Here is a 66254-nt window from a genome sequence, read left to right on the forward strand (position 1 = left end):
TAGATAGGTAGATATGATTGCCTAGCAAGTTGGAAGAGAAGAGTTGTTGTCTAATGTACTGAGCCAGTTTGCGCTGTTCTGTGAAGGGAGCAGTACACAGAGTTGTACGAGATCTTCAGTTTCTTGATTTCTCAGAACAAGAATAGACTGACGAGTTTCAGCAGAAAGTCTTTGTTCTGGCCATTTTGAGCCTGTAATCGAACCCACAAATGCTGATGCTCCAGACACTCAACTAATCTAAAGAAGGCCGGTTTTATTGCTTATTTAATCAGCACCACAGTTTTCAGCTGTGCTAACATAACTGCAAAAGGGTTTTCTAATGATCAATTAGCCTTTTAAAATGATAAACTTGGATTAGCTAACACAACGTGCCATTGGAACACAGGAGTGATGGTTGCTGATAACGGGTCTCTGTACGCCTATGTACAGTGCCTTGCAAAAGTATTCATCCCCTTGGCATTTTTCCTATTTTGTTGCATCACAACCTGTAATTTAAATGGATTTTTATTTGGATTTCATGCAATGGACATATGTATTCACATAAACCCTATTCAGGAGACTGCAGGACAGCAGTATTACACGAGATGTGGCTGTTTATTGCAAGCAGCAAATGACTCCCATCCAACCAAAATACATAGAATAGCAGCACTGCTTGTTAAAATACTGTCATCAACTCTAGCTTTGATTTGAAGTTGATGTGCAATGATGATGTTCATAACTGTACATTCCCACACCACCAACAATATTGAACAAAAATATTAAATATAATCGCAACATGCAATAATTTCAATGATTTTACTGAGTTACAGTTCATATAAGGCAATCAGTCAATAAATAAATGAATTAGGCCCTAGTCTATGGATTTCACATGACTGGGCAGGGGTGCAGCTTTGGGTGGGCCTGGGAGGGAATAGACTCATCCACTGGGAGTCAGACCCACCCACTGGGGGCCCGGCCAATCAAAATGATCCCCACAGAAGGGCTTTATTACTGACAGATATACTCCTCAGTTTCATCAGCTGTCTGTGTGACTGGTCTCAGATGATCCTCAGGTGAAGAAGCCGGATGTGGAGGTCCTGGGCTGTCGTGCTTACACGTGGTCTGTGGTTGTGTGGCCGGTTAGACGTACTGCCAAATTCTTGAAAACGGCTAATGAACATTTCTGGGACCTTTTATTTCAGCTCATGAAACATAGGACCAACACTTTACATGATGTGTTTATATTTTTGTTCAGTATACGAACAATTGCTTAAAGGGCTGGCTACATCATAAGGCTGGCTACATCAACACTTTGATTGTGGATAAATTATCCATCAATGTGATTCAGGAAATCATCAAGGATGATTCGGCATGATCCTATCATGTTGACAAAAAATGTTCTCGGATTGCACAATTTGGTTGTTTGATTTACTGAAAACACAGAATGGTGTGTGTGTGTTTAAAGTCTTGGTCCATAGACCACTTCCTCTTGCCTTTGCTTTGCTAGCTGCAGCTAACTGACTCCTAAAACGCTACTTCTTGTTTTGAAAATGGCCTGTGGCATCGACATTGAGTCAGAAACATTTATTCTAGTATCAAAATTGACTGCCATGTGTTAATTTTCATCATAAAGTAATTCTTATCCAAAACTGAGATGTGTGAGATGTTAGGAAAAAATTGTATGTCACGGAATGAAGGGTACCATAACCGTTTCCCATGGTTTGGGTTGATTTTAATCCTGCCCACAGCTGGCAGCAACATAGTAATTATAAATTCAGAGTGCAGCTGTTTGCAACCTGATCGTAATGACCATGGTCAATTTGGCTAGTTTAGGGACCATCAGTAAATTATACAATGAGACAATATTTAAAAAGGTCAAAAGCTCCAAATTTAAATGACTTTAACTCAAACAAACTATACATTTTAGAAATTCATATACAAATATTGAAAGCATTCATTAAGACAACAAAGATATGAAAATATTGTCCCATTTACATTGTGTCATTTATTGACGGCCGCTAACTATCCCCAGCCAGCTGAAGATAATTGCCTAAATTATTGGGCTAATTCTTTCCACCTGCGAACACATACAAGAGACACCCACATCAAACCACACCCAGAAACCAACCCATGTTTGAATTCAGTCATGGCCGGTAGCATTTCTTAACCTGTCTGGGCGAGGTGGGATGTTTGCGTCCCACCCTAGTCAACAGCCAGTGGAATCGCGTCGCGCGAAATACAAATACCTCATAAATGCTATAACTTTAATTTCTCAAACATATGACTATTTTACACCATTTTATTGATGCACCTCTCCTGAATCGAACCACGTTGTCCGATTTCAAAAAGGCTTTACAGCAAAAGCAAAACATTAGATTATGTTAGGAGAGTATCCTGCCAAAAATAATCACACTGCCATTTTCAAAGCAACCAGCATGCATCACAAATACCCAAAACACAGCTAAATGCAACACTAACCTTTGACAATCTTCATCAGATGACACTCCTAGGACATCATGTTACACAATACATGCATTTTTTGTTCGATAAAGTTCATATTTATATATAAAAACAGCATTTTACATCGGCTCGTGACGTTCCGAAAATATTTTCCCTCAAATGCTTCCGGTGAATCAGCGCTACAATTTACAAAATTACTATTCGAAAACATTGGTAAAATATAATATTGTCATTCAAAGAATTATAGATTAACATCTCGTGAATGCAACCGCATTGCCAGATTTAAAAATAACTTTACTGGGAAATCACACTTTGCAATAAACGAGGTGCTATGTTCAGAAAAATAGGCTAGGCGATACAGGTTAGCGCCATCTTGGACTCATCTAAAATCAAATATACTATTGTAAATATTCACTTACCTTTGATTATCTTCATCAGAAGGCACTTCCAGGAATTCCCAGGTCCACAACAAATTTAGTTTTGTTCGAAAAAGTTAATAATTTATGTCTCAATAGCTCCTTCTTGTTAGCGCGTTCCGAAGGCTACTCAAAATGTACGAAGCGCACGGGACTTGTCATCACGAATGTGCAAAAAAAATGTATTTACGTTCGTTCAAACATGTCAAACGTTGTATAACATAAATCTTTAGGGCCTTTTTCAATAGAACTTCAATAATATTCAAGGCGGACGATTGCATTGTCTTACAAAACATTTCGGAATGAGAGAGTACCCACGGGCATGCGCGTCATAGTAGTAATGGCCCTCCCTCTATGACAAACTTTCCAGGCCTCTCGTTAGGTCAGTTTTTACAGGAGAAGACTCAAACCACTTTGTAAACACTGTTGACATCTAGTGGAAGCCTTAGGAAGTGCTAAATGAATCCTAACTCACTGTGTGTTTCATAGGCAAAGGCTTGAAAGTGATTCCACAAATCAGATTTCCACTTCCTGTTAGGATTTGTCTCAGGGTTTTGACTGCCATATGTGTTCTGTTATACTCACAGACACCATTCAAACCGTTTTAGAAACTTCAGAGTGTTTTCTATCCAGATCTACTAATCTCTAATTATATGCATATTCTCATTTCTGGGTAAGAGTAGTAACCAGTTTAAATCGGGTACGTTTTTTATCCGGCCGTGAAAATACTGCCCCCTATCCCAAACAGGTTTTAATGAACCAAATATTAAACGAGGCCAAATCAGGAAGTGCAGTCGAGGCCAAATCAAGAAGTGCAGTCTCCCTTTAAAGTTTGTGTGGATGGTGGTCTATGAGCACATACTGTATCTAAAAAGGAAAACAAACCCACACATTGTACACTCATATGTCCAGAAACATATCAAGGGCCTGTTGCAAAAGGAAGGAGTTTTTGTTTCTAGCGAAGGACCTCCACTACATTTAACTCAGAAGTAGTGTACACACATTCAGTTACTTACAGTTGCATGGTACTGCCCATGCTATTGCTCCCACAGTTAATTGAGACGCAGACAGACAGAGGTACAAAGTGAGTGGACCCACTGCTGTCATTGTGTTACTGTTAAGTTGCTGCTGACTTCGGGCTGAATTGACAGGAGAAGCACAAGCTTAAATCAAACATTTGATGAAATCATTGATGTAACTCTGCAATATGCTTGAATGTTTGAGAAACTTTTGAATATCCCAAGTGGCCTCTAAAGGCCAGGGGCCATATGTATCAAGCGTTTCAGAGTAGTGCTGATCTAGGATCAGGGGACCCCTGTCCATGTATACTTATCAATTGAGATCTAAAAGGCAAAACTCATCCTAAATAAGTAATCTCTGACTTTCTTGATACATATGGCCCATGGGGCTATATCCATAGGATTAGGAATTAGAACATGGCTTTATCCTCAGACCACTTCTTAAGGCTGAGCGAGAGAGAGCGAGAGAGAGAAAGCATCAGAATCCTTCTCACCACAGTAGCAACTGAAACATATTTCAACACATTTGCAGATTTTTTTTATTTTTATATTGAGACATATTTACGCAATGTCATAGAAAGATACCGTGGAAACAGAGACACTGTTTTTGGCTGTGGGGTTGGTTTTAGGTTGTGGATTTTGCACATTCGGTCAGTCCAAAATTGACACCCTTTATAAAGATTTGCAAAAAGACAAAATAAATACAAATACTGAGCTATTACTAATACAATTTCTCAGTTAAAGAGATTTTGTTTAATAAGTAATATTTTCTTACTCAAAAAGATAGGTGTCCAAATTATTGCCACCCTGCGAGGATAATGGCACGGAAGCTTTTTCTAAAAAGATTTGAGAAAACATTGAGAGGGATTTTCCTTCATACAGAATCTTTCCAGATCCTTGATGTGCTTTGTCTGCACTTTTGGACTTCCCTCTTCAAGCCACAGGTTTTCAATGGGCTTCAAGTCTGGAGACTGAGATGTCCATGTGGGAGGACCACACGCCATATAATCACGTTACTTCAAGTTTACTTTGATATGATGGTTTGGCATATCAATATTTGCACATAAAGGCGTTTCCACCTCCATTTTTTGCATAATTTATTTTACAAACAAAATGATCACACCATGTCGAACGAACAAATTACCTGTCTGCATTTATAAAATTGTACTGAAACGTCCTGTTTCCGTCATAATTGCTTTTATACGGAATTACTTTACTCACATAAACAAATGGATGGGATCATGGTTAGTGAAATGCTTACTTACGGTTCCTTTTCCAACGATGCCTCTTACTGACAAAGAGATTAATTACAGAACAAATCCCAAAAATGCAATGTTTTTGTACCTGTCACGTCCTGGCCAGTATAAGGATGAATTGTTATTGTAGTTTGGTCAGGACGTGGCAGAGGGTATTTGTTTTATGTGGTTCGGGGTGGTGTTTTGGTAGAAGGGCGTTTGATTTAGTATTTCCGGGTTTTTTGGTTTATGGTTTATGTTTATGTATATGTATATGTGTAGTCTAGTGAGTGTGTTTCTATGGTTGGTTAATTGGGGTTGGGACTCTCAATTGAAGGCAGGTGTTTTCTCTTTGCCTTTGATTGAGAGTCCCATATATTAGGGTGTGTTTGTGTTTGTCATTTGTGGGAGATTGTTTCTTGTTTAGTGTGTGTGAGCCTAACAGGACTGTCTAGTAAATCGTGAGTACGTTGTTTATTATTTTGTGTTCATTTGTTGAGTTAATAAACTTCAAGATGAACATTCACAATTCTGCTGCATATTGGTCCTCCTTTTCCGACGATGATTTCGCCATATCGTCTGACGACGACGAAATCCCTGACAGAATCTCCCACCACCAAAGGACCAAGCAGCAGAGGAGGGAGCGACAGGTGGACTGTAAGGAACAGAGGGAATTTGAGTTGAGCAAAAGGGAGAAATGGACATGGGAGCAAGTTATGGCCGGAGAGGGCCCATGGAAAAAAGCTGGTAAGGACCGGGAATGTTACCGAGGAACACGACTGGCGTTGAAGCACAAGAGGCACCCCCAATAATTTTTTTTGGGGGGGCACACGGGTAGTTTGGCTAGGCCAAGGAAGAGCCAGAAGCCAACTACCCGTGGTTATATGGAGGAGCGTATGAGGTGGAGGGCGCCATGTTTCGCTGAGGTGCGCACTATCTCACCCATACGCACGCACAGTCTGGTGCGCGTTATTCCAGCCCCTCGCAGGTGCCGTGCTAGAGTGGGCATCCAGCCTGGTAGGAGGATGCCTGCACAGCGCATCTGGTCGCCGGTACGCCTCCTGGGACCAGGCTACCCAACTCCTGCTCTACGCACGGCAACCATCAGGCCCCTGCACAGCCCAGTCCGCCCTGTACGAGCACCCCGCTCGTACAGGGCTACTAGTTCCATCCAGCCAGGACGGGTTGTGCAGGAGGTAAGATCAAGACCGCCTGTGCGCCTCCATAGCCCGGTGTTTCCAGTGCCTGTCTCTCGTGCAGACCCGGAAATGCGTCAGTCCAGTCCGACTCGTCCTGTTTCCGCTCCCCGCACTAGCCTGGAGGTGCGTGTTCCCAGTCTGGCACGTCCAGTACCAGCACCACGCACCAGGCTTCAAGTGCGTCAGCCCAATCCGACTCGTCCTGTTCTCGCTCCCCGCACTAGCCTGGAGGTGCGTGTTCCCAGGCTGACAACTCCAGTACCAGCACCACGCACCAGGCTGTCAGTGCGCCGGCTCAGTCAAGAGTCGCCAGAGCCGCCCGTCAGTCAAGAGTCGCCAGAGCCGCCCGTCAGTCAAGAGTCGCCAGAGCCGCCCGTCAGTCAAGAGTCGCCAGAGCCGCCCGTCAGTCAGGAGTCGCCAGAGCCGCCCGTCAGTCAGGAGTCGCCAGAGCCGCCCGTCAGTCAGGAGTCGCCAGAGCCGCCCGTCAGTCAGGAGTCGCCAGAGCCGCCCGTCAGTCAGGAGTCGCCAGAGCCGCCCGTCAGTCAGGAGTCGCCAGAGCCGCCCGTCAGTCAGGAGCCGCCAGAGCCGCCCAGACTGCCCGGAGATGCCAGAGCCGGCCAGACTGCCCGGAGCTGCCAGAGCCGGCCAGACTGCCCGGAGCTGCCAGAGCCGGCCAGACTGCCCGGAGCTGCCAGAGCCGGCCAGACTGCCCGGAGCTGCCAGAGCCGGCCAGACTGCCCGGAGCTGCCAGAGTGGCCAGACTGCCCGGAGCTGCCAGAGTGGCCAGACTGCCCGGAGCTGCCAGAGTGGCACGACTGCCCGGATCAGCCAGAGTGGCCCATTTGCCCAGAGTCTGCTGATGACCAACATTCAAGGGAGTATAGCAGCAACCCTAAACTGAGTAAGCCAGACATTTCAGAACTTAAAGTAACTAACGGTTTAATTGATGAGTCTGCATACAGGGTGGAGAGAAGGAGGTCTGCCCATGATCCAGAGCAAGGGGAGTCTGCCTACGGTCCGAGGCTGATCGGGGTCGGCACTCTGGAGGACAATAGGCCGGAGCCTGAACCACCACCTGCATAGGTGGGTTGGGGAGGGGGGGTGTAGCACAAGTGCCGTCGGTGACGGCAGCCACCCTCCCTTCCCTCCCTTTAGTTTAGGGGGATTTTTGTTGTTGTTTGGGTTTTTTTGTTTTTCTTGAGGTGCTTCCGGGGTTAGCACCTTTAGGGGGGGGGGGGTACTGTCACGTCCTGGCCAGTATAAGGATTAATTGTTATTGTAGTTTGGTCAGGACGTGGCAGAGGGTATTTGTTTTATGTGGTTCGGGGTGGTGTTTTGGTAGAAGGGCGTTTGATTTAGTATTTCCGGGTTTTTTGGTTTATGGTCTATGTTTATGTATTTCTATGTGTAGTCTAGTGAGTGTGTTTCTATGGTTGGTTAATTGGGGTTGGGACTCTCAATTGAAGGCAGGTGTTTTCTCTTTGCCTTTGATTGAGAGTCCCATATATTAGGGTGTGTTTGTTTGTCATTTGTGGGAGATTGTTTCTTGTTTAGCGTGTGTGAGCCTAACAGGACTGTCTAGTAGATCGTGAGTACGTTGTTTATTATTTTGTGTTCATTTGTTGAGTTAATAAACTTCAAGATGAACATTCACAATTCTGCTGCATATTGGTCCTCCTTTTCCGACGATGATTTCGCCATATCGTCTGATGACGACGAAATCCCTGACAGTACCAAAACTCTGAAGTGGACATTCAAAACATTTAGTTTTATTAAGTCACTTTAGTCAATGTAATTTGAATCATGAGTAATGCAGGTAAAAACTAACATTGACTTTGTTATCAGCAAACATTTTCTAATAGATGTTTGTCTAAGAATCTGTTATTGTGCTGTATACACAAATAAAACATAACACCATCATTAAAATCACATCTTAGTGGCCAGTGTGGTGCAGCGGTTAGTACCATGGATCTTGGCACACATGCTCAGCTTAGGCTACCAGAGTCAGCATGGGTTTAATCCGACCCACTGCTCTTCTGACTCGCCAACTCTCCTACATGTCCGGTCTCTGCTTCACTGTCCTATCTCAATAAAATATTAACCTCTTAATAGATCTCTACAGATCGGTGTCCCACCCTCGGGACGGTTGAGCTAATGTGCGCTAATGTGATTAGTATGACGTTTTAAGTAACAAGAACATTTTCTAGGACATAGACATATCTTATATGGGCAGAAAGCTTGAATTCTTGTTAAATATAACCGCATTGTCCAATTTACAGTAGCTACTACAGTGAAAACATACCATGCTATTGTTTGTGGAATGTGCACAGTTATGTACTTGAAAATGTATATATTGACCAATTAGGCATATTTGGGCAGACTTGATACAACATTTTGAACAGAAATGCAATGGTTCATTGGATCAGTCTTAAACTTTACACATACACTGCTGCCATCAAGTGGGCAAAATCTACATTGTGGCTAGAGTCCTAAGTCAGATAATGGCCTTTCTCTTGCATTTCAAAGATGGAACAAAAAAAAATACAAAAAACCTGCATGTTTCTTTCTTTGTATTATCTTTTATCAGATCTAATGTGTTATTCTCCTACAATCATTTCACATTTACACAAACTTCAAAATGTTTCCTTTCAAATGGTATAAAGAATATGCATATCCTTGCTTCAGGGTATAACAGAGGAATAGGTCACTGTATCTTCATCCTGGACCTACAGAGACCACACACACACGCATAAAGGGTTTAAACAGTGTATAGGAGGTATACCATTACAGTATGTTCAGTATAGCTTCACTTACATCAACTCTATGATGGGGATTTTGATTGAAGTGGTCAATGGAGGAATAGGTCATTCTGTCAGCAGGTTGACTCTACAAGGGTCAAAAATGTGATTGAAACATGTATCATTTAAACTGGACATTAGTCTCAATGCTTGAAAACAACTTGGTCATATCATGTTCCAAATGTCCAAATAAAATGTATATTGATGTGGAGTGGAGTGGGTTACTGCATACAGACTCTATATGAGGAACAATGATAATCAATTCAAACAATGAATACAGTGTAAAACCTGTTAATTGCTGAGGGCAGAAGGTGTATTTATTAAGCCATGGTACATCAATAATATTATCTTTGTTACTCACAATGCTGTCATCAGCTGTCATTTGAGCTTCTGAAAAGAGCAACAACAAAAAACTGAAGAATTGATACATTGAAAGTGGCTCTATTACTGTGTCAGTGCTGAACTCCATTAAACCCCAAAAAGAAACAAAACAAAGTTATCTTTACTTGTTCTCCTTCTGCGTGCTATGATGACAGCAGCAACGACACACACAGCTGCTCCCACAGCCACTACTACTCCCATAGTGAGAATGAGGGTCTGAGAAACTGAGAGGACCAGAGAGGGGATGGGGGATTGATTTAGTGGGGGAGAACCTGAGAGAGGATGTAGAGCTGTTAACTCACAGTTAACTTTAGCAGGAAAGAAATCAGCGTTACACAGATGAGCAGAAATTCACATCGGAGCCAAGTAAAAAAACTTTAACATGAAAGTTTAGTTGCATATTGTCGCTGTCTGAAATCCTCTTATCTCCAGAACAGACACATTTTCAGACCATATTTTTCCATTACATTTATGTAAAGTGTTCTACATTTTCTTGGTCTTAGAGTCATGCAAAGTTCAGAGTACATTGAGGGAAGATACTTCTTTTAATACATAAAACATTAATAAAATTAGCAAACATTTCGTTACAAGGTCTTAATGCTCTGTGTATTGACCAAGGTAGTACATCTGACTTTGGCCCAATGCTGTCCCTCTCAATCTACTATACAACTGAGAATGGAAAAAGTATAAAATACAATACCAGCAGAAGATGGGGAGGTGGTTGAGAAGTCTGGTCTTGCAGTAGAGGCTGTACTCCCTGGATAGTAGTTGAAAACAAATAGAGTGACCTCTTTTCTTTGGTGAATAAGGGTGACATCACAGTACAGAATGGATCCACATCCACTGAATCACTCTGTGTTGCCTGTAGAGTTCTATACTGCAAAATGTTACATCTTTCTCTACTCCAATCAGTCAGATTAGAACAAATTCTTATTTACAATGACGGCCTACCAAAAGGCAAAAGGCCTCCTGCGGGGACAGGGGCCTGGGATAAAAACAAAATATAGGACAAAACATGAGGGTTGCAGTAGATATCGCAGATAGGGGGGAGTGAGGCCTAAGAGGGTTTTATAAATAAGCGTCAACCAGTGGGTCTTGAGACGGGTATACAGAGATGACCAGTTTACAGAGGAGTATAGAGTCCAGTGATGTGTCCTATAAGGAGCATTGGTGGCAAATCTGATGGCCGAATGGTAAATAACATCTAGCCGCTCGAGAGCACCCTTACCTGCCGATCTATAAATTATGTCTCCGTAATCTAGCATGGGTTGGATGCTCATCTGAATCAGGGTTAGTTTGGCAGCTGGGGTGACAAGTTTTTCCAAGACTTTTGATAAACAGGTCAAAATAGAAATAGGCCTATAACAGTTAGGATCAGCTTGATCTCCCCCTTAAATTAAATGACTAACAGTGGCTGCCTTCCAAGCAACGGGAACCTCCCCAGAGAGGAGAGACAGATTAAAAAGGTCAGAGATAGGCTTGGCGATTATAGGGGCAGCAACCTTAAAGAAGAAAGGGTCTTAACCATCTGACCCAGATCGTTTTTTGGGGTCAAGTTTAAGGAGCTCCTTTAGCACCTCAGACTCAGTGACCATCTGCAGGGAGAAACTTTGTAGCGGGCAGTGGAAAAAGAGGGAGGAACATCGGGGCTGGTCACATTAGAAGGGGTGGGTGATGAAGAATTGTTGGACGGGCAAGGAGGCGTGGCTGAGTCAAATAGGAATCCTGACTTAATGAAGTGGTGATTAAAGAGCTCAATCATTGGCTTCTTGTCAGTAACAACCACATCCTCAACATTAAGGGACATAGGCAACTGTGAGGAGGAGCAATATACAAGTAGAACTTCCTATGAATATGTTTGGGGCTGTTTTTACATGGCCAGTCTTATACTGTTGTGGAGTACTGTTGGTTGTCTTGATGGGAATTAGAGTAGTTACATCAGAACTGTCTGAAAAACAAAATCAAGTGAATTTCTCGACCCAGAAATAGGTATACAGTACTTGTTTGCTGTTTTGTATATGATTATAAACACTACACTTGTACACAGTGACATTTAAACTCTGATTTAAACAGTAATACTCACTGGTTAGAACAGACAGATGAACAGGGGCATCAGCTCCATGTTGTGGTTCAGTCTCTGTAAGGAACTGTCGACAGATGTAGACTCCAGCATCCTCAGCTCTGACATCACTAACATGTAGAGAACAGTCAGACCCTAAACTCAGTCTGTCTGCTCTCTCTGTCTGGTCAACTTTGATCTTCCCCAATACGACCTCTTCAACAGTAACAGTAGATCCAACACTGTTATAGATCCATGTAGTTGAGGAACAGTTTGGATAAACCACATTGTTACACGGCAGACTGACATCATCTCCCACTCTGGAGAACATAGAGAGAGTTTCTCCACTGACACCTGGAAGGAGTATGACATCAGATAATTATTAACTGGTAATACAGATGACATATTTCATAGGTATTCTTATTGATATTCTTCAGGTGTGAATAGTGTAATATACTGTTCAGTATGTATATTTTTCAGATTGATGGTTTTCCGTGTTGAATGATCTCTAACTAAATATTATTGTTATTCTCTCCTCTGTCTTACCTGATAGTAGGTACAAAACAGTCACAAGCAATTCCAAAAATGATTGAGGGACGTCAGCCATGATCCCTCTCTCTCTCTCCCCTCTGTTTCTGTCTCTTTCCTCTGTCAGAGTGTCTCAGCACTATGAGTTTCTCACCATACAGCAGCATCTCTATTCACCACTATAGCATCACTTCCTCAATGTGGTCATGTTTTTGTCTCTAGTTTCTGACACCTTTATAAGGGCACAAGACGAGACCCAGATGCAGACACGGGAGGCAGATGGTTTAAGTTTTTTATATTCATTATAATCCAAAAGGGTAGGCAAGAGAATGGTCTTGGACAGGCAAAAGGTCAAAATCAGTTCAGACTCCAGGAGGTACAGAGTGGCAGGCAGGCTCGAGGTCAGGGCAGGTAGAATGGTCAGGCAGGCAGGTACAGAGTCTGGAAACAGGCACGGGTCAAAACCGGGAGGACTAGCAAAAAGTGAATAGAAAAAGCAGGCGCACAGGAAAACCACGCTGGCTGACTTGAACATACAAGACGAACTGGCACAGAGAGACAGGAAACACAGGGATAAATACATCGGGGAAAACAAGCGACACCTGGAGGGAGTGAAGACAATCACAAGAACAGGTGAAACAGATCAGGGCGTGACAACCTTGGTCTCTTTTTTTCCACTTACTAGCTCTGACTATGCTGATAGCTATTTTATTGAGGAAAAATGTACTTACTATGACTGTGATACAGTATGTGGTTGTCCCACCTGGGACAAAAGATGAATGAAGTAATTACTAAATGACTCAAATGTAAATGTACATATATCATGACCTTCTGATGAAGCTACTGATCAGCACTGTTCTTCTCGTGACTGGTCGATACTTCAGTAATATGTCAAACACTGTCTTACTCTCTCAAGTCCAAAACACAATTTCAGCACTGTGTTCAACAAAATGTACCCAAATTAAATTAGAGACATATTCTGCCTATCCAGGTGTCAGACACTCTATGTTCTCCAGAGTGGGAGATGATGTCAGTCTGCCGTGTAACAATGTGGTTTATCCAGACTGCTCCTCAACTACATGGATCTATAACAGAGATGAATCTACTGGTACTATTGAAGAGGTCAATGGGAGAGGTCAGGAAAGGAAAACGTTCATCCACCTCTGGCCTGCTCGCCTCCCTACCTCTGAGGAAGCACAGTTCCCGCTCAGCCCAGTCAAAACTGTTCGCTGCTCTGGCACCCCAATGGTGGAACAAGCTCCCTCACGACGCCAGGACAGCGGAGTCAATCACCACCTTCCGGAGACACCTGAAACCCCACCTCTTTAAGGAATACCTGGGATAGGATAAAGTAATCATTCTACCCCCCCCCCCCCCCCGAAAGATTTAGATGCACTATTGTAAAGTGGTTGTTCCACTGGATATCATAAGGTGAATGCACCAATTTGTAAGTCGCTCTGGATAAGAGCGTCTGCTAAATGACTTAAATGTAAAAAAAAATGTAAATGTAAATGAAAACAAACTAACAGAACAGCCAGATTCAGTGTTGGGTCTATCTGTTCTCTACATGTTAGTGATGACAAAGCTGAGGATGCTGGAGTCTACATTTGTAAAGAGAACCTTAAGAATGGAACAAAATGTGGAGTGGATGAAGCATTTTATTTGTCACTTCTAAATAGTGAGTATTACTGTTTGAATACATTCAGTTTGATATATTAGATGTATTTGTGACAGTAAACTATCTCCTTTTCTTTCACAGTCTCCCAGTCTACGTCAATGACAGATACACAGCCTGATGGAACAGTGAAATGAACATGCAGTGAGCATGTTCAGCTATTTTGGAAACTGTAACCCACTCATCATTAGTGGTGTTACTCTGAGCTGGGTGGATGAGACCAGCTAACACAATGATCTCCCTGTGACATCACTCTGACTGTGACACTCCAGAGGGAGGACAACAACAGGAAGCTGACGTGTCAGCTGACTGAAAGGGGATAAGTGAAGACCTCCATTGACACCTCTATGTGTTCTTGTTATGTTCCTATAATCTGAATAACTTCACAAGATTTAATGACATTAAAGTGACTATCAAACCTGATCCTTTCTCCTGATATCAGTGATGAGTGAACAAACATACTGCTCTCTACTGTGTGTCTGATGATGAAGAGTTATTTTAAAGAGGATGTTCTTCTCCTGAACTAGATATTAAAGACAAGGGCACGGAAGATGGTGATGTCATCTCCACAGTCCCAGGAAAAAACCCTCCATCAGTATGATGTGTGCAGATATACTGTAGTACATCTTCCATGTGCCATCTTGATATGTAGAAGTTAGCAACGTTCCTGTAAAGCAGTGTTTCTTAAATGTTGGGTCAGGGTTGGTACCTTTAACGGCTTGAGACTGAGAATAGAGAAGAGACCTTTATTGACTTCACCTTTAAATTCTCAGTGACACAATTAACTGAAATATATCTCCCATTTCATCAATACATTCTTCCTCCCTAACATACACAGTAGAAATAGGATCTGTTTCTGCATGCGGTGTAAATGTTGAATTTGTGGTTGAGAGTACCAGTAGTTTGATTCCTGTCAGGACAACAATCAGAGCCCCACAGAACAGTGTCTGACAGATCAGTACTGGAATTAGTGGCCTTTCAGATAGAATAGCACTCTCTAGTGGTAGCAGTTGTAATGGGAGTTCCAGACAAAGCCTTTACTCTTCATAGTCAATCATTGACAATCTGCATTTTATTGTGAAAGTGCATGTTCGTCTTGTCACTGTTTGTCCCGTTATCCATGTTTCTACAATGATACTCCTGACTGCTAGTTAGCTCACTGTCGTCAACCATTTTCTAATGTGATAAACAGGCCCAAACCCTGCCCCCTCTAGCCTCTCTTATTGAATTCATGTTTTTCAGACAGTTCTGATAGAAAAACTCTGATTCCTGTCAAGAGAACCACCAGTACTCCACAGCAGTCTAAATCTTATAGTGTATAAACAGCCCCAAACAAATTTATAGGAAGTACTGCTTGTCTAGTTCTCTAGAAATTGAAGTGGAGAAAGACTTAGCAGATTGGTACAGCTTTGGGCCAAAGTCAGATGTATTACCTTGGTCAATACACAGAGTATGCAACTTAACTTGCCTTTCAGTCATTTAGCAGACACTCTTATCCAGAGTGACTTATAGGAGCAATTAGGGTTAAGTGCCTTGCTATTAACTATTTTCAGCTAGTCGGCTCAGGGATTCAAACCATCAACCTTTGTTTACTGGCCCAACACTCTCAACTGCTAGGCTACCTGCCTAGGCTACCTACCTACTGCTAGACTAACTTTCATGTTCAAGTTTTTTACTTTGCTGTGGTGCAGTTCACACTCTCATCCTGTGGACATTTCTGCTTGTCTGTGATGCCTAATACCACTACTCCATGTTTAAGATGTTATATACCGCTAAAGTTATTTAGTGGATGGTCTGAACAATCAAAGTAATCCATTAGGCATGAATGAAAACACTCAGCTAGATCTTTGGTGTTCAGACAGAGGTGGAGTTGTAGAGGTGTTTGGCTGATGGATATTGGTCTTCAGCATCCTCTATTGACCGTTGTGTGATACAAACTTTACTTTCATTTAAATCAATCTAAATGATTGACTGTGTTTAATCACTGTCTGTCTCATTGTCCAGGTACCAGTAATGCTGTTAAGTTGCCCATCAGTCACATCATGCTCTTTGTGACACTGACCATCGTGGCTGCCATAGTCACTATACACAACAAGGAGGAACCGCCCACCCAAGGCTCTGCCCCCACAAGCAGGTGAGAGTCACAGGCATTGGTCCAGTTCCACTTAGGTTCCTAACTCCTCCCACAACATCAGAGTTCACAGATCTGAAAGGACTGTATAGACCTAAACATTATGGATGGTTCCATCAATCCATAGAACATATGGAGCAAACAGCACATTACATTCACATATTCTGATCTTCAGATGTGTGAACTGAAATGGAATCAGGTCATAAATAGTAATTTAATATACTCATCTTGTCCATCTAATCCCCTATTAACTAGTTTGTCTTTATGGTCTGCTATAGAATGAATGGTGAGACATGTTGTCTGATGTGTTGTTTTGTTCTCTGTATAGAAGAAACCTCTGGTATGGAGTTTCATGTCCTGGAGGAATGACCCCTTGTTCCTCACTCTTCTCCCTGTGCTGGACTAAGACTTTCAAACTGTCTGTAGCTTTATTGATTAAGAGGATATTATACATGTTTTTTAAAGCTGATGTTCATCTATGATCGTGTAGAGTGTGTTGGAATATGTATTTATAGTTGTATTTTCATCTTTTAGTATCTTTAGTATTTAACATATTATTATTTTTTGCATGCAGTAGGGGTGATGACATCACTGAAGGAACGCATGGTCTATGTGAATGATACGTTGTTTTTTATTTTCTGTCCATTGTGAATGAAGTCAGCATAGAGAAATTCTGATTTTGTTTATCAATATGTTTTTTCCTAATCCAATTTGTCCAGATCAAAGTCTTTCATGGTTGTTAGAATGGATACTTCAGAGTACCATTCGGGAATGTTCTCATAGGATAGATGTTTCAGCGGTTGTCTATATTCTCAACCATTTGCAACCTTAGCTTACTCCGGGTTTGCGTGGTCTGGTGTGAATTTCATCATGAGTGGGTTTTATGCGTTTCAGTAGAAAAAGGCAGTTCCATGATGCCGACGTAATGTCTATGCTCATGTGGGCATGGCCACTGATTAGTTTATCTTTTTATGAAAATACATACTCTCATTTACAAGGTTAACTTCTTTGGGATAGGGGGCAGTATTTTCACGGCCGGATAAAAAACGTACCCGATTTAATCTGGTTACTATTCCTGCCCAGAAACTAGAATATGCATATAATTAGTAGATCTGGATAGAAAACACTCTGTTTGAATGGTGTCTGAATGGTGTCTGTGAGTATAACAGAACTCATATGGCAGGCCAAAACCTGAGAAGATTCCATACAGGAAGTGCCCTGTCTGACAATTTGTTGTCCTTCTGTTGCATCTCTATTGACATTACAGCATCTGTGCTGTAACGTGACACTTTCTAAGGCTTCCATTGGCTCTCTAAAGCCGCCAGAAAGTGGAATGGTGTGTCTGCTGTCTCTGGGCAAAGTATAGGAGCAGAGTTTGTAAGTGGTCAGCCTGGGGACAGTGAGACTGGAGATGCGCGGTCACGAGAACTCACCATGTTTTTCTTTCAGTCTTTGAACGAATACAACGTTGCCCGGTTGGAATATAATCGCTATTTTACGAGAAAAATAGCATAAAATGTATTTTAAACAGCGTTTGACATGGTTCTAAGTACGGTAATGGAATATTTTGCATTTTTTGTAACGAAATGTGCTCGCACGTTACCCTTCGGATAGCGACTTGAACGCACAAACAAAACGGAGGTATTTGGATATATCTATGGATTATTTGGAACCAAAACATTTGTTGTTGAAGTAGAAGTCCTGGGAGTGCATTCTGACGAAGAACAGCAAAGGTAATCCAATTTTTCTAATAGTAAATCTGAGTTTAGGTGACCCCGACGTTGGCGGATGTCAAAATAGCTAGCCGTGATGGCCGAGCTATGTACTCAGAATATTGCAAAATGTGCTTTCGCCAAAAAGCTATTTTAAAAATGGACATAGTGATTGCATAAAGGAGTTCTGTATCTATAATTCTTAAAATAATTGTTATGTATTTTGTCAACGTTTATCATGAGTAATTTAGTAAATTCACCGGAAGTTTTCGGTGGGTATGCTAGTTCTGAACATCACATGCTAATGTAAAAAGCTGTTTTTTGATATAAATATGAACTTGATTGAACAAAACATGCATGTATTGTATAACATAATGTCCTAAGAGTGTCATCTGATGAAGATCATCAAAGGTTAGTGCTGCATTTAGCTGTGGTTTGGGTTTATGTGACATATATGCTTGCTTGGAAAATGGCTGTGTAATTATTTGTGTCTATGTACTTTCCTAACATAATCTAATGTTTTTCTTTCGCTGTAAAGACTTTTTGAAATCGGACAATGTGGTTAGATTAACGAGAGTCTTATCTTTAAAATGGTGTAAAATAGTTGATTGTTTGAGAAAATTGAATTGTGGTATTTTAGTTGGTTTTGTATTTCGCGCCGTGCGATGCCATTGGCTGTTGGCTAGGGGTTCCGCAGGCGGAACGGGGTTCCGCTAGTGGAACCTCTGTCCTCAACAGGTTAACATCACATTACATCTTTTCACAAATAGTTTCATGTTTAATCACATATGTTTCACAATATTTAGATGTAAACCTGACAGCTGGGAAATGTACACATTAACATCTTCGGGATCTGTGATAAGCATGAGGTTGTAGGTGTCATGACGTGGCCCTTTCTGGGTGTAGATCATGTCTCCCCCCCCCCCACTCTCTCTCCTAACCCAGGTTTATTACCTCAGGTCGTAAATAACGGGTAGAAACTGCCATGCAGTATTGAGGGAGAGTCTCCCTGAACAGAGACTTGGCCAAACTCCAAAAATCCCAAAATGGGAGAATTAAACAATACTTCTCCTTTTGAGAATGTAGGAATGATCCGTGGACACTTAAGGGACAGTCATGTGGAGTGTGTTTCATAAGGTGATCTCATGAAGTACAGGAAGCACACATAACTGTATCTCTTAAAACTGCAACATTCACTCTACACCTATGGCAAAATGTGTAGAATTGCAGGAAATAACTAAAATAAGTAAACATTTCTATCCACCTTCAATAGGGGGGCAATAGGCTAGACATAAAAAAATAAGATTTTTCGTATTTTTGTCTTTTGCAAATAAATGTTCTGCTTCATTATGGCAACTGCTTCTTAGTGGAACAAAACGAAAAGAGATCCAATATGAGAGAACTACCCTATAGCCTAGCAGATAGCCTATCTCACATTTGAGAATTATACTGCCTCCTACTTACGAAGACAGTAAATTACAGAATAAACCCCAATAGGCAATACAATGTTTTTGTACTCTGGAGTGAATCAAAATGAAACATTCAGTTCTGATTTATTTCAATTTTATTAAGTCACTTTAGCTAATATAATTTTAAACATGATTAATGCAGGAAAAAATAGCAATGAGTTTGTTATCAGCAAAGCTAAAGTATGTTTTTAAGAAGCTGCTAATGTGCTACATACTAAATGAAAACGTAACACCAGTGTTCTACCTTATCCATCTAGAAATCATCATTAAAAACACATATTAGTGGCCTGTGTGTCACATCCTGACCAGTAAAAGGGGTTACTTGTTATAGTAGTTTGGTCAGGGCGTGGCAGGGGGTGTTTGTTTTGTGTGTTTTGGGGTTTTGATGTATGCTCTATATTTTATATTTCTATGTTCATTCTATGTTCCCTATCCTTGTTTTGTATTTCTGTGTTTTGGCCTGGTATGGCTCTCAATCAGGGACAGCTGTACTTCGTTGTCGCTGATTGGGAGCCATACTTAGGTAGCCCTTTTTCCACCTGTCTTTTGTGGGAAGTTGATTTTGCATAGTTGTGAGTAGCTTGCAATACTGTTCGTAAGTTGTGTTTTGCTTATTGTTTTGCTGGTTCACGTTTATTAAAATATGATGAACCCAACCCTCGCTGCGCTTTGGTCCCCTTCTTCTAACGACGGACGTCACACTGTGTGATCCAGCGGCTCACTTCACATGTGTGACGACCCTCCCACCCTGTTTGCCGAATTCTTTCGCTTTGCTCTTGTTTTCCTTAATAGGATGTCGGTGGGCGGAGCCGGGAAGGTCGTCAGCGAAATGGGATACACCTGGGCTCGGGTGTGTCCCAGGATAAATGCACCTCTTCCCCATTCATTAAGGAGACTCTCTCCATGCAGACACAGATTTTGGTTGTGGCATTTTTGTGGCTGTTTTTGGTTGTTTGCGTTGGCACCTTTCCACACCCCTCATTATCACATTTATGCATGCAACCACTCACTTACACTGCTGATTACTGACTACACACACCATTGCTAATTATATTTAGTTTACTTCAGTTAACCTCTACGGGCCACGGGGGCAGTATTGAGAATTTAGAAAGAAATATCGGCCCATTTTTAACTGCCTCTTACACCAACTCAGAAGCTAGGATATGCATATTATTAACACATTCGGATAGAAAACACTCTGAATTTTCTAAAACAGTTTGAATGGTGTCTGTAAGTATAACAAAACTCATATTGCAGGCAAAAACCTGTGAAAAATAGATTAAAAAAAATGAGAATTTTGTGACTGTACTATTTAGTGTCATTGTTTTAAAGATACCACAGTGAGAAAGGATTCAGTTCGCAACTCCTACTGCTTCCACTAGATGTCAACGATCTTTAGAAAGTTGTTGGAAGCATCTGTCATGAATACAGACCGAATTAGAAAGCTTACAAGTTGACACGTCATCACTTCATTTTTTGCGCCTGCGCATGAATCTGAGAAGAGTGCCTTTGTCATTATCGTTTATTCTAGACACTTGATAGGTTGTGTGAAAATATTACTGATGTTTACTGATGTTTCACGTTAAAAATGGAACAAAAGATTAGTGCTAAACAACGTTTGACATGTTTAAACAAACGTAAATAGATTATTTACTAGGTTTTCTTTAGCTTTTCGACGTGACTTTACACTGCCCACCTCATTTTGTGGGAGCCTACTGAACGCTAACTATTTGGACATAAATTATGAACTTTGTCAAAAGAAACCACATTTGTTCTGGACCTGGGATCTCTGGCAGCGCCTTCTGATGGAGATAATCAAAGGTAAGGGGATATTTAGAATGTTATTATCGATATTAGATGATGCTAATGCTAACGGTATAGCTTAGCTTAGCTTAGCTTAGCATATAGCTTATTGTTGTTAGCATAGTACCCAGTTTATGCAAAATGTGATTTCCCAGTAAAGTTATTTTGAGATCTGGCCATTCGGTAGCAATTACGAGATGATAATATATTATTCTTTGAATGACAATATTATAATTTACCAATGTTTTCGAATAGTAATTCCGTGATTTGTAATGCTGGATTCACTGGGTGCATTCGAGCCGAAAAAAATTCTGAATTTCACCGCGACTGTAAATGCTGTTTTTGGATATAAATATGAACTTGATGGAACTAAAAATGCATGTATTGTATAACATAATGTCCTATGAGTGTCATCTGATGCAGATTGTCAAAGGTAAGTGCATAATTCTAGCTAGTTTTCTGTCTGTTGATGCCCTTCTTTGAATTGGCTAAACATTACACGCAGCTATTGTCAATGTACTCTCCTCACATAACCTAACTTTATGCATTCTCCGTAATGCCTCTGAAAATCGGACAGCGTGGTTAGATTTAGGAGATATATCTTTCAAATGGAGGAAAATAGTTGATTATTTGATTTTTTGAAATGATTACTCTTGCAGTTTTGAATTCCCCGCCATGGTCACATGACAATGAATCCCAATACCGGGATAAGATCGGGATAAGATCCTCAACAGGTTTTAATACATATATTTTGTTATTCCTTATATCCACGTTGTCTCCCTTTTTGTTACGCACTTTGAGCTGGTTCGTGACCCATGTACAGCCTGGACTACCAGAGTTGACATGGGTTCTAATCCCAACCATGCCCTTCTGACTCGACAACTCTCCTACCTTCACTGTCCTAATTAACTGTCCTATCTCAGTGAAATAAATAAAACCCTTGAAAAATATATATACTGCTCAAAAAAATAAAGGGAACACTAAAATAACACATCCTAGATCTGAATGAATGAAATAATCTTATTGAATACTTTTTTCTTTACATAGTTGAATGTGCTGACAACAAAATCACACAAAAATAATCAATGGAAATCCAATTTATCAACTCATGGAGGTCTGGATTTGGAGTCACACTCAAAATTAAAGTGGAAAACCACACTACAGGCTGATCCAACTTTGATGTAATGTCCTTAAAACAAGTCAAAATGAGGCTCAGTAGTGTGTGTGGCCTCCACGTGCCTGTATGACCTCCCTACAACGCCTGGGCATGCTCCTGATGAGGTGGCGGATGGTCTCCTGAGGGATCTCCTCCCAGACCTGGACTAAAGCATCCGCCAACTCCTGGACAGTCTGTGGTGCAACGTGGCGTTGGTGGATGGAGCGAGACAGGATGTCCCAGATGTGCTCAATTGGATTCAGGTCTGGGGAACGGGCGGGCCAGTCCATAGTATCAATGCCTTCCTCTTGCAGGAACTGCTAACACACTCCAGCCACATGAGGTCTAGCATTGTCTTGCATTAGGAGGAACCCAGGGCCAACCGTACCAGCATATGGTCTCACAAGGGGTCTGAGGATCTCATCTCGGTACCAAATGGCAGTCAGGCTACCTCTGGCGAGCACATGGAGGGCTTTGCATCCCCCCAAAGAAATGCCATCCCACACCATGACTGACCCACCGCCAAACCGGTCATGCTGGAGGATGTTGCAGGCAGCAGAACGTTCTCCACGGCATCTCCAGACTCTTTCACGTCTGTCACATGTGCTCAGTGTGAACCTGCTTTCATCTGTGAAGAGCACAGGGCGCCAGTGGCGAATTTGCCAATCTTGGTGTTCTCTGGCAAATGCCAAACGTCCTGCACGGTGTTGGGCTGTAAGCACAACCCCCACCTGTGGACGTCGGGCCCTCATACCACCCTCATGGAGTCTGTTTCTGACCGTGTGAGCAGACACATGCACATTTGTGGCCTGCTGGAGGTCATTTTGCAGGGCTCTGGCAGTGCTCCTCCTGCTCCTCCTTGCACAAAGGCGGAGGTAGCAGTCCTGCTGCTGGGTTGTTGCCCTCCTACGGCCTCCTCCACGTCTCCTGATGTACTGGCCTGTCTCCTGGTAGCGCCTCCATGCTCTGGACACTACGCTGACAGACACAGCAAACCTTCTTGCCACAGCTCGCATTGATGTGCCATCCTGGATGAGCTGCACTACCTGAACCACTTGTGTGGGTTGTAGACTCCGTCTCATGCTACCACTAGAGTGAAAGCACCGCCAGCATTCAAAAGTGACCAAAACATCAGCCAGGAAGCATAGGAACTGAGAAGTGGTCTGTGGTCACCACCTGCAGAACTACTCCTTTATTGGGGGTGTCTTGCTAATTGCCTATCATTTCCACCTGTTGTCTATTCCATTTGCACAACAGCATGTGAAATGTATTGTCAATCAGTGTTGCTTCCTAAGTGGACAGTTTGATTTCACAGAAGTGCGATTGACTTGGAGTTACATTGTGTTGTTTAAGTGTTCCCTTTATTTTTTTGAGCAGTGTAGTATATAGAAGAGGTGCATTTATCGTGCATTTATCCTGGGACACACCCGAACCCAGGTGTGTCCCATTTCGCTGACGACCTTCCCGGCTCCGCCCATCAACATCCTATTAAGGAAAACAATAGCAAAGAGATACAATTCAGCAGACAGAGTGGGAGGGTCGTCACACATGTGAAGTGAGCCGCTGGATCACACAGGCCACTAATATGTGTTTTTAATGATGATTTCTAGATGGATAAGGTAGAACACTGGTGTTATGTTTTCATTTAGCATGTAGCACATATATATATATATATATATACAAAACATCTTAATAGCAAGAAAACCAAACTGTTCCCAGAACCAAATAGTGTAGCTAGCTAGCTTGTTTTTTCACAGGACCCCCTGTGTGAATGCCCTTGGGTGTTATTGTAAAGACCATAAGCTGCTCATGAGATTCAAGTTAGGGGAAGCTTACAATTTATTCTACCATTTCTACCAATCTGCCTGCCAGTTATATTTTTTTATGGAACAGTTTAATTTCAATAATAATGTTTTAGTTTCTCAAAATAATTGTCACATGATTAATCATACAAATCCAAATTAAAATGATACAAATCTAAAAGTAAGAATTCAACTAATGCAAGAGCACTAGCCTTTGGAATATGGACACATTGATACACCATGATCCATTGTGGCAAAAAATATATATTTACGTGGAGCTATAGCTAATTGGCCAATGCAGCAGTAGGCCTATAATATCCATTATCAACTAAGTCAAAATACATAGGCCTAAAGCTGACATATAAAAACAGTAGAAAATATCCTGATAAAAAATGATTCAATGGCATTAACCTCTCAACTCCCTGTCTGTCTTGACTTGAGCTTTCTCCAGTGAAGTGCAACATTGTATCAACTCAGGAGGTTGGCATGCTCAGGCACATGCTCCCTCAATATTATCAGGACAGAGAAACCACGCACATGCTCATTGCTCACATGAAGCACTCCAAACAAAAGACAATGAAAACATTTACAAAACTCCTAAATGATGGTTATAAAATAAACCAGTACTTGTTTCTTACGTGTAGCAGGTTGTGAACTCTGCAAACAACGTTTCCACTTGGAGAATGAGAACGGTAAATGACAGTAATTGATGCATTAGCATTAATCAATGTAAGCAAATGATGGGGATTAACGGTACTCGGCCTACTGGTTACATACAGTGCATTCAGAAAGTATTCAGACCCCTTGACTTTTTCCACTTTTTGTTACGTTACAGCCTTATTCTTAAATAGATCATAATGACAAATTACAAAACAAAAACAGGTTTCGCATTTACATAGGGATTCAGACCCTTCACTTAGTACTTTGTTGAAGCACCTTTGGCAGCGATTACAGCCTCGAGTCTTCATGGGTATGATGCTACAAGCTTGGCACACCTGTATTTGGGGAGTTTCTCCAATTCTTCTCTGCAGATCCTCTCAAGCTCTGTCAAGTTGGATGGGGAGCATTGCTGCACAGCTATTCTAGGTCTCTCCAGAGATGTTAGATCGGGTTAAAGTCTGGGATCTAGCTTGGTCACTCAGTCACATTCAGAGACTTGTCCCAAAGCAACTCCTGCATTGTCTTGGCTGTGTGCTTAGGGTCGTTATCCTGTTGGAAGGTGAACCCAAGCCCCAGTCTGAGGTCCTGAGCGCTCTGGAGAAGGTTTTCATCAAGGTTCTCTCTGTACTTTGCTCCGTTCATCTTTCCCTCGATCCTGACTAGTCTCCCCAGTCCCTGTCGCTGAAAAACATCCCCACAGCATGATGCTGCCACCACCATGCTTCACTGTAGGGATGGTGCCAGGTTTTCTCCAGATGTGACACTTGGCCTTCAGGCCATAGAGTTCCATCTTGGTTTTATCAGACCACAAAATCTTGTTTCTCATGGTCTGAGAGTATTTTAGGTGCCTTTTGGCAAACTCCAAGCGGGCTGTCATGTGCCTTTAACTTTGGCTTCTGTCTGGACACTCTATCATAAAGGCCTGAATGGTGGAGTGCCGCAGAGATGGTTGTCTCTCTGGAATGTTCTCCCATCTCTACAGAGGAACTCTAGAGCTCTGTCAGAGTGACCATCGGGTTCTTGGTCACATCCCTGACCAAGGCCCTTCTCTCCCGATTACTCAGTTTGGCCGGATGGTCAGCTTTAGGAAGAGTCTTGGTGGTTCCAAACTTCTTCCATTTAGGAATGATGGAGGCCACTGTGTTCTTGGGGACCTTCAATGCTGCAGAAATGTTTTGGTACCCTTCCCCAGATCTGTGACTCGACACAATGCTGTCAGTGGACCACCTGAGCCCGGAATTGAAACCGATGGAACATCTCTGGAGAGACCTGAACATAGCTGAGAGGATCTGCAGTGTCGTGACATGACTTTCATTAATCTGATGACTGTTATTTATCTTATCAACTAACTATTTAATTGTTACCAGATTAAATTAACCTCTTACATCTAGATGTTCCACTAGCGGAACACCTGCTCCAATATCCAATGATGGGCGTGGCGCGAAATACAAACTCCTCTAAAATCCGAAAACTTCAATTTTTCAATCATATGACTATTTTACACCATTTTAAAGACAAGACTCTCCTTTATCTAACCACACTGTCCGATTTCAAGAAGGCTTTACAGCGAAAGCAAAACATTAGATTATGTCAGCAGAGTACCCAGCCAGAAATAATCAGACACCCATTTTTCAAGCTAGCATATAATGTCACAAAAAACAAAACCACAGCTAAATGCAGCACTAACCTTTGATGATCTTCATCAGATGACAACCCTAGGACATTATGTTATACAATGCATGCATGTTTTGTTCAATCAAGTTCATATTTATATCAAAAACCAGCTTTTTTACATTAGCATGTGACGTTCAGAACTAGCATACCCCCCGCAAACTTCCGGTGAATTTACTAAATTACTCACGATAAACGTTCACAAAAACATAACAATTATTTTAAGAATTATAGATACAGAACTTCTTTATGCAATCGCCATGTCCGATTTTAAAATAGCTTTTCGGTGAAAGCACATTTTGCAATATTCTAAGTAGATAGCCCGGCATCACAGGGATAGCCATTTAGACACCCACCAAGTTTAGCCCTCACCAAAGTCTTCCTTAAGAGGGCCACAGCTGGGGTGACTACAGTGGCTTGTGAAAGTATTCGCCCCATTGGCATTTTTACTATTTTGTTGCCTTACAACATGGAATTAAAATATATTTTTTGTGGTTTGTATCATTTGATTTACACAACATGCCTACCCCTTTGAAGATGCAAAATATGTTTTATTGTGACACAAACAAGAAATAAGACAAACAAAAAGGAAACGTGAGTGTACATAACTATTCACCCCCCCCCTTGCAGCAATTACAGCTGCAAGTCTCTTTGGGTATGTCTCTATAAGCTTGGCACATCTGGCCTCTGGGATTTTTGCCCATTCTTCAATGGAAAACTGCTCCAGCTACTTCAAGTAGGATGGGTTCTGCTGGTGTACAGCAATCTTTAAGTCATACAACAGATTCTCAATTGGATTGAGTTATGGGATTTGACTAGGCCATTCCAAGACATTATAAGGTTTCCCCTTAAACCACTCGACTGTTGCTTTAGCAGTATGCTTAGGGTAATTGTCCTGCTGGAAGGTGAACCTCCGTCTAAAATCTCTGGAAGACTGGTTTCCCTCAAGAATTTCCCTGTATTTAGTGCTATCCATCATTCCTTCAATTCGGACCAGTTTCCCAGTCCCTGCCGATGAAAAAATCCCCACCGCATGATGCAGCCACCACCATGCGTCACTGTTCTCGGGGTGATGAGAGGTGTTGGGTTTGCGCCATACATAGCGTTTTCCTTGATGGCCTAAAAGCTCAATTTTAGTCTCATCTGACCAGAGTACCTTCTTCCATATGTTTGGGGAGTGTCCCACATGCCTTTTGGTGAACACCAAACGTGTTTGCTTATTTTGTTTCTTTAAGCAATGGCTTTTCTTTGGCCACTCTTCCCTAAAGCCCAGCTCTGTGGAGTGTACGGCTTAAAGTGGTCCTATGGACAGATACTCCAATCTCCACTGTGGAGCTTTGCAGCTCCTTCAGGGTTATCTTCAGTCTCTTTGTTGCCTCTCTGATTAACACCCTCCTTGCCTGGTCCGTGAGTTTTGGTGGGCGGTCCTCTGTTGGCAGGTTTGTTGTGGTGCCATATTCTTTCCAATGGATTTAATGGTGCTCTGTGGGATGTTCAAAGTTTTGGATATTTTTTTATAACCCAACCCTGATCTGTGCTTCTTCACATCTTTGTCCCTGACCTCTTTGTAGAGCTCCTTGGTGGCTGCTTGGTGGTGCCCCTTGCTTAGTGGTGTTGCAGACTCTGGGGCCTTTCAGAACAGGTGTATATATACTGAGATCATGTGACAGATCATGTGACACTTAGATTGCACACAGGTGGACTTTTTTAAAACTAATTATGTGACTTCTGAAGGTAATTGCACCAGATCTTATTTAGGGGCTTCATAGCAAAGGGGGTGAATACACATGCTGTAAGGGCTCAGGGTCAGACCCAGATGCAGACATTGGCGGAAGATGGTTTGAGTGTTTGATATTTATTAGTTCCAAAAGGGGTAGGCAAGAGAATGGTTGTGGACAGGCAAAAGGTCAAAACCAGTTCAGATTCCAGGAGGTACAGAGTGGCAGATGGGCTTGAGGTCAGGGCAGGTAGACTGGTCAGGCAGGCGGGTACAGAGTCCAGAAAACAGGCAAGGGCCAAAACCGGGAGGACTAGCAAAAGAGAGAATAGCAAAAGCAGGAGCACGGGAAAAACACGCTGGTTGACTTGAAACAGACAAGACGAACTGGCACAGAGAGACAGGAAACACAGGGATAAATACACTGGGGAAAATAAGCGACACCTGGAGGGGGTGGAGACAATCACAAAGACAGGTGAAACAGATCAGGGCGTGACACATGCACGCACCACTTTCCTGTTTTTACTTTTACTTTTTTTTTGAAACAAGTCATTTTTTTCATTTCACTTCAGCAATTTGAACTATTTTGTCTATGTCCATTATATGAAATCCAAATAAAACTCTATTTAAATTACAAGTTGTAATGCAACAAAATAGGAAAAACGCCAAGGGGGGATGAATACTTTTGCAAGGCACTGTAGCAGGACTGAGTTGAGTTGATGAGAGTGTTCTTCAGAGAGATATCCTTGGACATGATTGTTAATTAGCCAGTTGCAGGCTACCAAAAGTCCAGATCCGTGGCACTGGCTTGATCACAGTAGGACTGGTGAGGTTAACGTATTGAACAAAGAACGAGAGTGCAGGTGACGCCTTGCAAGGAATCTGACTTTGGTGAAGTTCAAATTTTAATGTGTATGTAATTGTAAAATGTTTTGTTAAATGAGGAAAACAGGTATGCCCTTGGTTACTATTGTTAGGTGTAATTCTGCGTGTTTTTGATATTCCTGGTACTTAGAGAATACGAGGTAAGATAGGACTTTTTGGACCGTGCTGCAAAGTTAGATAGGAGACATGGGTACTTTGTAGGTAGTTTTGCATATTTGGATAGATGTAAAATAATCTACACCATAGTAATCACAACAGGCGATATCCCAGTGTGGATACAACACCCGGTTTTGGGACCACTAATCAGGAAATATTTTGATGGGTTTCCTTGTTCATTTAGACAGGGTTTGAAAAAAAAACAGCGCTAACTGGTTTTCCTCATCTGTCTCATTCGCCTGTGTGTTTTTTGTTTCTGTTTTCTGTTAATGTGATATGAGAGTTGTGTGAGTGTGTAAATAATATGTAGAAATTGCATAATGCATAAATGCATAATAAGCTGATTGAAATTTGGTTAATAAATGTTGTTATAATGTTATTTTGGGATTCTGTCCATCACTGCCCATCATAGAATATCTCGGGGTAGTATTGAGGGTGGTACTGTTCCTAGGCCATCATTGTAAATAAGAATTTGTTCTTAAAACTGACTTGCCTAGATAAATAAAGGTTAAATAAATAAATAAAATTGAGAGCGGGACGTTAGCAGCGAGTCTATAGTTTGTGGGAGCCTAGACTTTGCTGTGGTTTCTGGGAGGTTAGAGAAGCGTTGAGGATCCCATGACCGGAAACAAAAGTTTAAAAAATTGGTTCCGCTGGGTGTATGTTTGGAGAGGTGCTTCGTAGCTGTGGAGAGTCCTTGAAAACACAAATGGAATGGTAGATGTGAGAACCTAAGAATTTCTTACGTTTTATATGGATTCTGTGAAGATATGAAAATATGATGAGTTGTATGTGTGTATAATCGATTACTGGAGATTTGATAAAGTAATACTGGGAATATAATGAGATGCAATTTAAACAACCCATAACGTAGACATACGTCGGTTTTGAGTTGGTCCCTTTAATTTGATAAAGATGAGGTTTAAGCACTATTAAACTGTCTACATAGTCTGGGCAGTTGTCTCAGAAATTGATTGGAGTGTGTCCACTTTTGGTTAACTTACCCTAACGATGAAATTATAAAACGCTTATTGGATTTTCTCCATCCGGATACTACATTTGAAATGAAACTGCCCTTAAGGCCTGAACATTTGTTTTTTTCCCTTCCCAATATGAGAGAAGTTGCTAGATTTATTGAATACAGATTTTTCCATAAAGTGTTAAAGTTGCGACAGTTCGTTTCTGGTATCAGAACAAAATAGTCAGCACATAGTAACTTCTGATTTATTTGTACTTTAATTAATGCAAACACGTGTATGGTAAATGGGTGGTTCGTATATATACGGTCTCGCTGTTATACCTCGCAGGGCAGACAGAGAAGAGAACGTCACCTCCTATTGTTCTCGCTTATATACTCTGACAGTGATAGTTCCCGCTCAATGCTGGCCTGTCAGAGGGAGGAGGAGCGTGGTTTAAACTTGCTCCTCCTATTGTCGGCGTGCAGGCTGGTCCCAGCCTAGTGACCCACTTCCTGTCTTCAGCAGTTGATTTATCCGTAGCTTATATACTTAATATTGTAGCATAGCTTCCCCAGTATATTATAAAGGTTATGCATACAAATAGCCAGTTCAACCCTAACAAAAGTTAGAGCGAATTAAGATGGAAACTTGACGTAATTTATAACGTCATACAAAGCCTACGGTTTCCATCAAACTAAGTATCATTGCAGAGCTAATGTGAAGTAGTAAAATAATTGAAAGATGTAATATAAGCGTATTATCTTTTCTCAAGATACAAGGAGCAAGATCTGGCTTTAAGTCAATGAATGTCGATTTAACTCGTTGGCTGCTAATCTATTCCTTTTGCACATGTGAGAATCTCTGCGGAGACACGTATAGCGAGGCGATTTTGATGTAATATGTTGTCTGTTGCCTACATGGTCTGCTGGATTAACATATTGAGAATAGAGTCGTATTTAAATAACTGAATCAAATAAGGGACAGTACCTACATCTAATGAATTCTAATAATAGTGCGATAGAGCTGTGACCATGATCATAATTGATATCTAAACATGGGTATTACTTATTGCAGGATATAACTGCAATGAACTGAAGTTGTGGGTAGTAAATGGCTGTAGTATTGTGCCGACAGAAATGTATTTTATTCCTTTTTTTCTTATGGATTGACAGATGTAATGCGACAAATGTATAAAATACATGTCACTTTTAAAGTCTTGGACATTTCATAAGAAGGAAGCCGAAAGAGAAGAGATAATTGTCAAGTTTGTTTTTAACCTTACGATAGAGGTAAGCGCAGAACGTTTGAGAATGGGTAATATTTTTTTCCTACTGGTAAGAATAGAAGAGTTAGTCGTGCTCGCTGGGCTATATCGGGCTGTAAGGGATGGAGTGGGACATTTGCAGCAGAGGTCTGAATAGTTTGATCGGAAACGCTCTGTGATCATTTCTGATTACTGTTGCTGGGTTTTATAGTTTAGGTAACACCAGTGAATTTGAGCAGGAAGTGAATGTATTCTAACATTATAATCTGTGTCCATTACGTGGAACGATGTCCGGACATTAAAGTGGATTGCAGTTTGAGTTTATTTTTATTTCTACAGGGACAGTGCACATTAATAATCAACGGGTGCTGATGAGACAGCACCAACTTTTTGAAGGGTCTAGATTTGTTAAACAACAGGTTTATATTTTTACTAAATTAATGCAACAGGTTGAAATTATTAGATTACTGGAAAGGGGTTACGGGTTTGTTTTTTGTTTATTTTAGGTGTCGATTCCACTTAATGAAACACTGTATTATCTGATGTGTTTTGAGTAGGATTCTTCCTTCCGGGATTGACGGAAGTCCCCTACAGTATGTATGTTAAGGGAGACTTTTTAATAGATGCCTGGGATCAAATATCACTGATTTCTTAAACTGAGAAATTGGCTACATTTGCGACATCATTTTTAAAAATTACATTTAGTAACCATACCAGGATAATTATATATGGTTATGGAAAAGAGAGACCAGTCATATAATATAATATGGGAGTTAATTGTTAGACTCGGTGGTGAGATACATGTTGCTGTGTCTAGGGATAGCACATGCTAAATGAAGCGCACATAAACGATGGGCTAGATTAAAACAAATGATTAATGATTTGAGGGACTACAGGGGACTTATTGTCAGGTTTTGTTTGTAGTTAAAACTTTTGGCTCGCTGTATCAGTGTAGTATAGTGAGTGCTAACAAAATGTTTTGCGTTTTGTTTCCGGAAAAATGGGGGTTTCATTGTCTCTCTTTGAAATGTTTCCGGGGGCTGTGGTCTTGAGGAGAGCAGTGAGTGAGATTGGCCATTTTTGTTTGTTTTTACCTTAAGGTTTGCAAATACCCACACAACACATTTGTTATGACTATTTGTTGGTGTTTTTAAAAACCTGTTTGATTTTATTGTGAGTGCTGCATGAGGCAAATGGTGGTCACACATTCTAGCTAACATCCGTTTCATCCAAAATACTGCCTGTAATCCAAGGCACTGGGAGGCTGAGGTTGGTGGATCGAGTGAGCTGAAGAGCTCTGGGCTGTACCGCGCTGTTGAACAGGTGTCCTCACTACGATCGATATGGTGCTCCTGGGGGAGTCTGGTACCACCAGGTCGGCTATAGAGGGGTGCACTAGCCCAGGTTGGAAACTAAGCAGGTCAAAGCCCACATGCTGTCCAGCAGTGGGATAGTGCCTGTGAGTATGTGTTAAAAATATCTACTTCATGGTGGCAACTGTCTCTGCGATACAATAAATAAGTAAGACAAAAAGTAAGCAGAAACTATATTTAGCAGGTACTTTTCTGAAAATGTAGAATTACACTAACTCCTACTGACGAAGTGAGTGAATAACACATTCATATCAATGCAGCAGACATCTATTTTGCTGGGATGTGTATTTTACTATGTAACATTATAAAATGCAGTATGACAATAAAACTATTGTTTTCAAGTCACAGGAATAATGACATGGAGAAATATCTTAATCTGAGTCAGCTGTTTATTGATTTTCAAAATGTTCTACAAGTCAACCTTGATGAACCAAAGCATGAGCTACATTGACTGGCTCAGCTTCGTTAGTTTGTTACAAAAATATCAGTGTCTCCATCTTTTGAATCTTCCTTTTCCAAGCTCATCTTTGTAACAGCAAAACCCACAAGATAAGAGAAAGACAAAAAAGAAAATTCTGGTCAAAGTCAAACATTGAGGACATCACAACTAACAGATTGAAAAATATAGGTTTTATATATTTACATTTTCATTCCCCCTTTCAAATGATCTAACACATTATCATCACACAAAACTTAGATCACATACTTTGTTCGCATCTTCCCAGTCCAAATGATTTCCATATGCCAGTTTTTTACTTTAGCCTCGTGTCCAGGACTGGAGGAGTATGAGAACATTAAAATGATCACAATAAAGCCCAATAAAACATATTGACAAACACATAATGTGATACAGTATATAAAAAAGATTAAAATGAACAATTAGCAATGGCAAAAACTGATTGGCATACTGAACGTCACTCAGCAATATATTATTTTCATTACCCCACAACCACAATTCACCAATTCAGCAGACTGCATGACATCAGTATTTCAAGGGTTGTGGCTGTTTTATCCAAGCAGCAAACTACCTCGAACCAACCAAAATATATAGAAGAGAAGCTGATTGTTACAAGTCGAGAGTACATGTGTATTCTCCTCCTGGTAAAAGTCAGAGACCATTTTGTGGGGTAACATATTGTTACATTCAACAATTCAGTACATGTGGATATGTTCGTGGATATGTTCGTAGATATGTTAGAGACTGTCATTATGACGTCACTGTCGCTGTTTTAGAGAATACCAATATGATGTCATAGCTCTTTAAAAGAACATTACTGTGGTGTCATCGTAGATTTTCCTGAATCCTTTGTTTCAGAAAGTTATGACAATGATAGTTATTTACTGGAGCAACACACTAGAGACAATTCAGTGTGTGTGTGTGTGTGTGTGTTCTCTTCCCCCCCCCCAGGAAGGAATAAGAGAGAACAGAGTCATTAATAACGCATGAATACTGTGTCAAAGCTACCATACTGTAGGTCCACAGATGTGTATAGCCTACTATATTAATACCCTCATACAGGAACAGCATGCAAAATGTCCCCATCGTACATATTGCAGAGAGACCTGCCAATCTCTGCAAATACGACTAAGTATCTCACAAACCAGTAAAAACATACAGTACCAGTCAAAATTTTGCACACACCTACTCATTCCAGGGTTTTTCTTTATTTTTAGTATTTTCTACATTGTAGAATAATAGTGAAGACATCAACACTATTAAATAAAACATATGGAATCATGTAGTAACCAAAAAAAGTTGTTAAACAAATCAAAATATATCTTATAGTAGAGATTCTTAACTGTAGCCAACCTTTGCCTTGAAAACAGCTTTGCATTCTCTCAACCAGCATCATGAGGGAGTCACCTGGAATGCATTTCGATTAACAGGTGTGTCTGGTTAAACGTTCATTTGTGGAATTTATTTCCTTCTTAATACATTTGAGCCAATCAGCTGTGTTGTGACAAGGTAGCGGTGGTATACAGAAGATAGCCCTATTTGGTAAAAGACCAAGTCCATATTATGGCAAGAACAGCTCAAATAAGCAAAGTGAATCGAACGATGTCTTTTATTACTTTAAAGACATGAAGGTCAGTCGATCTGGAAAATTTCAAGAACTTTATAAAAGTTTCTTCAAATGTAGTTGCAAAAACCATCAAGCTCTATGATGAAACTGGCTCTCATGAGGACCGCAGCAGAGTTACCTCTGCTGCAGAGGATAAGTTCATTAGAGTTACCAGCCTCAGAAATTGCAGCCCAAATAAATGCTTCAGAGTTCAAGTAACAGATATATCTCAACATCAACTGTTCAGAGGAGACTGCGTGAATAAGGCCTTCATGGTCAAATTGCTGCAGAGAAACAACTACTGAAGGACACCAATAAGAAGAAGAGACTTGCTTGGGCAAAGAAACACAAGCAATGGACATTAGACCAGTGGACATCTGTCCTTTAGTCTGATGAGTCAAATTTGAGATTTTTGGTTCCAACCGCTGTGTCTTTGTGAGACGCAGAGTAGGTGAACGGATGATCTCTGCATGTGTGGCACCCACCATAAAGTATGGAGGTGGTGTGATGGTGTTTTGCTGGTGACACTGTCAGTGATTTATTTAGAATTCAAGCCACACTTAACCAGCATGGCTACCACAGCATTCTGCAGCGATACACCACCCCATATGGTTTTCCCTTAATGGGACTACCATTTGTTTCAACTGGACAATGACCCAACACACCTCCAGGCTGTGTAAGGGCTATTTGACAAAGATGGAGAGTGATGGTGTGCTGCGTTAGATGATCTGGCCTCCACAATAACCTGACCTCAACCCAATTGATATGGTTTGGGATGAGTTGGACTGCAGAGTGAAGGAAAAGCAGCCAACAAGAGCTCAGCATGTGGAAACTCCTTTAAGACTGTTGGAAAAGCATTCCAGGTGAAGCTGGTTGAGAGAATGCCAAGAGTGCGCAAAGCTGTCATCAAGGCAAAGGGTGGCTAATTTGAAGAATCTCAAATATATTTTGATTTGTTTAACACTTTTTTTACTACATGATTCCATATGTTTTAGATCATAGTTTTGATGTCTTCACTATTATTCTACAATGTAGAATGAGTAGGTGTGTCCAAACTTGACTGGTACTGTATATCAACTCCCCATTACAAATCCTCTAAAATGACAAGAGTTAACAGTTATGAGGAACAAGAGACACAGATTAGAGACATAGACATAGATTAGTTAACAGCAACCACAGTAACATTCCGGCTCAAATAATAACACAAAAAAAAATACTCTAGAATTTGCAATATTTAGAAATTTTGCCAATCACATCTTTAAAAATAAAATACAATGAATCTCTCATTTATACACAAGTAAAACACCAAAGACAAAACTTCCATTACTCAGTAAAACACAAGCCTTGTCCAAAAACAAAACACACAAGATATATTACATTATTGCCAACTCTAATAGGGATTCACACTTGTGCTTCAAACACAAAAGGTCACATTCGGGGCTTTCATTCAGCTTTCAGATATCGCTCAGGTACATTATAGGTTGCTTTTCAGTTAGGACATGATAAGTGCTTTAACTCAACTAGTACCCTACATGTGAATCTCCCGAGAGGCCAAAGTAGAGAACTGACTAGTTACTGTGCAAAGACAGAGCTATAAAAGGATAAACTGCAGACCATTACATTGCTAGTTAGTTGACATGTGGTTGTACCAGTTAGTACCAGCGACTTAACCATAACCTTAACTCTTTTGGTTTATTTGAGAAATACTAGGGTCTGAGAGAGAAAGTGGCATATTAAGCTTCGGGTTCAATCTCAGTCTCACTACATTCAATTTTCTTTTTTTGTCGCATCTTCCAAAGATATCAGTGCTTCGACCTCTCCATTTCAGTAAAACTGTTAAAATGTAATAAGGCAGGAAATAACGGTTACTTTAAACATTATACCCCCCCCCAAAGTAAATTATATATACACAAGTCAAGTGCAGTCTTAGCCTGCAAATCTATAGATCTACACTACTGTTAAAAAGTTTGAGGTCACTTAGAAATGTCCTTGTTTTTGAAAGAAAAGCACATTTTTTGTCTACTAAAATAACATCAAATTGATCAGAAATGCAGTGTAGTACCCACAAAACACCAGTCTCAACGTCAACAGTGAAGAGGCGACTCCGGGAAGCTGGCCTTCGAGGCAGAGTTGCAAAGAAAAAGCCATACCAAGCCATGGCCAATAAAAATAAAATATTAAGATGGGCAAAAGAACACAGACACTGGACAGAGGAACGCTGCCTAGAAGGCCAGCATCCTGGAGTCGCCTCTTCATGGTTGACTTTGCGACTGGTGTTATGCGGATACTATTTAATGAAGCTGCCAGTTGAGGACTTGTGAGGCGTCGGTTTCTAAAACTAGACACCCTAATGTGCTTGTCCTCTTGATCAGTTGTGGGCCTCCCACTCCTCTTTCAATTCTGGTTAGAGTCAGTTTGCACTGTTCTGTGAAGGGAGTAGTACACAGCATTGTACGAGATCTTCAGCTTCTTGGCAATTTCTCGCATGGAATAGCCTTAATTTCTCAGAACAAGAATAGACTGATGAGTTTCAGAAGAAAGTTATTTTTTTCTGGCCATTTTAAACCTGTTATCGAACCCACAGATGCTTATGCTCCAGATACTCAACTAGTCTAAAGAAGGCCAGTTTTATTGCTTCTTTAATCAGCACCACAGTTTTCAGCTGTGCTAACATAATTGCAAAAGGGTTTTCTAATGATCAATTAGCCTTTTAAAATGATCAACTTGGATTAGCTAACACAACGTGCCATTGGAACACAGGAGTGATGGTTGCCGATAATGGGCCTCTGTACACCTATGTAGATATTCCATAACAAAATTAGCCATTTCCAGCTACAATAGTCATTCACAACATTAACAAATGTCTACACTGTATTTTGGATCAATTTGATGTTATTTTAATGAACAATTATTTTGTTGCTTTTCTTTAAAAAACAAGGACATTAAGTGACCACAAACTTTTGGAACGGTAGTGTACATATAGCTATATCAGGAGTCTATGGGTTTCCATACTCAGCTTTGGTGGGAGTAACACCTCCAGACTCAGGTCACAAGCTGGAAGCCTGGGTCTGCTGTGGTAGCTGTGTGTGGTGAGCTGTGTTTGGGGGCCCCAGCTCACAGTCTTTGGGCCCCTCTTCCACTCCCCGTGCGTACAGCAGCACCAGCGTGACGGTGGCGAAGGTGGCAGCATTGACGGGAAACGCCCTGAGCAGGGTGGAGGTAAGACCTCGCGTGAACACTCTGAGCCCCTCCCTCCTCACGCTCTGCCGCACGCAGTCAGCGATGCTGGTGTACTGGTAGACCCCACCCACCCCGTCCGCCTGGAGGCGGGACTTAATCACGTCCACTGGATAGGTGGAGAGCCAAGAGGCAATCCCGGACATCCCACCGGCGAATAGCAGTTTGGGGATCATGTAGGGGTCGTCAGGTTCGCAGCCAATGGAGCGAGTCAGGACGTCATAGGCCAGGAAGTAGACTCCGAAACCAGGGGTTTCTCGGATCAGCGTGGTAACCATGCCACGGTTCACCCCCGACAGCCCCTCCCGCTTGTAGATACGGGCCAGACAGTCCAGGGAGTTCTTATACAGCTTCCTCTTGGACTTCTTCTCCCCAGTGCCTTAGTAACACAGTATAATTATAAATACTAGTGATGGGTACCAATATGGAAAATTTGACTCTAGGAGAAACATGAAATAGGTTGCCATACATGTTTTGAAACGTTTTAATAGTTAGTGCCATTGGTGAACCCTTTAAAAACTGATGCTATAGACGGGTGGGTTGACAACGTCACCAAAATTATGCGTGCGCATCACAGAGGCAAAAGGCAGTGTGTTGTTATGATTCTGAATGGTCAGATCTCTAGCAGCAATGACAAGAAGCAGCCATGTGGAGAATCGTAGGTGGCTTGTTTCAGCAAGTTGTATGTTGTTCTTGATACCATGTCTTGTTTTTAGGTGTTTTGACTTGTCACGTCAATGCTAATATGGCAAAAAATTTGCTAGCTAGCTAACCAACAACTGTAACTATGTATTACAGAAAAAATGTGTGTGTTATAGTTTACAATATGGTCAACATGTTGTCAATAATCCTTTGATACTAAGGCAACCCACTTTGTTTTTCCCCAAAGTTGAGTACGCATTGGCTTTGTTGCTAAACAACCCATCCGTCTATGGTACACACGCTTTCCAACAGTGTAGGGGCAGTGCACCGAGTACATTATGCTAGCTAGCTCAGATAAGCTAAAATGACAAACATTTGACAACTATCTAGAAACATTTGCTAACTAGAACAAAAACATCTGCACAAACAACTACACAGAATGTGCTTCTTAGAAATTATTGTTTGCTAAGGAGGTAGCTAAGTGGCTAGCTTGAAAAGGCAGAGTACAATCCACAAATTGTTTAACTTGCTGGCTAGTTAGCTAAGTTGCTTCACCACCAAATACTGGGGAAACCAATGAATGTGTATGTATGAAACATGGAACACTTTTGCCCAGTAAAGTATTCATGCAAGTGTTGACAACAGTTTTTGTTATCTTAAAGTAACAAATATCTCATCAAATCATGATATGGCACTCTCCTAAGGCAGTGTTGCATGCTTGCAACAACGGTATGGTTATCACAACATACTTCACTCAAATCAATATCATATCGAATTATCAACATTGGTCCCCGAGGATGTCAAAAAAATGTCTAATACTTGTTCATGACTTTCTTTATAACATATAGTAACTTCAGTTGAAATATGTGTGTGCATCTATTACATGCACGGTGGTCAGATGACCTGGTTTATACCTCACCATGACACACATGTAAAGAAAAGCACAATTTTATAATTCATACCGTTTTAAGCAGTTGGAGAGAATAGTAGTTGTCGCCACTCTTTTCCTAGTATTAAAATGGTGCTATCAAGACAACTGGGAAAGCAGAAAAAAAACGGAGGTCAAATTATGATGTTGACCTCCAGGTCGGAGCTCTAGAAAGATGCCAGAGTTTCCAGCTTGGAATTCCGATTTGGATGAGCGTTCAAAACTATTTTTCCCAGTCAGAGGTCTTTTTCTTCCTGAGTTGCAGGTTGTCTTGAATGCACTGAAGTCTAAGATGTTTGAGTTTCCAGCTGTTTTGAACGAGACAAAAGCCCATTATTTTGATAATCCCTACCTTGCATCTGCATGCGTGTCTTGGCCAGCTCCATGGGGCAGCAGATGACACACTGGATGGTTCCGGCTGCAGCCCCGGCCAGGAACTGGTTCATAGGGGTGTCTTGGCCCAGGTAACGCATAGCGTTTCCCTGCACTCCAAACACTATGGCGTTGATGAACGTTAGGCCCATCATGGGGGAGCCGATGCCTTTGTACAGCCCAAACATCTGGGGTGGTGGGTGAAGGAGGGAGAGATGGGTCAGGTAAAGAGAGGGAGAAATTAAAAACATTTTATATTTCAGGCTATGGACTCATGTAGAGCATGAAAAGAGCGAGACACATAATTATTTTATTTATTTCACCTTTATTTAACCAGGTAGGCTAGTTGAGAACAAGTTCTCATTTGCAACTGCGACCTGGCCAAGATAAAGCATAGCAAATCGACACATACAACAACACAGAGTTACACATGGAATAAACAAAACATACAGTAGAAAAAAAGAAAACAAAAAGTCTATATACAGTGAGTGCAAATGAGGTAAGATAAGGGAGTTAAGGCAATAAATAGGCCATGGTGGCAAAGTAATTACAATATAGCAATTAAACACTGGAATGGTAGATGTGCAGAAGATGAATGTCCAAGTAGAGACACTGGGGTGCAAAGGAGTAAGATAAATAAATTAATACAGTATGGGGATGAGGTAGATAGATGGGCTATCTGTGAGCTGCTCTGACAGCTGGCACTTAAAGCTAGTGAGGGAGATATGAGTCTCCAGCTTCAGTGATTTTTGCAGTTCGTTCCAGTCATTGGCAGCAGAGAACTGGAAGGAAAAGCGACCAAAGGAGAAATTGGATTTGGGGGTGACCAGTGAGATATACCTGCTGGAGCGCGTGCTACGAGTTGGTGCTGATATGGTGACCCATGAGCTGAGATAAGGCGGGGTTTTACCTAGCAGAGACTTGTAGATACTCGTCGCCAAACCCACTGGCTACAGGTTATGAAGCAAGGGCCAACCAACGAGAGCGTACAGGTCACAGTGGTGGCTAGTGTATGGGGCTTTGGTGACAAAATGGATGGCACTGTGATAGACTGCATCCAATTTGTTGAGTAGAGTGTTGGAGGCTATGTTATAGATGACATCGCCGAAGTTGAGGATCGGTAGGATGGTCAGTTTTACGAGGGTACGTTTGGCAGCATGAGTGAAGGACGCTTTGTTGTGATATAGGAAGCCGATTCTAGATTTAATTTTGGATTGGAGATGCTTAATGTGAGTCTGGAAGGAGAGTTTACAGTCTAACCAGACACCAAGGTATTTGTAGTTGTCCACGTATTCTAAGTCAGAGCCGTCCAGAGTAGTGATGCTGGACGGGCGGGCAGGTGCGGGCAGTGATCGATTGAATAACATGCATTTAGTTTTACTTGCATTTAAGAGCAGTTGGAGGCCACGGAAGGAGAGTTGTATGGCATTGAAGCTCGTCTGGAGGTTAGTTAACACAGTGTCCAAAGAGGGGCCAGAAGTATACAGAATGGTGTCGTCTGCATAGAGGTGGATCAGAGAATCACCAGCAGCAAGAGCGACATCATTGATGTATACAGAGAAGAGAGTCGGCCCGAGAACTGAACCCTGTGGCACCCCCATAGAGACTGCCAGAGGTCCGGACAACAGGCCCTCTGATTTGACACAGTGAACTCTATCAGAGAAGTAGTTTGTAAACCAGGCGAGGCAATCATTTGAGAAAACAAGGCTGTCAAGTCTGCCAATAAGAATGCGGTGATTGACAGAGTCAAAAGCCTTGGCCAGGTCGATGAATAAGGCTGCACAGTAATGTGCATCGTTCTGTCAGCGGAACCCCTAGCCAACAGCCAATGGGATCGCATGGCGCGAAATACAAAAACCTCAAATCCAATAATTTCAATTTTTCAAACATACGACTATTTTACACCATTTGAAAGATAAACCTCTCCTGAATCCAACCACGTTGTCCGATTTCAAAAAGGCTTTACAGCGAAAGCAAAACATTAGATTATGTTAGGAGAGTACATAGACCAAAATAACCACACAGCCATTTTCTAAGCAAGCATATATGTGAATAAAACCCAAAACACAGCTAAATGAAGCACTAACCTTTGTCATCTGATGAAGATCATCACTCTTATGACATTATGTTATACAATACATGTATGTTTTGTTCAATCAAGTTCATATTTATATAAAAAACCAGCTTTTTACATTAGCATGTGATGTTCAGAACTAGCATACCCACCGCAAACTTCCGGTGAATTTACTAAATTACTCACGATAAACGTTGACAAAAAACATAAGAATTATTTTAAGAATTATAGATACAGAACTCCTTTATGCAATCGCAGTGTCAGATTTTAAAATAGCTTTTTGGAGAAAGCACATTTTTCAATATTCTGAGTACATAGCTAGCCATCACGGCGAGCTATTCAGACACCCGCCAAGTTCAGGGCAACCTAAACTCAGTATTAGAAATATTGTATTACCTTTGCTGATCTTCGTCAGAATGCACTCCCAGGACTGCTACTTCCACAACAAATGTTGTTTTTGTCTCCAAATAATCCATATTTATGTCCAAATACCTCCGTTTTGTTCGTGCGTTCAGGTCACTATCCAAATGGTAATGCGCGAGCGCTACTTGAGACACAAAAAGATCAAATGTTCCATTAACATACTTAGAAGCATGTCAAACGCTGTTTAAAATAAATTTTTATGGTATTTTTAACGTAAAATTGCGATAATATTGCAACCGGACAATAGTGTATTCATTTAAGGAGGAAAAGAAAAAACAGCGTGCTCGCGGGAACGTGCATATCCAATCTCTTTGTCCTCAGTCAGACCACTCAGTAACTGAGTTCCTATACTCTGCCCAGAGACAGGAGAAGGCTCAAGCCACTTTCTGAAGGCTTTAGACAGCCAATGGAAGCCTTAGAAAGTGCAACGTAACCCCACAGATACTGTAGTTTCGGAAGGGACTAGAAAGAAGAATTACATATCTCAGATCCTACACTTCCTGGTTTCTGTTATACTCACAGACACCATTCAAACAGTTTTAGAAACTTCAGAGTGTTTTCTATCCAAATCTACTAATAATATGCATATTCTTATTTCCGGGCAAGAGTAGTAACCAGTTTAAATCGGGTACGTTTTTTCTTCCGGCCGTGAAAATACTGCCCCCTATCCATATCAGGTTAACTTGGCTTTTGAAGACCTTAGAAAGACAGGGTAGGATAGATATAGGTCTGTAGCAGTTTGGGTCTAGAGTGTCACCCCCTTTGAAGAGGGGGATGACCGCAGCAGCTTTCCAATCTTTGGGAATCTCAGACGATACAAAAGAGAGGTTGAACAGGCTAGTATTAGGGGTTGCAACAATTTCGGCAGATAATTTTGGAAAGAGAGGGTCCAGATTGTCTAGCCCTGCTGATTTGTAGGGGTGCAGATTTTGCAGCTCTTTCAGAACATCAGCTATCTGGATTTGGGTGAAGGAGACATGGTGGGGGCTTTGGCGGGTTGCTGTGGAGGGTGCCGGGCAGTTGACCGGGGTAGGGGTAGCCAGGTGGAAAGCATGGCCAGCCGTAGAGAAATGCTTATTGAAATTCTCAATTATAGTGGATTTATCGGTGGTAACAGTGTTTCCTAGCCTCAGAGCAGTGAGCAGCTGGGAGGAGGTGCTCTTATTCACCATGGACTTTACAGTGTCCCTGAACTTTTTTGAGTTTGTACTACAGGATGCAAATTTCTGTTTGAAAAAGCTAGCCTTAGCTTTCCTAACTGCCTGTGTATATTTGTTCCTAACTTCACTGAAAAGTTGCTTATCACGGGGGCTATTCGATGCTAATGCAGAACGCCACAGGATGTTTTTGTGCTGGTCAAGGGCAGACGGATCTGGAGTGAACCAAGGACTATATCTATTCCTAGTTCTACATTTTTTGAATGGGGCATGCTTATTTAAGATGGTGAGGAAGGCACTTTTAAAGAATAACCAGGCATCATCTACTGACTGGATGAGGTCAATGTCATTCCAGGATACCCCGGCCAGGTCAATTAGAAAGGCCTGCTCGCAGAAGTGTTTTAGGGAGCGTTTGACAGTGATGAGGGGTGGTCGTTTGGTCGCAGACCCATTACAGATGCAGACAGTGATCGCTGAGATCTGAATTGAAAACAGCAGAGGTGTATATGGAGGGTGAGTTAGTTAGGATGATATCTATGAGGGTGCCCGTGTTTACGGATTTGGGGTTGTACTTGGTAGGTTCATTGATAATTTGTGTGAGATTGAGGGCATCAAGCTTAGATTGTAGGTTGGCCGAGGTGTTAAGCATGTCCCAGTTTAGGTCACCTAGTAGCACGAGCTCAGAAGATAGATGGGGGGCAATCAATTGACATATGGTGTCGAAGGCACAGCTGGGGGCAGAGGGTGGTCTATAGAAAGCGGCAACAGTGAGAGACTTGTTTCTGGAAAGGTGAATTTTTGGAAGTAGAAGCTCAAATTGTTTGGGTACAGACTTGGATAGTAATACAGAACTTTGCAGGCCATCTTTGCAGTAGATTGCAACACCGCCCCCTTGGCAGTTCTATCTTGATGGAAAATGTTATAGTTAGGGATGGAGATTTCAGGGTTTTTGGTGGTTTTCCTAAGCCAGGATTCAGATACGGCTAAGACATCCGGGTTGGCAGAGTGTGCTAAAGCAGTGAGTAAAACAAACTTAGGGAGTAGGCTTCTAATGTTAACATGCATGAAACCAAGGCTTTTACGGTTACAGAAGTAAAAAAATGAGAGCACCTGGGGAGTGGGAGCGGAGCTAGGCACTGCAGGACCTGGATTAACCTCTACATCACCAGAGGAACAGAGAAGAAGTTGGATAAGGGTACGGCTAAAGGCTATACGAACTGGCCGTCTAGCACGTTCGGAACAGAGAGTAAAAGGAGCAGGTTTCTGGGCACGATAGCATAGATTCAAGGCATAGTGTACAGACAAAGGTAAGGTAGGATGTGAGTACATTGGAGGTAAACCTAGGCATTGAGTAATGATGAGAGATATAGTCTCACGTTTAAACCAGGTGATGTCATCACATATGTAGGAGGTGGAACAACATGGTTGGTTAAGGCATTCTAACTCAACACGTTGAGGAATTCATTTATAAACTTGTTAAAACCCTTATAAAAAGTTTCAACTGAACACAAACCAAAATACGTATTCCCAATGCCCATATTTACTACAGGGCGCTACGCTTACCTTTTTTTTTTACAAGGAGCATGTGTGGAAAACGTAGGCGCATTTTAGGAGCACAATGAAAAATATTTGGGGTAATAAGGGTAGAATGCTTCATTTTTCAAGGGACACTAGCGCTCTTAAATAAAATGTGCTCTTGAATACAAATTCCAGGTCGCACAGCTAAATATTTTGGCACATTTGCGAGTAAAATGGTCGCACTGTAGAGCTCTGTGCTACTGCCTCTCCCACCCCCATCAGCTCTGTGAGTATTCTATCAGGCCCATAACAATCAGTCACAAGACAAGACAGGTGAGGTCGTCTGAAACAGACAGGTCCAGGATCAGCGCTTAGGACAAACTGACCTCATTAATAACTCAAGCAGAGCAGACTTCAATGTGGTTGTGTTGATGGGAGAGTGGTCAAAGTCTCAAACAAATCTGAAGCCTATTGGACTATAATATACCAAACATGACAACTTAACATGAGCTCATCGCCTGTTTAAAGTTAAATTGGAGACACAGCTTCCACTTAATGATAAAGATTTAGGTAGGACTTACCGACTCCTGCCGTACGATGGACTGGAAACAGTGGTAGGTCCCGCGGTAGAGAGGCTTGTCCACATTCTGAACCTGGAGTCTCACCTGCGACACACACACAGGTCAAGGTCAAAGAGAACCTGGACGGCCAATCAGCATCCCCCCTGAACAAACCAATACTTCCTGACAACAGTATCACAACATAGGAACCAAAATGAGGGAATACAGAATAGCTTACCAATACACACAATTATACACTACATGACCAAAAGTATGTGAACACCTGCTCGTCGAACATCTCATTCCAAAATCATGGGCATTAATATTGCGTTGGTCCCCCCTTTGCTGCTATAACAGCCTCCACTCTTCTGGCAAGGCTTTCCACTATATGTTGGAAGATTGCTGCGGGGACTTGCTTCCATTCAGCCACAAGAGCATTAGTGAGGTCGGGCACTGATGTTGGGCGACTAGGCCTGGCTTGCAGTTGGCGTTCCAATTCATCCCAAAGGTATTCGATGGTGTTGAAGTCACTGCTCTGTGCAGGCCAGTCAAGTTCTTACACACCGATCTCGACAAACCATTTCTGTATGGACCTCGCTTTGTGCACAGGGGGCATTGTCATGCTGAACCAGGAAAGGGTCTTCCCCAAACTGTTGTCACAGTTGGAAGCACAGAATCGTCTAGAATGTAATTGTATGCTGTAGCATTAAGATTTCCTTCATGGGACTAAGGGGCCTAGCCCGAACCATGAAAAACAGCCCCAGACCATTATTCCTCATCCACCAAACTTTACAGTTGGCACTATGCATTTGGGCAGGTAGCGTTCTCCTGCCATCCACCAAACCAAGATTCGTCCATCAGACTGCCAGATGGTGAAGTGTGATTCATCACTCCAGAGAACGTTTCTCCACTGCTCCAGAGTCCAATGGTGGCAAGCTTTACACCACTCCAGCCAAAACTTGGCATTGCGCATGGTGATCTTAGGCTTGTGTGCAGCTGCTCGGCCATGGAAACCCATTTCATGAAGTTCCCAAGGAACAGTTCTTGTGCTGATGTTGCTTCCAGAGACATTTAGGAACTCAGTAGTGAGTGTTGCAACTGAGGACAGACCATTTTTATATGCTACGCGCTTCAGCGGTCCCGTTCTGTGAGATTATGTGGCCTACCACTTCGTGGCTGAGCCGTTGTAGACGTTTCCACTTCACAATAACAGTAGTTACAGTTGCCCGGGGAAGCTCTAGCAGGGCAGAAATTTGACTAACTGATTTGTTGGAAATGTGGCATCCTATGACAGTGCCAAGATGAAAGTCACTGAGCTCTTAGTAAGGCCATTCTACTGTCAATGTTTGTCTATGGAGATTGCATGGCTGTGTGCTCAATTTTATACACCTGTCAGCAATGGGTGTGGCTGAAATAGCCAAATCCACAAATGTGAAGTGGTGTCCCCATACTTTTGTATATATAGTGTATGTACTGCCATGAAGTGTATAAACATGATTTTTCTGACAACTTGGTAAACTCAGACATCAAAATGTTGATAGGGGATGGGGACGAGTCCTATTCTTGTTGTGGTTCAACAAAAATAAGACAGTCAAAGTGACAGAGAGAGAGAGACGGGTGGATGGATTGACCTTTGCTGTACTTACTACAGTGTACTGTTGTGTAGAAGTATCTACTAACACAGTAAGACCTTTTCTGTGAAACGAAGAAAGTCCTTGTTACATTAACAAGGAAATCTTCCACAATCATTAGACCTACGCAAGCAGGATGTGTATGAAATCAGCAGCCTACATACATACAAACAAAACAGCATCTGTTATAGTGTGGAGAATACGGTAATCAATTTCCCCTTACTATACTGTATTGCTGTTTTTTATGGTTGTTTGAGACAAGCAGCAACTATTGAACTTAGTGACTGCAAGCTTTATTTTCATATAATGGAAAGAAACAGCCCAAAACGAGAACAACCAGACTCACCTTTACCGTGTCAAAAGGGTGTCCTACTAAGACTCCGGCAGCACCTGAAGAGAAGAATGAGAGAGTAGTCAGACAGGATAGACTACGCTATACTTAACCGAGAGCAGATTGTTAAAAAATAATTACAAGTAAAAATGACTGTAGCCTATGTGATACACAGATAGTTTGAGAAGTTGTATTCCGGTAGAAAAAAAAAAAGTTATTTATAGCAACCAAAACATTGTTTCTGTAAACTAAATAAATAGCCATGTCCGCTATCCAGATCTCAACAACAGAAATCGTAAACATAAGCCTTTTAATGTTGGCTCTCATCCCACATAGAGGACATCACATCAGCCTGCCAAAATATAAACTGTGATTCATCTCAGAAAGGAAATGGAAACCCTGTAACCATCAACAACAACCTGTAGCCGAACTGTAGACCGACAGCAGACCTGGCTTCAAATACTATTTTAAAATCTTTGAAATAGTTGAAGCATTTGCTCCAGCCTGCCTTGCGTGCCAGATGGACAGGGTTTACAGTTGAGACTATTCCATTAGTCCATTAGTCAGGCTGGCTCAATCAAGCACCGGCAAAGTATTTAAAATGATTTCAAATAGTATTTGAATCGAGGTATGACAGACCGCTGACTCATATATGGCAAGGCCACTGGGGAGAGACTGAGTCTCCTTCAGGAATAGCTTTGTCCAAGCAACTGCTCTGGAAGGTACTGTACATAACATGTGTACAAGCCCTCTCCTCCACTCCCCATGGCTCTGAATACGGAGTGAAACCTTAGCCCTGGGCCCTGACAGCAACTGTCCTGCTATAGGCCTTGATTATAGGCCTACATAGTTTGGCGGACTATACTCCAAACTGGCATCAAACGTTCCAAAACAAACAACATAATAAAAGGTTGGAATGTGTAGTGCACCAACAGAATGCTACAACCTAAACAGAGTTTGCAGAACTCTGTGGCTGTAGGCCATATCTCTGTCTTTGGTCTGTCTGTGCCTCTCTGGGACTGGCTAGAAGAGCAAGGCTAATCCTTACTAAGCACCTGCTGTGCCACAGCCAGCCAATCAGAGCCGGCCTCCTTTTGTAAGCCAGGAAAAGAACAGCAGTAGGCATGTGCATGGGTCAGTGCGATCCGGGATCCTTGGGATGTCCCTACCCTAAATCCTTACCTTAACAGAGAAATTGACACGATTACTTGTGTCCTTGGCAACCGGCAGGCAAAGGGCCATTTTGGTCATATTTTACAATACCTTAGGTAGCTACTGCAGAAAAAACTACCAGCAAACTAACAGTAGCCTGGGTAATTTGTAAGTTGAGTTATTTCAAATTCTTTCACTTTTTGTATCTATACCGAACAAAAATATATAAAAACGTGAAAATGTCAACGTTTTTATATATGTACAAGTTACAGTTTATATAAGGAAATCGTAAAATAAAATAAATTCATTAGGTCATAATCTATGGATTTTACATGACTGGGCAGGGATGCAGCCATGCGGGGCCCTGGAAATGCATAGGCCCACCCACTGGGGAGCCAGGCCCACCCAATCAGAATGAGTTTTTCCCCACAAAAGAGCTTTATAACAGACAGAAATGCTCCTCAGTTTCATCAGCTGTTTGGGTGGCTGGTCTCAGATGATCCCGCAGGTGAGGAAGCCGGATGTGGAGGTCCTGGGCTGGCGTGGTTACATGTGGTCTGCGGTTGTGAGGCCGGTTGGACGTTCTGCCAAATTCTCTAAAACAACGTTGGAGGCGGCTTATGGTAGAGATATTAACATTAAATTATCTGGCAACAGCTCTGGTGGACATTCCTGCAGTCAGCATGCCAATTGCACACTCCCTCAAAACTTGAGACACCTGTGGCATTGTGTTGTGTGACAAAACTGCACATTTTAGAGTGGCTTTTTATTGTCCCCAGCACAAAGTGCACCTGTGTAATGATCATGATGTTTAATCAGCTTCTTGATATGCCACACCTGGATGGATTATCTTGGCAAAGGAGAAACATGCTCACCAATAGGGATGTAAACAAAGTTTTGCACAACATTTCAGAGAAATAGGTTTTGGTGCGTATGGAACATTTCTGGGATCTTTTATTTCAGCTAATGGAACATGGGACCAACACTTTACATGTTGCATTTATATTTATATTATGCAAAGGAATCTGCCTGGTACAAAGTAACTACATTCCCATATAATACTAAAGTTGCCTTCTGAGTTGAGTCGGGCTTTTCACGCCATTCCACTAACGTTGAGCATGTGGATCCCTCCCCTATGGGTTTACATGTACACCAGACCCTTCCATAGCAGACCAGTGACAGCAGGAGGGAGAGTGTGATTGGTCTGTGAAGGGGTATGTGTAGATGCATATCCTTTTTACAGTAGAGCCATCTTAGGTTATCTGTTTCAGTCTGCAAATATAAAAAATGTATGTACTCACTACTGTAAGTCGCTCTGGATAAGACCGTCTGCTAAATTACCAATGACCAGTGTCAAATGTAGATGTAATGGTACAGGACATAGGACTACATGCTTTCCATTCTTCACAGGGTGTACAGAGGACATTAAGGAGGCTTGTGGGTGGCTGGAAAACACCTGTGGGAGGATTTCTAGACCATGTCCAAGTGAGAAAGAAGGAAGTCATTTCATCTTTCTCCTCTGATAGCCAAGTCATTGAATATTGACAAATAACTTTGTATGCCTGTTATTTGATGTATAAATCATTGATTGATGGAGCAGTAACTGAAACCACAGGATGTATCACTTATCGTAAATAATCTCACCAGAAGTAGACCTTTAACTTTCAACAACATAAACGTAGTCTTCCTGGAGAGAAGGCCATCCGTCTACTTTATGAACCAACCACCTATAAACAAATCTAATCAAGAAGAATAGCACCAAGGTAACATTGGAGACTACTGGCATCAGATTCCTAAATACGGTCTAACCCTGAAATGTTGACGGTGGTTACCCATATCCCCTGGTATCCAGCTTTTATGACACATAGGGACTACTTTTTTCTGACACCAGATAGCAGACTCAATATGGCTTGCACCGACCTGACTTACCAAATAGGCATATATCTACATTACAACAATGTCATGCCTACCAATTATTCAGACTGTAGGCTACAGTATCTTATGGTGTCAAATTGAGTTTGTTATTCCTGGTATATGATGTTACAATCATAGCCACAGGAAGATGTTTGGGTATGGGGGATGCTGTGATTTGTACTACAGTGCACTACCTTAATAAAAAATATATAATAATGATATAAAAAATGTATTAATATTTAATTTTACATTTTCAGGGGGTTCAGCACCTCTACTTCCCGCGGCTATGGTTACAATCACACAGAGTCAGTTACTGGTTTTAATGCATTGTCTGAATAGTTCCAGACAGCTACAATATGTCACATGTTTTTCCATTTATATAGATATAATTTGGACAATTAACCTTGCGTGCCTTGTCGACCCACTTGCGCCAAGTACAAAAATGCGGTTTAAAATCACGGAATGGGATTGCGTCATCACACACTATCGATTTAACTACCTACAGTAGTTAGCCGGGTGATCATGTGAACAAGGCTAGAGTTGAACAATCTCAATGACATACATTGTGTCAATTTGTGTGAGCTATGTAAGAATGAATTTCTCAAATTGGTTTAAAGACAATTATCTGTGTGTGTGGTGTAATGTAGGTAGCCTATGACGATGGATGGGTGCGCTTGCCTTCCCTGATTGGCTTAGTGCAGCCAGTAGCTAGCTAAAGCTGCTTCGTGGGTTGGTGCGTTTCATATCAGACTTACCTCCAATGCAGCCAGCGAGAAAGTCCATCACCACTCTTCAGTACAAATTTGCGATTAAGTGTAAAATATCGGTTAATGAATACGTTTTGATGCCGATTCGTTTGCCACTTACACAGTTTGATGAAACACAGCTGCGCTAGTTGGCAACCGTCTTCGTCTCCTAGCTAGGCTAATGTGCTATCAACTTGCTAGCTAATATATCCTTGTTGCGGTCGTTAGAATCACTGAGGTATGAATAGAGTAACTACACGACCTCCATGAACTGTCCAAGCTAACTGATTTTACGATCCCCTCTCTGTAGTAACCTCGACACCGTGGCTGTCTGACCAACGTTTTGACAGATGACATTGGAGGTGTTTACTACCTGCTTCGGGTAAACATCGTATCCAATCACATTACAGTGCCGAAGGCACCACCCCTCTTTTCAATCGTAGCCCCCAACGTTTATTGGTTGAGTATGAAAAGAATCGCACTTTCAAGGTTGCGTCAGCAATACGGTGTGACGTTTTTGGTCATTGATGAAAACACCCCACAAACGACTCTCGTTTGAAACATTATGGAAAATAGATGTTTCTACGCATAAGAAAACGGGCTGAAATCATCTGGCGGCTGAAAGTTGCGATTACCATATCATACATATGCCAAACCTAGACAAAATATAAACTATTCCATATGTTATGGCTTAACTACCTACATTCAAGGTCACATGTGGACGAGCATACGATGGAATAGCTACCACCTTTCAAACTTCTCGTTTTAACCTTATCAATGAAATTATGTATTTCAGAACAGTTCTCACACTAGTTTTAGACACAATACGCCTTTATGCCTCTTTCTAAGAGAAAAATATGAATTGTTTCTCAACGTGGCATTAATTCAATGAGTATCTTGAGATATTTAGCGTTAAACAATTAATGGTTTTGTGCTAGAATAATAGCTTAGAGGGCATTTGTAAGGATAGTTCGTTTTTTATGTTGCATATGTTGTTATAGTCCTATTACATTTGTGATTATTTTTTCAAAAGCTTTGATAAAGCCATTCTGTCTGTTTCAGTGTGTCTTTGACACTTCATATACTGTCATTGCTTAGACATGATGACTGTTTTGAAGCGCACGAATCTATCAATGGCAACTTCGGCATTATTCGGCTACACTCGGCTCCTCTGTTTCGTAACACTCAACCGAACATACACGTGGTATTTTGGTATGAAGGACGCAAAAGCTTCACGTAACTGGCTCGAATAGTCCTTCTATAACAGGGAAAACAGTTTACACAACGACAACCAGAGGAAGCATGAGAAACATGCAGTGATATCGTTTTCACACAAGTTATCTTATGTTTGAAGAATGCATATTGCCGATTTCGCGGCAGGATCCATTGGAGGTACGTAACCTATTGCGATCTCGAGGCTGTATAGCGTTATTTAAAAACAACGTAGCCTAATATTAATGTTGGTAGTCCGAACACTGAATAACAAGCTCATGGAAAATATAATTCATAGAAATGTGTGCGTAGTCAATAATATTTGGAGGTTCATTCGTTATAGAAGTTTGTGACCCCACTCCTTTTGGGGGCTTTTGAGGTTATACCGTAGCAGCCTAGGCCTCTGCGTATATATATATATATATATATAAAATAGTCTATATAATTGTACAGGAGAATGTTGCCTGGAAACCCGACTTAGAATTGCATTGAAATCTCTGTCGGCAGGAATCTGCATTTGAATCAGGAAAGTTTCCTTTCACGACCTCTAACCTAGAATGTTGAATAAAATTATATTTGAAGGTACTTTACCTTTTGTCCATGTTCATGCTGTTGGTTCTTTTGGCGGTAGGAATGTGAGACAATATGTACACAGAGAAGTATAATTACATACACTTTTCAAAGCACTGGTAGTGCCTTGAGATTTCTATGACCTGAAGCATGCGCACAATATGAAAATACAAGTATACAATGAGATGCATGCATACTTGCAGGCTCGTGCGCGTGATTACGTGGTTCTGTGTATGCTTCAGGTGCTAGAAATCTGAACACACTACCAGCGCTTTGAAAAGTTGATGTAATTATACTTTCCTGTGCATATATTGTCTTACATTCCTACCGTAAAAAGAACGAACTGCATAGACAACCAGTAAAGTGGTTAAAATATAGTAAAGTGCGTTAAAATATAATTGTATCCAACATTCTGGCTTGTAGAGGTCTTGAGAGGAAGCTTGCCTGATTCAAACCCAGTTTTTTTGCCCTACATTGAATTCACTACAGTTCAATTCAGGAATGTCCAGAAGGCCTCAAAACCCAAATCCTAATCCTTTTCTAAACATAGTAACATCTTTGGCAGTCTATCCTCCTTGATTAACCAGGCCACCTCATGCACCTACTTACTGTATGTTACTTTGTGTCAAATATGTTTTTTTTTTTTACAGTATTACAAAGTATCAATTTAATGTTGTGTGGCAGTCAAAATTCTTATGCCATCATAATGTTAGGATGTTGTAAACAAGGACCAGCATGGCAGACTGATATGTGCTCTCATACATGTATCTAGTCGTCTTAGCAGCTCCTTCATTTACATTTGGTGATAGAAATGTGGTCATGTTACCACAGTAACACCTGGAGTTTGCTTAATTAAGATGGTTAGCTAACACAGATGTCATCATTCACCAATCAAGCTAGCTATAATAACATTGTAATAACAATGTCACATAGGCTGCTGTGTGTGTGGTCTTTATCATTTCCATTCCTCTGTCTAAACACAGGGGCATGTGGTGTTGCTGTGGGCTATCCTCTTGATACTGTAAAGGTAAGTGTTTTGATGTTAATGTGTTTTATTGAAGTGGAGACAACCATACCAGTCAAAAGTTTGGACACACCTACTCATTCAAGGGTTTTTCTTTATTTTTACTATTTTCTACATTGTAGAATAATAGTGAAGACATCAAAACTATGAAATTACACATATGGAATCATATAATAACCAAAATGTGTTAAACAAATCAAAATACATTTTACATTCCTCAAAGTAGCCACCCTTTGCCTTGATGACAGCTTTGCACACTCTTGGCATTCTCTCAACCAGCTTCCTGAAGAATGATTTCCCAACATTCTTGAAAGAGTTCCCACATATGCTGAGCACTTGTTGGCTGCTTTTCCTTCAGTCAGACCAAAGGACAGATTTCCACCGGTCTAATGTCCATTGCTCGTGTTTCTTGGCCCAAGCAAGTCTCTTCTTTATATTGGTGTCTTTTAGTAGTGGTTTCTCAGCAGCAATTGGACCACGAAGGCCTGATTCACGCAGTCTCCTCTGAACAGTTGATGTTGAGATGTGTCCGTGAAGCATTTATTTGGGCTGCAATCTGAGGTGCAGTTAACTCTACTGCAGAGGATAAGTTCATTAGAGGTAACTCTGGGTCTTCTTTTCCTGTGGCTCATGAGAGCCAGTTTCATCATAGCACTTGATGGTTTTTGCGACTGCTCTTGAAGAAACTTTAAAAGTTCTTGAAATGTTCTATATTGACTGACCTTCATGTCTTAAAGTAATGATGGGCTGTCATTTCTCTTTGCTTATTTCAGTTGTTCTTGCCATAATATGGACTTGATCTTTTTACCAAATTGGGGTGTTTTCTGTAATTGAAATGTTAATTGTTAATTGAAATGCATTCCAGGTGACTACCTCATGAAACTGGTTGAGAGAATGCCAAGAGTGTGCAAAGCTGCCATCAAGGCAAAGGGAAGAATCTCAAATATAAAATATATTTTGATTTGTTAAACACTTTTTTGGTTACTACGTGATTCCATATGTGTTATTTCATAGTTTTGATGTCTTCACTATTATTCTACAATGTAGAAAATAGAAAAATAAAGAAAAACCCTGGAATGAGTAGGTGTGTCCAAACTTTTGACTGACACTGTACATACCTAAAGATGCTGCCATGAGCCTTATTCTGGTGATGACATAACTCCTGCTAGGCTGAACTCTTCCTGACGTTGACAGGTGAGGATACAAACTCAGAAGCAGTTCACTGGAATTTGGCATTGCTTCATAACAACGTTATCTAAAGAAGGGGTGAGTGTCTATCTTTTCCGTCATAAAGCAGACGGTTCATCAATCACCTTAAACTATTGTCTAAACTGAGAAGCACACTGACCCACCCTCCTCTCTCTCCTGTACCTCCAGATCCATGGCTTCTTCAAGGGGATGTCCCTGCCTGTTACCACGGTTTCCATGACTTCCTCTGTGGTGTTTGGGATGTACAGGAACTGCCGTCAGTGTCTCAGTCAGCTGAGGGGAGGACCAGGAACCCCAAACACCAAACCAGAAATCTTCCTCTCCGGCCTGGCCGGGGGTGTGGCTACAGTGAGGAGTTTTATTTCTGAGGATATTTATTCTGTTGTTGTTGTTTTCCAGAATGAACTTTCACAGGATTTGTGATTGTATTTACTTTCTAAGGGAGGACAATGTCATATTATCCAAACTTGAACCTTATTGTTCACCCTGCTACCATCTAGAAGGCAGAGACAGTACAGGTGCATCAAAGCTGGGACCAAGAGACAACTTCTATCTCTAGGCCAACAGACTGTTAAATTGTCACTAGCCAGCCTCCACCCATTACCCTGCCTTGAACTTAGTCACTTTTACTAGCCAGCACCTTAGAGACTACTGCCCTATTTTTATTTTTTAAGAACAAATTCTTATTTTGAATGACAGCCTAGGAACAGTGGGTTAACTGCCTTGTTCGGGGGCAGAACAACAGATTTGTATCTTGTCAGCTCAGGGATTCAAACTTGCGACCTTTCGGTTACTAGCCCAACGCTCTAACCACTAGGCTACACTGCCGCCCCTATGTACATAGTAATTGAACACTGGTCACTTTAATAATGTTTACATACTGTTCTATCCACTTCAAATGTGTATAGTGCATTCTAGTCAAGGCTCATCCAATGTAGCTACTGCTGTACACACCTTTTCTATTCATATACTGTCCATACTGTCTATACACACACACCATCATATACATATATATTTATATTCTGGACTCTGACATTGCTCGTTCTGATATTTCTTAATTTCTTGAGGGAATTGTGTGTAATGTTTTGTACTGTTAGGTATTACTGCACTGTTGGAGCTAGAAACATTTTGTTGCACCTGCGATAACATCTGCAAAATATATGTACTCGACCAATAACATTTTATTTGATTTATTGACGAGTAACTGCCAACCTGTATGTGAATTCACTAACTGTCCCGTTTCCTTATTCTGGTCTCTCAGGTGACAGTGATGTCACCAGGCGACATAGTGAAAGTCAGGCTGCAGTGTCAGACAGAGTCCTTGCGAGCCAGAAAAGGGGCCAACTTGCCCAAACCCAAGTACCGCGGCCCCGTCCACTGTCTCCTGACCATCGTCAGAGAGGAGGGGGTACTGGGGCTCTACAGGGGAGCTCTGCCTCTCATGCTGAGAGACGGACCGTCCTACGCCACCTACTTCCTGACTTACAGCACACTCTGTGAGTGGTTCACCCCGACTGGAAAAAAGGGACCAGGTGGGTGAGATTCTATTGGTCCATAGCTTACCTTTTGACCCTCTAGCTGGTTTTCTATTGGTCCAAAGCGTGGGCTTCAGTCCTCAACAGGATACAACGTTGGCCTCTTATGAATGTGTTCTACTCTACAAATGGTTGAAGTAATTATTGTTGTAGTTCATAGATAGAGCATTTAACCCTAATCCCTATCTCTTGCGATTCTCAGAGTGGACAGGGGTGATGCTGGCTGGCGGGGTGGCTGGTATGACCGGCTGGACAGTGGGTACGCCCATGGACGTGATTAAGGCCCGCCTCCAGATGGACGGAGCCAGGGATATCAAGAGATACAAGGGCTTTGTCCACTGCATCACAGAGACAGTCAGGGTGGAGGGGTCAGGGGTGTTCTTTAGGAGCTTGGGTATCAACTGTCTACGTGCCTTCCCTGTCAACATGGTGGTGTTCGCTACCTATGAACTCCTGGTCGGCTTCCTCAGAACACAGCCTGATACTATAGAACCCCCCAAACTAGAGTTTGAGTAGACACTGGTAGTGCTGAGCGATTAACTGAAATGTTGGTTATTTTTTGTTTTTAAAACAACAAATTGACCAATTAGTTCAATTATTTTAATTCCATTTCATTGGTTTTTTTCTGTTAGCTCAATGCGCACATCGCACAGTTTCTCTAGAGATAAATCAGATCCCGCCTGAACTATGCAATGTACAGTAGTAGGGAGTTGAAATTTCCAATAGTTTAGAGCATAAAACGTGGTAATTAACTAGAATGACCAAAATCCATTGCGCAGATGACATCAAATAAAACAAATGTAATATACACAACAACTGAAATAATTGATTAAAGTAATGTGAATAAATGATGGTTAATAAGTGATAAGCAGGAAGTCACTACCATCATGGGACTTTTATTAATTGCTTTATTCTGTGTTACAGTATTCAATCCACATAATGCATAGTGCATTTAATGTTTAAAAAAATAATCAAAATTGAAAACTGTAATTATTTTGTAATAATCTAACGGAAAGCGAACCGACCTCAAAAAGCATAAATCGCTCGGCACTAGACACTGGACTTGAGAAACTAATGTACTTCTCTCTCTTGATTGTACTCTACTCTCCTCTCTCTTGATTGCATTCTCTCACACTCTAGTTTCATCTGTCTGACCGTCTGTCTGACTGTGTTTTTCTGTCTGTCTGACCTGTCTGTGTCTGTCTGTGTTTTTCTGTCTGTCTGACCTGTCTGTGTCTGTCTGTGCTTGTCTGTCTGATTTTGAACCATTTCATTGTCTGTATGTCTGTCTGTCTGACTTTGAACCATTTCATTGTGTCTGTCTGTCTGTCTGTCTGTCTGATTTTTAACCATTTCATTGTCTGTCTGTCTGTCTGTCTGTCTGTCTGTCTGTCTGTCTGTCTGTCTGATTTTCAACCATTTCATTGTCTGTCTGTCTGTCTGTCTGTCTGTCTGTCTGTCTGTCTGTCTGTCTGTCTGTCTGTCTGTCTGTCTGTCTGTTTCTCTCTCTCTCTCTCTCTCTCTCTCTCTCTCTCTCTCTCTCTCGGGTCAGTAGAGGGGTTAGATCAGTGATCACCAACCGGTCAATCGTGATCGGTCAGTCGTGATTGATCTCCAAGGCATCTCTAGTCGATCTCCAAATATTTCTGTAAAAAACCCAACTCTAAAGCATTGCGTTCCTATTTTTTTTTTATTCCTCTTGTGCAGTTGGCGGTAGGTGCACCCGATTCAGCTGCCCTGCGTGCCAGGTAGCCGAAGTGTTCAGATTTTGAACCGTTTCATGTGTCTGAAGGGAGAAACTCTGCCTTCCCCACGGGCCCGGAGAGCAAATCAAGTGCGCTATAGGCCTAACACTGACCAATCGGATGGCTCAGATGGCCGTGTCTGCAGTAACGTAGCAGGAACAAAAGGAAGCTACAGCAAAGTTGTGGGATGTAAAAACGTTTAAAACCATGAATAGATAGAGATTGTTTACAGCAAAGAGATGCTGTTTTTATGAGCGAGTTTATGTTTAAGTTCTTACTCAGCACATACAGTTGAAGTCGGAAGTTTACATACACTTAGTTTGGAGTCATTAAAACTCATTTTTCAACCACTCCACACATTTCTTGTTAACAAACTATAGTTTTGGCAAGTCGGTTAGGATATCTACTTTGTGCATGACACAAGTAATTTTTCCAACAATTGTTTACAGACAGATTATTTCCCTTATAATTCACTGTATCACAATTCCAGTGGGTCAGAAGTTTACATACACTAAACTGACTGTGACTTTAAACAGCTTGGAAAATTCCAGAAAATTATGTCATGGCTTTAGAAGCTTCTGATAGGCTAATTGACATCATTTGAGTCAATTGGAGGTATACCTGTGGATGTATTTCAAGGCCTACCTTCAAACTCGGTGCATCTTTGCTTGACATCATGGGAAAATCAAAAGAAATCAGCCAAGACCTCAGAAAAACAAGTGTAGACCTCCACAAGTCTGGTTCATCCTTGGGAGCAATTTCCAAACGCCTGAAGAACCACGTTCATCTGTACAAACAATAGTACGCAAGTATAAACACCATGGGACCACTCAGCCGTCATAGCGCTCAGGAAGGAGATGCGTTCTGTCTCCTAGAGATTAACGTACTTTGGTGTGAAAAGTGCAAATCAATCCCAGAACAACAGCAAAGGACCGTGTGAAGATGCTGGAGGAAACAGGTAGAAAAGTATCTATATCCACAGTAAAAATGAGTCCTATATCGACATAACCTGAAAGGCCGCTCAGCAAGGAAGAAGCCACTGCTACAAAACCGGCATAAAAAAAGCCCGACTACAGTTTGCAACTGCACAAGGGGACAAAGATCGTACTTTTTGGAGAAATGTCCTCTGGTCTGATGAAACAAAAGTATAAACTGTATGGCCATAATGACCATCGTTATGTTTGGAGGAAAAAGGGGGAGGCTTGCAAGCCGAAGAACACCTTCCCAACCGTGATGCACGGGGATGGCAGCATCATGTTGTGGGGGTGCTTTGCTGCAGGAGGGACTGGTGCACTTCACAAAATAGATGGCATCATAGGAAGGAAATAGATGGCATCATGAGGTTGGAAAATTATGTAGATATATTGAAGCAACATCTCAAGACATCAGTCAGGAAGTTAAAGCTTGGTCGCAAATGGGTCTTCCAAATGGACAATGACTCCAAGCATATGTGGGGGTGCTTTGCTGCAGGAGGGACTGGTGCACTTCACAAAATAGATGGCATCATGGGAAGGAAATAGATGGCATCATGAGGCAGGAAAATTATGTAGATATATTGAAGCAACATCTCAAGACATCAGTCAGTAAGTTAAAGCTTGGTCGCAAATGGGTCTTCCAAATGGACAATGACTCCGAGCATACTTCCAAAGTTGTGGAAAAATGGCTTAATGACAACAAAGTCAAGGTATTGGAGTGGGCATCAGAAAGCCCTGACCTCAAACGTATCGAAAATTTGTGGGCAGAACTAAAAAATTGTGTGTGAGCAAGGAGACCTACAAACCTGACTCAGTTACAGCAGCTCTGTCAGGAGGAATGTGCCAAAATTCACCCAAATTATTGTGGGAAGCTTGTGGAAGGCTACCCGAAAGGTTTGACCCAAGTTAATCAATTTAAAGGCAATGCTACCAAATACTTATTCCGTGTAAACTTCTGACCCACTGGGAATGTGATGAAAGAAATAAAAGCTGAAATATATCATTCTCTCTACTATTATTCTGACATTTCACATTCTTAAAATAAAGTGGTGATCCTAACTGTCCTAAGGAAAGGATTTTTACTAGGATGAAATGTTAGGAGTTGTGAAAAACTGAGTTGAAATGTATTTGGCTAAGGTGTATGTATGTACACTTCTGACTTAAACTGTAAATCGTACTTGCACTTGTGCTACAACCAGCACTGCAGCTGCAATGAATGAGTAGGAAAGTGTATCGATAGGCTTATGTTGTTGTTATTAGCAGCTTGGGTCTTTTCAATATCAAGGAATGTTTCACTTTCTCTGGTCATAGTAGTAACAACATGAAGTTCTGTATGAGACAGAAATAATCAAATCAAACTTTATTTGCCACATGCGCCGAATACAACAAGTGTAGACTTTACCGTGAAATGCTTACTTACAAGCCCTTAACCAACAGTGCAGTTCAAGAAGAAGAAAATATTTACAAAGTAGGCTAAAAATAAAAAGTAATAACAAAAAGTAACACAAAAAGAATAACAATAACGAGTGTTATATACATGGGGCACCGGTACCGAGTTAGTGTGCAGGGGTACAGGCTAGTTGAGGTAATCTGTACATGTAGGTGGGGGCGAAGTGACTATGCATAGGTAACAAACAAACAGTGAGTAAAAGCAGTGAACAGGAGGAGGAAGGGAGGTGGGTGGGGGTGTTGTCAATGTAAATTGTCCAGTGGCAATTTTTATGAATTGTTCAGCAGTTTAATGGCTTGGGGGTAGAAGTTGTTGCTGAGCCTTTTGGTCCTAGACTTGGCGCTCCGGTACCGCTTGCCGTGTGGTACCAGAGAAAACAGTCTATAACTTGGGTGACTGGAGTCTCTGACAATTTTATGGGCTTTCCTCTGACACCGCCTATTATATAGGTCCTGGATGGCAGGAAGCTTGGACCCAGTGATGTACTGGGCCGTTTGCACTACACTCTGTAGCGCCTTACGGTCAGATGCTGAGCAGTTGCCATACCAGGCGGTGATGCTACCGGTCAAGATGCTCTCGATGGTGCAGCTGTAGAACCTTTTGAGGATCTGGGGGCCCATGCCAAATCTTTTCAGTCTCCTGAGGGGGAAAAGGTTTTGTCATGCCCTCTTCATGACTGTCTTGATATGTTTGGACCATGATAGTTTCATGGTGACGTGGACACCAAGGAACTTGAAGCTCTCGACCCGCTCCACTACAGCCCCTTCGATGTTAATGGGGGCCTGTTCGGCCCGCCTTTTCCTGTAGTCCACGATCAGCTACAGGTCTTGCTCACATTGAGGGAGAGGTTGTTGTTCTGGCACCACACTACCAGTTCCCTGACCTCCTCCCTATAGGCCGTCTCATCGTTGTCGGTGATCAGGCCTACCACTGTTGTGTCATAAGCAAACTTAATGATGGTGATGGAGTCGTGTTTGGCCACCCAGTCGTGGGTGAACAGGGAATACAGGAGAGGACTAAGTACACACCCCTGAGGGGCCCCAGTGGTAAGGATGAGCGTGGCAGACGTGTTGTTGCCTACTCTTACCACCTGGGGTGGCCCGTCAGGAAGTCCAGGATCCAGTTGCAGAGGGAGGTGTTTAGTCCCAGAGTCCTTAGCTTAGTGATGAGCTTCGTGGGCACTATGGTGTTGAACGCTGAGCTGTAGTCGATGAACAGCATCCTCACATAGGTGTTCCTTTTGTCCAGGTGAGAAGGGCAGTGTGGAGTGCGATTGAGATTGCATCATCTGTGGATCTGTTGGGGCGGTATGCGAATTGGAGTGGGTCTAGGGGGTCCGGATGCTGTTGATGTGAGCCATGACCAGCCTTTCAAAGCACTTCATGGCTACCGAAGTGAGTGCCATGGGGCAATAATCATTTAGGCAGGTTACCTTTGCTTCTTTTGGCACAGAGACTATGGTGGTCTGCTTGACACATGTAGGTATTACAAACTCGGTCAGGAGAGGTTGGAAATGTCAGTGAAGACACTTTACAGTTGGTCCGCGCATGCTTTAAGTACACGTCCTGGTAATCCGTCTGGCCAGTTTAAAGGTTTTGTTCCTATCAGCTACCGAGAGAGTTATCACACAGTGGTCCAGAACAGCTGGTGCTCTCGTGCATGCTTCAGTGTTGCTTGCCTCGAAGCGAGCATAAAAGGCATTTAGCTCATCTGGTAGGCTCGCGTCACTGGGCAGTTCGCGTCTGGGTTTCCCTTTGTAGTCCGTAATAGTTTTCAAGCCCTGCCACAGCCGACGAGTGTGATTAAATTTTTAACATTGTATTGACGCTTTGCTTGTTTGATGGTTTGTCTGAGGGCATAGCGGGATTTCTTATAAGCGTCCGGATTAGTCTCCCGCTCCTAGAAAGCGACAGCTCTAGCCTTTAGCTCGATGTGGATGTTGCCTGTAATCCATGGCTTCTGGTTGGGATATGTACGTACAGTCGCTGTGGGCACGACGTCATCGATTCACTTATTGATGAAGCCGATGACTGAGGTGGTGTATTCCTCAATGCCATTGGATGAATCCAGGAACATATTCCAGTCTGTGCTAGCAAAAACGTCCTGTAGTGTAGCATCTGCATCATCTGACCACTTCCGTATTGAGCGAGTCACTGGTACTTCCTGCTTTAGTTTTTGCTTGTAAGCAGGAATCAGGAGGATAGAATTGTCGTCAGATTCGCCAAATGGAGGGCGGGGGAGAGCTTTGTATGCATCTCTGTGTGTGGAGTAATGGTGGTCTAGGATTTTTTTTTTCCTGGTTGCACATGTAACATGCTGGTAAAAAATTTGGTAAAACTGATTTAACTTTGCCTGCATTAAAGTCCCTGGCCACCAGGAGCGCTGCTTCTGGGTGAGCATTTTCTTCTTTCCTTATGGCCTTATAGAGATTGTTGAGAGCTTTCTTAGTGGCAGCTTCACTTTGTGGCGGTAAATAGACAGCTACGAATAATATAGATGAGAACTCTCTTGGTAGATAGTGTGGTCTACAGCTTATCATAAGGTACTCTACCTCAGGCGAGCAATACCTTGAGACTTCTTTAATATTAGGCATCGCGCAGCAGCTGTTATTGACAAAAAGACACACACACCCACCCCTCATCTAACCAGAGGTAGATGGTGACTCAGAGGTAGATGGTGACTCTGTTCTGCATGGAAAATCCTGCCAGCTCTATATTGTCCGTTTCTTTGTTCAGCCACGTCTCGGTGGAATATAAAATGTTACAGTTTTAATGTCCCGTTGGTAGGAAAGTCTTAATAGTAGGTCATCAATTTTATTTTCTAACAATTGCACGTTAGCAAGGAGAATGGAAGGCATTGGGAGTTTACTCGTTCGCCTCTGGCTTCTCAGAAGGATCCCCAATCTGGTTCCCCTTTTCCGGCGTCTTTTCTTCACGTAAAAGGCGTGGATCTGGGCCTGTTCCAGTGAAAGCAGGATATCCTTCTCATTGGACTCGTTAAAGGAAAAAGTTTCTTCTAGTCCGTGGTGAGTTATCGCTTTTCTGATGTCCAGAAGTTATTTTCAGTCATAAGAGACGGTAGCAGCAACATTATGTACACAATAAGTAAAAAAATAAGTTACGCCAAAAAAATTACAAAATTGCACAATTGGTTGGGAGAATGTAAAACGTCAGCCATGTTCTTCGGTGCTATCTTTATGTTTAAATAATGCAGTGCGACTCGAGTTTCGCCATCAGCTGGAAGACGGTGTCCCTTTTTGGTCAGTGTCAACAGAGGAAAAAGGAGAGCGGAGTGACTTTGAGAGGCAGACCGTCAGTCTGCTGCTCTCTCCCTCCACTAAGACTGACCATCAGATGCAGGCACCATCAGCCCAGTAAAATAAATAAAATAAAAATGATTTAAATGTATGCTCACTCAGCTGTAAATGTATGCTCACAAGCAATACAACAATTGATCTATAACCGGTGTGATCACATAGCCTACCTCAAATTTGGAAATATGAAATATATTTTAATGGTCCAAACAAAAATGCATTGGCGTGGCAATTAAAGTAAAGCCAATATGCAGTGATAATGTATTGGACCTATAGCCTACTGCACAAACCTCATTGCTACAGTACTGTTTTCAATATCTTAATGTTGCATAGGATTACGTTTTTTTCAGTCATGTAAAACAAATCTGAGCGGTACATCTCGGCTTGTATTTTGACTCAGGAAGTGATCTTGACCCAGGAAAGGTTAGTGACCACTTTGTTAGATGATTTGCACATGCTTTTCTGGGCTAAGGACTCAAAGGGTGTACCCCCTCAGGCCTCAGTGTCTACTGACTTTCATTCTTGCCCCTTAATCTGGGCAGCCAGGTGTGTTGGACACTTACACAATAAGGCCTGAGGAGGTGTGGTATATGGCCAATATACTATGGCTAAGGGTTGCTCTTAAGCATTATGCAACGCAGAGTGTCTGGACACAGTCCTTAGCCGTGGTATATTGGTCATAAATCACAAGACCCCGAGGTGCCTTATTGCTATTATAAACTGGTTTCCAACGTAATTAGAGCAGTTAAAATAAATGTTTTGTCTTACTTGTGGAATACAGTGTGATATACCACGGCTGTCTGCCAATCAGCATTCAGGGCTCGAACCACCCAGTTTATAATGGTTAATAAGTACGGAGAAATGATCAATATCAGGGAGAGTACCAGGAAGAGACGACAAATAGCTTGACTGTGACCCTGAAGGACAGCAGTTTTTCCACCACTGGTCTAAGCAACTCCTGCCGCTCCTCCCTTGTAGCTTTGTTGGTAGAGCATGGATCTTACAAAGCCAGGGTTGTGGGTTCGATTCCCAAGGGGGACCAGTATGGAAAATGTATGTCGCTCTGGATAAGAGCGTCTGCAAAATGACGTAAATGTCTGTCATCAAAGCAGAGAAAGATAAGATTAGGCAAGATGGCATCTAGCAAGCTGAACAGTACGTGACTGTTTTGTAGGCACCTCTGTACTTGAATCAATTTTATTTGCGATAATTGAGCATTTTATCAATGCGCTGCAAAGTGCACAATTTTGAAAGGGATTGTTGATTGCGGCTAAAATGACTGCAGGAGCGGTAATGATGGTATGACTACGGGGACTAGTGAGAGATTGGTATGACTACGGGGACTGGAGAGAAAGTGGTGTGACTACAGGGAGAGAGAGTCATATGACTACAGGGAGAGATAGTGGTATGACTACAGGGACTGGAGAGAGAGTGGTGTGACTACAGGGACTAGTGAGAGAGTGGTATGACTACAGAGACTGGAGAGAGAGTGGTATGACTACAGAGACTGGAGAGAGAGTGCTATGTTACAGGGACTAGTGAGAGAGTAGTATGACTACAGAGACTGGAGAGAGAGTGCTATGTTACAGGGACTAGTGAGAGAGTGGTATGACTACAGGGACTAGTGAGAGAGTAGTATGACTACAGAGACTGGAGAGAGAGTGGTCTGACTACAGGGACTGGAGAGAGAGTGGTCTGACTACAGGGACTGGAGAGAGAGTGGTATGACTACAGGGACTGGAGAGAGTCATATGACTATGGGGACTGGAGAGAAAGTGGTATGACTACAGGGACTAGTGAGAGAGTGGGGTATGACTACAGGGACTGGAGAGAGAGTGGTCTGACTACAGGGACTGGAGAGAGAGTGGTATGACTACAGGGACTGGAGAGAGTCATATGACTACGGGGAGAGAGAGTGTTATGACTACGGGGACTGGAGAGAGAGTGGTATGGCTACAGGGACTGGA

The 66254-nt window shown here is 41.9% G+C and overlaps 3 protein-coding genes and 1 long non-coding RNA gene across 6 annotated transcripts; 1 reads left to right on the plus strand and 3 right to left on the minus strand.

Annotated features, from left to right (window-relative positions):
* Nucleotides 1–8055: 8055 nt before the first annotated feature.
* On the minus strand, nucleotides 8056–12203 carry LOC115167984 (uncharacterized). Of its 2 annotated transcripts, none has more exons than XM_029722925.1 (7): nucleotides 12093–12203; nucleotides 11571–11900; nucleotides 10188–10244; nucleotides 9613–9711; nucleotides 9468–9496; nucleotides 9123–9194; nucleotides 8056–9034 (listed from the first exon to the last, which is right to left on the minus strand). In XM_029722925.1, exons 1-7 carry the CDS (start codon nucleotides 12151–12153, stop codon nucleotides 8990–8992), a joined length of 693 nt encoding a protein of 230 aa, XP_029578785.1. In that variant the 5' UTR covers nucleotides 12154–12203; the 3' UTR covers nucleotides 8056–8989. The 2 variants fall into 2 exon arrangements, with proteins under 2 accessions (XP_029578785.1, XP_029578703.1); XM_029722843.1 differs by having other exon boundaries at nucleotides 9613–9759.
* A 20675-nt stretch (nucleotides 12204–32878) lies between these two features.
* LOC115168189 (uncharacterized) lies at nucleotides 32879–34381 on the minus strand. Its single transcript, XR_003870636.1, has 2 exons — nucleotides 33214–34381; nucleotides 32879–33032 (listed from the first exon to the last, which is right to left on the minus strand). It is a non-coding gene; the product is annotated as an uncharacterized LOC115168189 (long non-coding RNA).
* A 3106-nt stretch (nucleotides 34382–37487) lies between these two features.
* On the minus strand, nucleotides 37488–51662 carry slc25a29 (solute carrier family 25 member 29). Of its 2 annotated transcripts, XM_029723049.1 has the most exons (5): nucleotides 51265–51662; nucleotides 47459–47502; nucleotides 45503–45586; nucleotides 39730–39937; nucleotides 37488–38186 (listed from the first exon to the last, which is right to left on the minus strand). In XM_029723049.1, the coding sequence occupies exons 1-5, from the start codon at nucleotides 51290–51292 to the stop codon at nucleotides 37618–37620; spliced, it is 933 nt and encodes a 310-aa protein (XP_029578909.1). In that variant the 5' UTR covers nucleotides 51293–51662; the 3' UTR covers nucleotides 37488–37617. The 2 variants fall into 2 exon arrangements, with proteins under 2 accessions (XP_029578909.1, XP_029579001.1); XM_029723141.1 differs by lacking the exons at nucleotides 47459–47502; nucleotides 51265–51662 and adding an exon at nucleotides 47128–47188.
* Nucleotides 51663–52485: 823 nt separating this feature from the next.
* On the plus strand, nucleotides 52486–57627 carry slc25a47a (solute carrier family 25 member 47a). The gene is made up of 6 exons (XM_029723351.1): nucleotides 52486–52647; nucleotides 54021–54064; nucleotides 55256–55327; nucleotides 55439–55618; nucleotides 56532–56802; nucleotides 57008–57627. The coding sequence occupies exons 1-6, from the start codon at nucleotides 52611–52613 to the stop codon at nucleotides 57319–57321; spliced, it is 918 nt and encodes a 305-aa protein (XP_029579211.1). The 5' UTR covers nucleotides 52486–52610; the 3' UTR covers nucleotides 57322–57627.
* The last annotated feature ends 8627 nt before the right edge of the window (nucleotides 57628–66254 follow it).

The sequence above is a fragment of the Salmo trutta genome, chromosome 1 (assembly GCF_901001165.1).
Source record: "Salmo trutta chromosome 1, fSalTru1.1, whole genome shotgun sequence".
Taxonomy (NCBI): Eukaryota; Metazoa; Chordata; class Actinopteri; order Salmoniformes; family Salmonidae; genus Salmo; species Salmo trutta.

What these genes read in the sequence shown, in the direction of transcription:
- LOC115167984 (XM_029722843.1), bottom strand. Translation starts at nt 12,153, where the DNA reads ATGGCTGACGTCCCTCAATCATTTTTGGAATTGCTTGTGACTGTTTTG. An exon ending in TGACAGCTGATGACAGCATT is followed by an intron (nt 9,195 to 9,467) that starts GTGAGTAACAAA and finishes TGACCCTTGTAG; the next exon opens with AGTCAACCTGCTGACAGAAT. An exon ending in ATCCCCATCATAGAGTTGAT is followed by an intron (nt 9,035 to 9,122) that starts GTAAGTGAAGCT and finishes TGGTCTCTGTAG; the next exon opens with GTCCAGGATGAAGATACAGT.
- slc25a47a (XM_029723351.1), top strand. Translation starts at nt 52,611, where the DNA reads ATGCATATTGCCGATTTCGCGGCAGGATCCATTGGAG. An exon ending in CGCGGCAGGATCCATTGGAG is followed by an intron (nt 52,648 to 54,020) that starts GTACGTAACCTA and finishes GTCTAAACACAG; the next exon opens with GGGCATGTGGTGTTGCTGTG. An exon ending in GACTGGAAAAAAGGGACCAG is followed by an intron (nt 56,803 to 57,007) that starts GTGGGTGAGATT and finishes TGCGATTCTCAG; the next exon opens with AGTGGACAGGGGTGATGCTG.
- slc25a29 (XM_029723049.1), bottom strand. Translation starts at nt 51,292, where the DNA reads ATGGACTTTCTCGCTGGCTGCATTGGAG. An exon ending in TCTCGCTGGCTGCATTGGAG is followed by an intron (nt 47,503 to 51,264) that starts GTAAGTCTGATA and finishes TCTTCTCTTCAG; the next exon opens with GTGCTGCCGGAGTCTTAGTA. An exon ending in CCATCGTACGGCAGGAGTCG is followed by an intron (nt 39,938 to 45,502) that starts GTAAGTCCTACC and finishes CCACCACCCCAG; the next exon opens with ATGTTTGGGCTGTACAAAGG.